Source organism: Carassius gibelio, chromosome B1 (assembly GCF_023724105.1).
Source record: "Carassius gibelio isolate Cgi1373 ecotype wild population from Czech Republic chromosome B1, carGib1.2-hapl.c, whole genome shotgun sequence".
Taxonomy (NCBI): Eukaryota; Metazoa; Chordata; class Actinopteri; order Cypriniformes; family Cyprinidae; genus Carassius; species Carassius gibelio.
Window position 1 is genome coordinate 2,519,866 of NC_068396.1, and position 72,089 is coordinate 2,591,954.

The window sequence follows — 72,089 nt, forward strand, 5'->3', positions numbered from 1 at the left end:
GATGAGTTAAGGGGTGGGTTAAACGAGCCTGTCTAAATGATGATGGAAAAACACCAGTCTATAAGTATGTGTTAATGATGTGAATGCAGGGACAACTCCAGGAGAAATGGCTTGAAGGAGATTAGACGGAATAGGATCAAGCAGACAAGTATTAGGATGATTAGAATGGATGAGTTTGTAGATTCTGTCTCAGAGAGTGAAGAGAAGGATGTGAACAAGTAGATGTTCCTGAGAGATTGTGGTGTGATGCTTTCAGATGCTTTCATCCAAAGTGACTTATGAATGAAGGCAATGGGTGTGAATCATGATTTGCAACATGTAAAAATCTGTAAACATAAATATCATAAAGGTTTAGCTGGTAATTTGCTTTGATTTTTAGCAGTCAGTCCATTGCTTTCTGAATGTTTCTCAAAAACACATCATTTGCATGTGCTCATGCAGAGTTAATGAGTTATTGTTAAATAGAATCTCTGTGAACAGATTCAGTCGCACACACTATTGCCATCCTCTGTTTGTTCTCTGTATTTATTAGATCTTCTCATGTGGGTTTATGTGTTATTTTCCCCAGATCTTTCAGATGGTGCACTTCTTGTTTAGTCAAAGTGACACAATTAAAGCTGACACAAATGAACCCGAGTCTTTTGCATTAAATATAACCATGCAAAAATGTCAGATCTGCACTTTAAATAAAAAAAAATATACAAGATGCAATACTCACCATTCAACAAAGATCTGGCAACCCAAGTGTCTGAGCTTCTGGTGTCCAGATCAGTGTAACATCCATCCAGACTGAAGCGTGTGGCGCTGACCCGTGAAAGCCCAGCATGAGGATTACACAACATATCTGCGCTCTCACAACCCTCAAGGTCTCGGCTAAAGGGATTCTGTCTTCCTCCCTCGGTGTTCCTCACTAACAGTACAGTTCAAACAGTGGGAACGCGCCTCTCTAATCCATTTACTGGCCTTTGCTGGGATCAAACCGAGGATCATGCTTTGAGAAGTCAGCCTGGGCCTCTCCAAAGGGGATTTATGGTTCGACATTTGGGATTTTGATCCAAAAAAAAAAAAAAAAAGGAATGCATCCACTTGCTGGCTACTGAGAATGAATTCATAATTAATTTGCATCTAATTTAAGGCCTTCAGTGCATCAGTGTGAAGCTGTTTATGAACCGAAAATACAGTGAATCCAACCTTTCAAGCATGCATTCTAGAAGACTTTTCATTTTGAATATGAACAGCCAAACATATTAATGGATAATATTCCTTGACTTGGAAAAAAAAAAAAATATGTTTATGCTACAGTGTAAATTGCATTTAGAGCTAGGAAAGTAAAAGCATTACATTTCAAGAATACATTCAAGAAAACTTTCCATTTTGTATGTGAACCACCAAAAGGGGTGTTTTATGATGGATATTCATCAAGTTTTAATGCTTATACATGTGCAATGCCTAACTGACATACTTTTTAATTTAATTGAATAAATCAGTGTAATGCTGTTTAAGGAGAAAAGCCAGTGAAATATATCTGCAGCTCAAGAATGCATTTAAGAAAACTTTCCATTTGGATTGTAAACAGCCAAACAGGCATATTTACGACAGATAATTTGTTCTTAATTTAATTGAATACATCAGTGTAGTGAATGAAATCCATCCAAATTTCAAGAATGCATTGAAGAAAACATCACAATTTGATTGTGGACAGCCAAACAGTCATTATGATGGATATTCACCAGGATCCAACAACAACAACAAAACACTTGCATTATTAATTTAATTTAACAAATCATTGTAATGCAGTTTATGAGGAAAAAAGTCAATGAAATCCATTGAAATTTCAAGAATGCATTGGAGAAAAGTTTCAATTTTAAAGCAAGCATGTTCCAAAGCATGTGCAATACTTACAAATCTTGTTTAATTAATTCTAACATCCAGTAGGGAATTACAACCAGTCCTTCATCTAGAAACAACCTTTAGCTTTATTATCAGGAGAATCCAGCGGTTTATTAATCTATTGCTTTTTTATTACAAATGACCTTTCATAGTAATATCTTAATTTCTTAATTAAGTTGGCCTATAAACCTGCAAAAGTAAGCAATATTATTAAAGAGCAGCCTTTTTCTGGCACACAATATTCTCTCTTTTCTTTTTTAGGCTTAAGCAGACGCTGTCAAGCTTCGCCCCAGGAGCTGATGAGCTCTCGCGTGCAAAATCTGGAGTGACTTAAAGCTCTCGACTAGATTATAATATTGTATAAGAACTCAAACTTTCAGAGTCTCCCTTCTAGTGCAGTTTCTCACAGGAATCGATCAATAAATCAACAAGAGGAAAAACTTTATAAAGAGATTTGACTTCTACGACCTCTAGATGATTTATTCACAATCTGCTCTAGAATAACTAATACACACCATCACAACAAAAGCCTATTTATAACATCTGCTTTATTTGTTCAAATGTAATCATACAAACAATGCATGATGTGTAGAAACAAGATGATGACCCATAATGCACCACTAAAAGTGTCACCTTCAGATGGTTTCACGACTCAATGGAACAATTACGTGCTAATCGCTGTGTGTTTAGGTAATTGATTGTTTTAAAGCCCGAAGGCTCTTGAGTTACTGACGCTGTGCGATTTAATAGAGAATCCGCAGCGGCCCGAAACGCTACACAAACACAATCGAACGCCACGCGACGCTTCAGGAATAAGTTAGTCAGTAAGTCAACTGAAGAAAGCATGGCTGCATTTTTGGAGGGAAAAACATTTCAAATGTATCGTCACAAATTCCTAGAGAGTTCTCTCAGGAGTAACAAGTAAAGATCTCAGCTTGACTGCATTAGGAGAAACATTCAAGATATTAGAGATACAATGAATGAATTTTATTAAGTACTTCATTCCAGCTACACAATTATAAAAAAAAAAAAAGATGTTTAAACACTTTTAGAAAGATTGATGCTGGGTTTCAGTAAATGCAGGTCATGAATTTGTAAGTGTATCATTTACAACATGACACGAAAACTAAATTAATTGTGACTAATTTGAATTTTGTTGTGAATTTCTTGTATGTTCTGTAAGTTAAAACAAACAAACAAACAAACAAATAAATGAATGTTGCCTTAGCAATGAAATAAAATAAAATAAGTTTAAGCTGAAGTACTAAAATCACTAATACTAAAACTGAAATAAATCAAAGTGAAAAAAAAAAAAATAATTACATTGCAATAGCACATTACAAATACAATTAAATTAAAATCAGAAAATGTTAAAAATAGAAGCTTATTCAAAATATTAATAAATTTTGTTATGTTAAAAATATTTAAAATTTTAACTTATAAAAACCTAAAAATAACAAACTTTATAAACTATATATATCAATCAATATCAATATCAAATGCTTTCATTAAAATCCTCATGATGTCTTACTTTCTGACTCATTTGAGTCTATTTTTATTTCTCCAAAGGAATATTAATTCGAAACATCTGTTAACGCTGAAATAACACATAACTAAGAAACCAATTAAATTTTGGGAGCTATGAAAGAGCAACCTTTAAGCAATAAAATGTTCCTCCTGTTCAGTTTCATTTGTACCTGCAATTAGCAGCTGTTCTGCTCCTTCTGGGAAATTAACGAGTATTGTGTATCTCAGCTTATAACCCACTTCTGCTATGAACATAAATGAAATTTAATTCATACAATCAGTTCAAATTTACTAGGAAGATTAATATATTTAAAATTTTTTGATAGAAGTCTCACCAGGGCTGCAGTTATTCGATCAAAAATACAGTAAAATCAGCAATTGAGAAATATTACGGCAATTAAAAATAATAGTGAATATAAGTTGAAATGTAATATAAGTTGAAGCAAAATTACTCCGGTCTTCACATTTAAAATTAAAATTAAAATTAAAAAAATAAAACCGGAAAAAAACGATTTTCAAAGTTGATGATAAATAATAAATTAGATATATATCCACATATAAATTGCAGAAATATTTAATCATTTTCCTGAAGTTTTGATCAAATGAATACAGCATTGGTTAGCGTTAGAGACTAAAACATAAGAAATCGTAATTATTCTAAACCTGATGGAAATAAATGGACGCTGACAGAATGTTTTACAAGCACTGTCTTATACTAGTACACATTTATTTACAGCGGTAAATTACAGTTTTAACAGGTGTTCCAGTGGTAAGTTCAGATGTTCTCCATCAGCTAAAGACCTGCGACAAACACGGAAGAAAAGAGCTTCAATCACCCAGAACAACAAAGCAAAAGACTTTTCTGTTATGCATAGAGTATTTGAACACGAACTCATCCGAATGAGAGAAGCAGCTGGAAACAGTTCATGATTTATGTAACATTTTTCAGTTTTTTTTTTCATTTCTGGATTAAATGCAATGAACACAGTACTTCACATATGCAGAGTTCTGGAGAACGAAAGAAAAAAAAAGATCCAGATGGTTTGCATGTCACTAAAAAGGCAAAAGTACAAATGCTTGGTTCTTTTTCGCGACTTCATAAGCAGGTGTGAGTGGTTGCATTGACATCATACAGGCTTTACAAACACTAAACAGAACAGATTTGGTAGATAATGCCCTGCTGCTTCATTAATGAGACTCATTTCATTCCTATGTTCTGGGAACACGTGTTATACAGGAACACTACATCATACGTCATACTCATGTATGTACAAACACCTGTGAATCATAGTAAAATATATCAAATATAATAAGAACTAAAGTGGCTCGAGGGGCAAAACGTTGCCTTTATCAGCAACATCGGCCAGAATCTCACGTTACACAAATATACAGACGCAAATGACTGACATGTGCACACAATTAATGTGTTCTTGTGCCAATAAATTATATAAATTATATTCGATTTTTCGTTAATTGAAATAAAGCAATATCAGATTCATAAAAAAAAAAAAAAAGTATAATGTGGCCTTTACTAAAAAATAAAACTTAAAATAAATAACACATAAAAAAAATGTATATATATTTTTATATATATTACTATTTTTGTCTTGTTTTGTATGAATATCTACAAATTCTGGAATTAAGATGCATTTACTCGACAAGTAAAATTAGTCTTGTTTTCTGAAAAAGATAAAAATAAAAATTTTATCAGTTTTTGCTTAAAATAAGTAAAAATATCTGCTGATGGAGTAAGAAAAAAAAATTTGGTTTAATTTTTAAATTAAGATGATTTTTCTTACACTATTAGCAGATATTTTTGCTTGTTTAAAGTAAAAGCTAACACAAATTTGAGTAATATATATATATATATATATATATATATATATATATATATATATATAAAAAAAAAAAAAAAAAAAAAAAAAAAAACTAGTAAATTTCAAGTAAATGCATCCTGATTCAAGAAATTATTGATATTTAAACTAGAAACCAAAACATAAATACTAAAGAAGAAAATATTTTTTGTAGTGTATATACGATGCAAAATATAAATAAGCATAAAATAAAAGCACATAATAAATGACAAAAAAAAGGAAAAAAAAATAAAAATAAAAACAATTGAATCATATTAAATGTCATTAAATTGGATTTAAATTAAAACATTATATTACAATGACAAAAACTAACTGAATTAACAATATAGCTTTAAAAACAATAAGTGAAATAAAATACGTTTAAGCAAAACTAATAAAAATGACAAAATCAAAATTACATTAATAAATTAGAAACAATGTAAATAAAATTAAAAGGAAAACTTACATTTATGTATACACATATTTATCAATAATTTAACTTTTCAAGTACTAGTCATGATGGACTAACTGTTGGAAGATAATCCTCCTTGAGCAAATTAATTAAACTGTTGTCATGTTCACAGAAGTTTCCTGAATAACGAACTAAAGCGAACTCTAGCAAAAAAGCATCTGGCAAACATTTGCATCTTTGTTTTTTGTATTTGTGTACTCACTCTCACATACAATCACACATGCACACATTAATCAACATGAATTAATAAGAGCATCATCTGGCATCATGGCAGTTGAGCAAATCCGAACTACAAAGTCACTTTACAACAACGTTTTTTCCGGTTTCTTTTGCGAAGTGACCCCTGCGTTTAAAACTGATGGTGATGAAATGGAAAACAAGCTTCAGAATTCGACATACATAAGACACACCACCTAGTTCTCGTCGGACATGCCCGGAAAAATAGAAGAAATCAAATCCATCTGGATTTTCCCCATGGAAAAGTTCTACCAAAGCATCGAAAAAGGCCAAAACCGACGAAGTCTCTAACACGTTTAGATGAGAAGCCCAGAATCTGACATCATTTAGACTATAGACACAACACAACGTCCCGCTGGGCAGAATACAATCAGACTCATGCCTGGAAAGTAGAAGAAAGGTCTGGAAATTAATTTCTGGGATCCTCCATAGCCCAACCAGAAAAAATCAGGATGCAAACGCCAACGGAAAAGTAGCGATCAAAGTAGTTTTTTATCACAAAAACGCAGTCTCTGTTTGCGTTTGAACATATTTACACAGCCTTTTTTCTTCACTTGTCGTATCTCCGTCATGATTTTTTCTGCTTTCTACATTTGGTCTGAGTTTGTTCGGGGCTGGGATCGTCTCCGGGCTCCATTACGCTTTGCTGTCGTCCTGTTTTGTGTGGATGCTGTTGTCCGTGTGGACCTTGATCTCGATCAAGTCCGGCTTCAGCACCTCCTTGCCGTTCTCCTCCTTCAGCGGGAGCTTCCTGCAGTCAGAATCAGTGTCATTTAATCATCATTCGACATGCTTTGTGACACAAACGAGGCCGAACGGCTGACAACAAAAGGAAAAGTCATGCATCTCATTAGCATGCAAATGTTCTTCGACGACAAACTGAAAATGTAAGTGGCGTCTATATATCAGCAGATTATGTTGACGCAAAAAAAAAAAAAAACAGAGGCTCAAACTAACATTTAGCTACAACTGTCAATAGCTGGTGACTTCTAGATGACCCTTCGCAGGGAGTTTGATTGACAGGTGATTTGACCAATCATAACGCAGAATCTGGCTTTGTTTTGTCCGACAAATAAACCAGATAGGAGAGTAGATTAACGTCTGTTGACAATGTGATATTGACATCTGTGCATGGTAGAAATGAAGTATTTTGATGTTCATTCATGTTTATTTTGTGCTATAACTATTAGTAAGAGATTATCGGTTTGCATGCCGCTTGAACTGATCTGTCACGACACATTAAAGAGCCACAAAATGGTATTTATTGTTTGAATTTCTTAAAAAATATATTACATTTGAAAGCTGAGTCCTTGTTTTATAACAGAAGTTCTGCTCTGTTTTGTCTGTCAGTGCATTTTAAGTTTGTAAAATGCATTCAAATGTTGTCTTGTCCAAATAAACAAATAAGAGAGTAGAAAAAAAATTGTGTATTGATGTCTTTAAACAGTTGAAAAAAAAAGTTCTGATGTTCATTCATGTTTATTTCATGCTTCAAAATCTCATGAAAATAAATTGTTAAAATCAGTTTCAGAACTTTTTTATTGGCTGATAAAAAAAAAAAAAAAAAAAACCTTGACAGCCAATCAGAATCCACTAAATGTAAACAGCTTGAGTATTTAAATGAAATGCGAACGTATAATTAATAAAACATTATTGTTCGCTGGTGTGGACAGTAATATATAGTGTGATAGTTATTGTTATAGTTATCCATTAATGGGCCTTTAATATAGAGAGTAAAAACATTAGTGAATAAAAACATAAGACTAAATCCTACTAAAAGTAGCACTAAAGTAAACATATCTTTGAAAAGTTTCGCATTCAGATTCCACGAAAATAACTGATGCGTTTTTTTACACAGAGATGATAAATGTATCGTTTTCAAAAACGTGCACTTTCATCAAATTTTTATCAAATCTTTTTGGAATCGCCATTGTCGTGTGAATGAACATCCAATAAAACACACAACAAAATCACACATTTTTAGTTTAAAAACAGCCCCTTAGGGGTTTTAAGGCCTAATAAAAAAAAAAAAAAAAACATAAAATAAAACTTTTAAACTTATAAAAGTAATATTAGACAAGACAAACTTAAAAATCCTTGAAATTTGAAGGTTGTGCAGACTTACATTTTTTGAAGGAGATATTATGAGTTTGGACTTCAAATATGGCTTGAGTAATAGTTAACCGTTGATAAGGTAGTTCATAGTGGTTGCTAGGACAGAACAGACTGAGTACTGAGATTATTGGCTGTATTCTGTAAGATCTAAGAGCGATTCCAGTCAAAGACTCTACTGAACATAAAAAGTTTGGGGTTGTACTTGGTAATTAGTGTTTATGAATTAAGGCACTTCTCCTCATCAAGGCTGCGTTTATTTCAAAGAAATACAGTAAAAATTTTTACATTATTACAACTTCAAATATCTGTTTTCTGTGTGAATCTGTGTTAAAGTGTAATTTATTTCTGTGATGCTCCGCTGTATTTTCAGCATCATTCCTCCAGTCTTCAGTGTCACATGATCTTCAGAAATCAGAATAATATGATGATTTACTGCTCAAGAAACATTTCTGATTATTATCAATGTTCAACACACGTCGTGCTGCACAATATTTTTGTGGCAACTGATTTTTCAGGATTCACAGATAAATAGAAAGTTTTTTTTAAACCATATAAACATCTTTATTGTTACTTTTGTAACAGTTTAATGCGTCATTGATGAATAAAAGTACTAATGTCTTTTTAAAAAATCTTACTTCCTACCAAAATGTTTGAAAGGTTAACTGATTAAGCGTCAGCTGTAATGCTGTAATAGTCTCTGACGCACTTCACATTTGAGCTCTAACTCTTACTCTGGCTCTGTCAGAGGAGTCGTCTCATTGGGTTCGTGCACTTGACTGCTGTCCTCCTGGTTAGTTATTCTGTCTTCTTCAGTTCTCATCTCCACGATGGGCTCCTTCGAGCCATCAACCCTACTCACACAAACACACATGCAGGTGTCCATCACACTAAACACAAGTGCACACTGGGAAGGTTCAGAATGGCACACTGATAAACAGCTCAACTATATTTCAACATACTTACTGTTTACCATTGCATAATGGTCTACATACTAATCTTACTTAGTATATAGGAAAAGTTCAGCTAAAAATGAAAACGTGCTCACCCTTCAGACCATCCAAGATGTAAATGAGTTTGTTTCTTCATCAGGTTTGGAGAAATGCAGCATTGCTGTCTCATCAATGGATGCTCTGCAGTGAATGGGTGCCGTCAGAATGAGAATCCGAACAGCTGATAAAAACATCACAATAATCCACAAGTAATGGCTGGAGGAAGCGTTATTATTGATTGTAAACTCATGAAAAAAACATATTTTGTTTCATCTTTTGTCTTCTCCAGATGTTCACTGATGGACTGGAGTGCTGTGGATTATTGTGATGTTTTTATCAGCTGTTTGGACTCTCATTCTGACGGCACCCATTCACTGCAGAGCACCCATTGATCAGACACTGATGCAATGCTACATTTCTACAAACCTGATGAAGAAACAAACTCATCCACATCTTGAATCGATGGTATAAGGGTGAGCACATTTTCAGCCAATGCAACTATTAATAAAACATTGTATTGCATTCTGAACACAATCGTCTACATGTATAGATCTATTAAAGATGCTAAGGCATGTTATAATGTCCTTACTTCTTCCTGCACTGTTAGACCGATCTAAATCTCAATCTCCAGAGGTTTTATTTTGACTTCTGTCTCGGTGCTAGTCATACTAGAGCGAGTAATTGTGTATGTGAGCAATAATATCTGAAAGAATCTTCCATTATGACAGTAAACCCACCGGCGCTGGACTTAATGCGCCGCTAATGCAAACAGATCAATAGACCCAGTCTTTTATTAGCAAATGAATCTCATGAGGTCTGTCTAATGCTAAAGCGATTCTGATCATTTACTGAAGACACTCAGCAGAACGTTATTAAACGAGCCCATTACTGCATATCTATATGTGCATATTATTAATAGCGTTTAATGGTAATGGGAACGTATTATGAAATAATTTACTGTAAGTTGAGGGTGGAATTCAACCCTCATTATTAGATAATGACTGTCAGTTTTTATCAATCATCAGATTCAAAGGAGACAGATTATTACTTCATTAGCAGGCTTTCAAATGTAAATGTGAAAATGATTATAAAATCATTGAAATTATGCTAAACACAGTCTCACGAAGACAACGTTGTTCCAACCAAACGACTGTTGAAATGTTTCATGTCGGTAAATCGTTACTTGGTCTCTTCTGCTCAACAAGGCTGCATGAATTTGATTAAAAATACAGTAAAAATTGTGAAATATTATTGCAATGTAAAATAACTGATTTCAATGTGAATGCAATTTTGAAATGTAATTTATTCCCGTGATCAAAGCTGAATTTCTCCAGTCCTGCTATCCTTCAGAAATCATCCTAATATGCTGATTTGCGAATCAAGTTCGATGTTGAAAACAGTTGTGCTGCACGATATTATTGTGGATTCACAGACGAATAATAAATAAATTCAAAAGGACAGCATTTGTTTGAAACATAAATCTATCATGCATCATGCATTCACGATGAATAAAAATGCAATTTCAGGACATGAAATCCTTCAAAACACATTTGATGTTGATTGAGAAAACAATGTTAGCGCAAAATTTTTACTGTAAGACAAAAACAACCTAACATCTCCTAAGACCCAGTAACTGTTCTTCTGGTCTGACCAGCTGCCACATCCTCACAAGTAATCATCCATCACCCCAAACGACCGATCCAGTGCAACGACGAGCTCACGAGAACGACGGACGGACCGAGAAGCGACGGCACCCATGCAAACGAACGCTGATGAACTCACAGATACGCAGCTTTGCCCTCTTCCAGCTCCTTGCTCTTGCCGCTGGTGGAGGTTTTCTTGCTGCAGAGCTTGCGGGTGATGCACATGAGCAGGCCACACTGACGCAGGAAGAAGCAGCTGATGTCCACCAGCACCAGCAGCAGAAGAAGAGCCGCCACGCTAAGCCCCACCACCGCGCCGAGGCCCAGGCCGCTGAACAGGGAGTCTGCTGAGACCGGGAGCAAAACACACACACGCTCAGAAGACATGACTGAAAACACACCGATGGATGGAGATCTTCAGAGGTTTCTTCATGATCATGTTCTGTTTGTGTCTGAGAGAGACGACAGGGGTGTTAACATCTCAGTGTAGTTCAGGGCCACTTACATGTCATTTATTTTTTTATAACATGCATCAACGTCTAAATGTTACACTCTTTCTATTTTTCTATCTATGAATAAGAATAAATGCAAAGCACAACACACTGCTGTCAGATTTGTTTTGCTATATATTCCCAGTATGCATTTATTTATTTGCCAGGGTCAAACATTACATTACTAAATTCATTCAACATTTATTAATTTATTGTCATATTTATATATATATATATATATATATATATATATATATATATATATATATATATATATATATAAAAAACACAGTAAAAGTTGTTATGTTATATGTTATATATTAAAACACTAACATTTTCTGATGGCTGTCCATGTTGCCAGTAGTGTTATTTTTTTATTATTTAAATATTATTATAGCCTTTATTAATGTTTTAAATTTGAATTTGAATTATTTTGTTCTGTGCTTTTTGTCTTCCATATTTATATTTAGCATTATTTTTATTTTAGTTCTAATTTGGTTAATCTTAGTAAAAACATAGTTTAGTTTTCACCCTAATACTATTATTACATTATTTCAATAAACAATTAATTTTTTATAGTTTTATTTAACAATGAAACTGTTCAGTAAACATAACATACATCAAACATCCTACATTTCTCTCTCTGTAAAATAATAATAAAAAATGTCATATTATTTTTGCAATTTTATATGCTTTTGACTTTTTTAATTTTTTAAATATGTTAATATTTAGCTTTATTTTATTCAAGTTTTAGTAACGTTGATACTTTAAAACCACCTGCTTTCATTTTTTTATAGTTATATATAGTTATATTTTTTATAGTTTTTTTTAATAGTTTTATATATATATATATATATAGTCTATTGGATCTGTTTTCATATATTTTTGCAGTAGTCAAATGTTACCTCATTGGCTAACAGTCATATGTTTGAAAAGTGCATCACTCCTTTATGATAAAACAAAGACAAAAAAAGTTAATCTACAAGAAACATGACAGTTTACAATGCATTGAAATGCTTAAAGATGCAATCCAGTAGTTCTTCATTCTTCCTCTGAAAGCATGTACTAATTGTATCTAGACAGAAAACAATGCTTTTAGATGATTTCTCAGTAATCACAGGCTCAGAGATACGACTGTTTCTGATGTGTTTAGTCCACAGCTCTTCCCATATTGATCTGAAGTTAGTCAAAGCTTTAGGACAAGTTTCAAGTTGTTTTGATGCGTTATGGATGAAGGCATCAAAGATTCACACAAAGAACCAGCGGAGACTGACATTTACCGTCATATTAGGAATACATGGACTGCCCCGCAGCGTAAACACCATCTGAGAGCATCTAAACGTCTGTTAATGTCCTGCACACACCTGAAGCACTGATCAGAAGAAAACTCTTCAAACCTCGAGTCAACATCAGTGCCCTGAACATCTTCAGAGAGTTTCATTGATTCTTATCAGAGAGAGAAACGCAGAGAGCATCAGTCACACAAACACTCGCTTTTGCCGCTTCAAGTTAAAGCAATAGTTCAGTCAGAAATGAAATTAGCTGGCCATCCAAGATTAGGAGGAGTTTGTTTCTTCATCAGGTTTGTAGAGATGTAGCATTGCATCAGTGTCTCATCAATGGATGCTCTGCAGTGAATGGGTGCCGTCAGAATGAGAGTCTGATAAAACATCACAATAATCCACAGCGCTCCAGTCCATCAGTGAACATCTGATAATGTTTAAAATATGAGTCCATAATCCATAATAACACTTCCTCCAGTGAAAAAGTGTTCTGAATCAGGAGAGAAATCTGCACAGATCAAGCACTATTTAAATCATCTTAATGCTGGATGTGTTTCATCTTTTGTCTTCTCCAGATGTTAACTGATGGACTGCTGTGGATTATTGTGATGTTTTTATCAGCTGTTTGGACTCTCATTCTGACGGCACCCATTCACATCCATTGGTGAGCAAGTGATGCAATGCTAAATTTCTCCAAATCTGATGAAGAAACAAACTCTACGTCTCGGATGGTCTGAAGTTGAGCACATTTCCAGCACATTGTGATTTTTGAGTGAACTATTCCTTCACTGACTTCATATTAAAGGGAAGTCAATGGCTGCCGTCAACTGTTCGGTTCCCAACATTATTCAAAACATGTCCACAGAAGAAAGAAACTCAGTTTTGAGGGAGAGTAAACAATGACAGAATTTCCATTTTTGGGTGAACTGTCCCTTTAAACACTGACTAATCGATCAACAACTAACGATCGGTTATTAAAACACTAGTGATTCAACTTAAGACGTTCAAAACTAATTAAAACTATAAGTAAACCACCAAAAAGAGGAGTTTTAATGTAATAAAACTCACTATGGGGAACAAAAACAGACGCACACCTATAACATCAATGCAAAGTTATTTTCTTGTCTTTTTAATAATACCAAACTGTAAAAACTACCCTCTGAAACTTAAACCAACAAAACATTCATATTCTGATCTGAATGTGTAACAGAGTTATTTCTATTTCAGGTTTCAGATTGTTAGTGAGATCCTGAACACCTTCTGTGAGAAATACACGTAAGTTGCACTAACATTATCTGCCAATAGAGCACCAAATGACTCACAAAACTGGCCCTGAGCGCCGCTGAAGTCACTGTCCTGTATGAAGCATCGCTATCATACATTATTACACAGAGCCGAATGTCTTTATCATCATATTCATGCCCACGCAGCGTTTTACAGCCGCTGTCTGCTGACCAGAAACCAGCGATCTGTTCCCTAACCAGTGAACCGCCTGCTGTCTGCTGCTGACTACTAAGGGCTCGTCTTACGAGGCACTTTTCCTCAGATTTCAACCTCAAATCTGAAAATCTGGAATCGGAGGGTGCAAAGAAATCTAAACATTAAGAAAATCATGTTTAAAGTTGTACAAATTTTGTTCTTAGCAATGCATGTTACTATTTATGTTAGGCAGTTTACAAAATATCTTCATGGATCTTTACTTAATATCCGTAATGATTTTTTGGCATAAAATAAAAAAATATAATTCTGACCAATGCAATGTATTGTTGTCTATTCATACAAATATACCTCATAGACTCAAGACTGGTTTTGTGCTGCAGAGACACAAATAGCTTGTGAAGCTCCACTAGACTTACTGTGTATCAGAAGGTCGCTCCCTATGTAGGGTTTATAACAGAGTCTATGCCATATATAAAAGAGAATGGATTCTGCACTAATCTGACACCGTTCAGCTGTAGGTGCACGGAGGATGTACCTGTGATGTCGGGTTTCTGCGGCATGAGGAACTGGAAGAAGGTGGGCTCCGACAGACCCTTGACGTTGCGTGCCGTGATCTCCACGTTGTAGCGTGTGTTCCACTGCAGCGGCTGAAGCAGAGCGAAATCATTCACACCGGGAACCAGCTTCGTCATCCACTGCTCCTCTTTATCCTGCACACACACACACACACACACACACACGTTTGTTTTTGTGTAAAGTGTGTTCATCCCATAGGTGTAATGGTTTTTATTCTGTAGAAACTGTATATTCTATGTCCCTTCACCAACCCTACACCTAACCCTAACCCTCACAGGAAACTTTGTGCATTTTTACTTTCTCAAAAAAACTCATTCTGTATGATTTATAAGTGTTTTGAAAAATGGGGACATGGGTTATGTCCTCATAAGTGACCCTCTCCTTGTAATACCTGTGTCATACCCATGTCATTATACATACACACACACACACACACACACACACACGTTTATTTATTTGAATTGTGGGGACTTTCCATAGACTTCTATTACTTTTATACCAACCAAACTATATTTTCTAACCCTAACTCTAAACCTACACCTTACAGAAAACCTGTTTGCATTCTTAAACTTTCAGTATTAAATATTCAAATATTATACATATATATTTGTATATTTATTGAATAAAAGTTTATAAAAGTATATTTTTAAGTATTCAATTTTTTTTATATTTTATATTATTTATTTACATTGATTTCACAATTTAATTTAGTTTTTAGTTTAGTTTTACAAAGACTCCATTTAAATATTTAAATATATTTATACATATATTTAAATACATATTAATAATTAAATATAAATACACCCTTTACTTAATATGTATGCATTAATTAATTGGACACTACCTTTTAAAGGTTTAGGGTTATTATTTATTTTTAATTTCATGTCAGTTAATACTTAGTTTAACAATTATTATATATTTTATTGGTTCACAATAATAACACTGCTTGAGATGACTTGGAAATAGTGCCTTAATGGTGTTTTATTTTCATTTTCAGATGTTTGGATCATCATCAGAGTCTGATGGACCGCATCAAAAACGATATAAAATGAGACAGAAAATAAACAAAAATATCTAAAGGAGGAATAACGAATGGTTTAGACTCATCCGGACCTGATACGTCTGAAAGTATCTTGTCTGCAGCAATCATGTATTTCAGTAAAACACTTTAAAGAGATTTCACTTCCCATGATGCTTTGCAGGCTTCACTGAGAGCTTCTCACGTGATCGACATAAACACGTTTTCATTGGCTGACGGAGATAACAGTGTCCTTTAATTTCTCTTTTGAGTGTCTTTTAAAGTCAACCTGAAACGAAACCAATTTTACCCCCACAATGTGGCTTATATGTAGACCGAGGACATATCTTATTAATCGAGAACTGAGAAAAGTGGACTTTTCAGATGAAAAGGAAAGTTAAGCAAGTGTACGGGAAACTAAACAAAAGCAACAAAACAACAAGTAATAATATTACAGTTCAACAAATATCACCATGACATGTTGCTGATATTTATTTATTCATGTATGTTCCATAGTTTAATGTCGATAATAGTTTAATGTATACATTAATTCACTAAGTATACATGTGTTACGGCCTAAGCCTTCTGAGTGTTGTATCTGTGTTTGTTTGTGATCTAATTAGTCTTTTCTCTTCTGAGTGTTAGGCTCCGCCCCTGATATTTCAAATATCCAAGATATTTCACACAAAATTAAATGAAAAAATTTATGAAAAAAAAAACAAAAAAAAAAACAATGCAAATAAACAAATAAATAAATAACATACTATGAATTATTATAATTATTTAGTGTTTTTACATTGTGCTATTAATCACATTTCCCCCAAAAAGTGCCATTACTGTAATAAAAAGATGATAATGTTAATAATAATAATAATAGTAATTTATATTCAGTTAAATTAATATTACCATTACATTTAATGGTTTCATATGCTAATATTATTCATTATATTCCTTTACACAACAGTTCAATCTTTTGGTTTCAATAAGTTATTTTTCTCTTTCTTTCTTTCTTTCTTTCTTTCTTTATTTCTTAATAAATCTCAATAATTAAAAATTAATACAGAAATTAATACATTAAAGTGATCAAACTGATCCACAATATTTTCACATTGAATACAAGTGATATATTTAGTCATTTATTTTTACTGTGCAATATAATTTTCGATGAAAAAAGTTTTTTACATTGTGCAATTAATCACATTTTTCCCCAAAACAAAACTGGAGGAATGATGCTGAAAATACAGCGGAGCATCACAGAAATACATTATATTTTAACAGATATTTACATAGAAAACAGATTTTTAAATTGCAATAATATTTAAAATTTTTTACTGTATTTTTATTCAAATAAATGCAGCTTCGGTGGCAAAATGAGTTTAATTTAATGTTAATTAGTGTGGCTTCTGAATCTGTGTTGTCTGAGATTGCTCTGAGAGCAGGATGCAGCGCAGGTCAGTGTAGGTGGAAGTGTTAGTATTGAGCGCTTGGCTCTTTTTGTTCCTTATATCCGTGACGGAGAGGAATCGCCTCATGCTGCTCCTCTGTGGAGAACGAAAGGACTTCAAAGCTTTCAAAGCTGTATTCTTTAAGCAAATGAGGCCACGGCGAGAGCAGGATTCTTCAGACGACCCATCAGAAACACGATAACTTCAGCTCAGACTAACACAGTGTGTGCAAACATGCAACAAACCTACAGTTTCTCTCAAGCGTCTGTGATATTAAAGCACAAGTGTTGTTGTTTAGCTTGCAGCTGTAAACATGTTTGTTTATGATTTCACCTGACTGAGAAGACTAAAAGCCTCTCGTGGAAACAGAGAACACAGCATGGACTTGCACTTACAATGAATTCATGCATGCAAACACTGCCTATAGCAAATGTGATGGTCACAAGTCTGAAATGATTACAATTTTAATGCTTTTGAAAAAACCTCTTCTAATCATACTTATCTAGATTTATCTTGCGTTATACATTGAAACTTATTCATTTAACAGATAAATGAAATACAGATACTATCACACTATATATATATATATATATATATATATATATATATATATATATATATATATAATAGCAATAACAAACATTTTGTTATTTTGCTGCTAGTGCTGTTAATGATAACTAAAAATAGAATGATTCCATTTTCACTCATTCATTCAAATGAAGGTAAAATTAATTGAAAAAAAAATTATTAAATGGAAAAACTAACATTTCAAAAATTTTTATGAAAAATAAATTATTAAAATTAAAGGGTTACTCCACCCCCAAAAAATCATTATTTTAGTTTTCTTGGTGTACAAACAGTATGATCGTTGTTTCATAATGTTACGGTTCAATCACTGACGGCAGATGGAGTATTCTGACGATGTCTTTCATACTCTCCTGGACCTTGACACTGTTATTTATTTATTTGGCAGTGTATGGGACGGTCGCAGGCCTCCCTGTTTTCATCCAAAATATCTTAAATTGTGTTTCCGAAGTCGAACGAAGCTTTTACGGGTTTGGAACGACATGAGTAAGTAATAAAATGAAAACATTTTGATTTTTGGTGGAGTAACCCTTTAAGTTACTTAAACCAAAACAAAAAATAATTAATGTTAATAGTAAATATTTAAAATGGTTATTTTAGTATAACTGAGATATTATTATAGTTTTTATTAATATTTTGAATCAGGTTTTATTTTTATATTTTCAATTTTATTTTTAGTCAAAGTCTAATTAATTTTTTATTTTTTTGTCAGGTTATTTATGTCTATACAGTTTTTGTTTTTCATTTGAATATCAATTTTTATTTATTTATTTATTTTTGTCCAAGTTAAAATGAAAAATGTTGCTTTGGCAATTTGCATTAAAACAAAAATAGTTATTATTTTATTTTATTTCAGTTCATGTTTATTTAATTTTGTTTTAATTTCATGTAATTTCAGTTGATGTTAATTTAACATTGGCAACTCGCATTCAATTTTTTAAAAATAATTTTATATTGTGTTTATTTTATTTCAATTAATAATGTTTTATTTTTTATTTTATTTCAGTTAATGTTTATTGAGCTTTGGCAAATTGTACAAAAATATAAATTATTTTATTTTGTTTATTTTATTTTTTGTTTTATTTCAGACAATGTTTATTTTTTTATTTATTTCAAGTCAGTTTATGTTTATTGAACTTTGGCAAGTTGCATATTTTTTTTATAATTTCATTTTATGTTTATTTTATTTTATTTTATTTTTATTCCAAGTCAGTTGATGTTTCCTGAGGTATGGTACGCACAGTTTTATACTTGACGATGTACTCCACGATGGGCATCCCGCCGTCGTCTTGTTTGATCAGTCCGAGTCTGTAGGTCTTCCCAACACCTCTCTGACCGTGAACCGTGGGAGGACTCGGCTCGCCTGAAGAAACCAGACATCAGACACCACTCAAGATCTCACAGACACACCACACTATCATCTGAAATCTGGAGAACGTGACTGTACAGCAGAGAAAGATCTCGTTGTGCTTGCTGTCAAACACTCGAACCCAACCCAAGAGTTAAAACACTGATACACTACCAGTCACAAGATTTTGAACAGTAAGATATTTAATGTTTTGGAGTAGTCTCTTCTGCTCACCAAGCCTGGATTTATTTGATTAAAAAATACAGTAAAATTTGTTAATATTATTATAATTTAAAACAGCTGTTTTCTATGTGAATCTGTGTTAAAGTGTAATTTATTTCTGTGATGCTCCGCTGTATTTTCAGCATCATTCCTCCAGTCTTCAGTGTCACATGATCTTCAGAAATCATTCTGATATGATGATTTACTGCTAAAAATAAACAAATAAATAAATAAATAAATAAAATAAAAATATTATTATGCTGAAAACAACTGAGTAGATTTTTTCCCCAGGTTTCTTTATTGTACAGAAAGTTCAGAAGGACAGCATTTATTTAAAGGATAGTATAGTATAGTATAGTATTTATTTATTTTAAGCCATGTCAGCATCCAAGGCTATTTATATGACAAAAAATAAATAAAATAAAAATACAACAAATACAATAAAAATTTGCAAACAAACAAACACAACTTATATCACACGATACTTTTTTGCATTAACATGTGATAAAAATTCTAAAACTAAGAAAATGTTGCATTAATTTAAAATAGAAATCTGTTATTATATTATAAATGTCAATTTAAAGCTTAATGCTTTCTGACTGGTATAGATCTTCCTATATACATCAAAGATTCCTGAAAAAACTTGGCTTACTTGGCTGTTTTCAACATAATAATAATGTTTTTGTTTGTTGAGCATCAAATCAGCTTATTAGAATGATTTCTGAAGATCATGATGCTGGAAATTCCATTTTGACATTTTAAAATATATTCAAATAGAAAAGTAATTTTACATAATAATACGTGTTTTTGCTTGTATGAAATGAGTGGAGGCGTGCTGCGCAGAAGGCACTGGCTGGTGGTGTATGTGACGGACGGGGAAAGACTCACGGATGGGTAACGTCTGGAAGGTTTCCGTGTGGCTGTAGTCCCCCTGACCCTTTCCGTTGACCGCTGCCACACGCACCTCGTACGTCGTGTTGGGCTCCAGGTGAGTCAGAACCACTGAGAGAGAAAGAGAATAAACTCTTCTACATCTCAACTGCTGCTAAAAGCTAAGACTAGTCACATACTGTCACAGCGGAGGACGAAATCATCACAACACTAGTATTTCCAGCAGCTTGAAGTCAGTTATTTCTGTCTTTTACTGTAGTGTGTCAGTAGGAAATGTGAGTTTAGATTTCCAAACATTCATATTTCCATTAATTGTAAAGATTCAGTGAGATTTTTGTTTGCTCCACACACACAGAGATCTGTGTTAATTAATACTTTAACATTATTATATACTTACATAATATTTACAGTAAATACTAAATGTAAAATGTGAGGTTATTTTCAATTTTAGAGATTTATCTTGCATTTTTTTATTATATATTCATTTATTATTGAATATTGTTATTGTTAAGTAAAACTTTAAAAAATCATTTAAATTAATCTAAAATAAAATAAAATAAAAGATGAATATTTGATGAAAATATTAAAGTAAAGTTTTTAAAAAAAAATATTATTAAAAATAAATTCAAGTTATTATAAATATTTACAAAAAATAACAAAATATTATATATAAAATATTGTTTTCATTTACAGAAATTAAACTGAAGCATAATTAAATATTTTAGATGAAAAAGATGTTCATGTGCAATAAGAATAAATTAAGATTTTTTTTTAGTTCATTGGAATTAATCTAAAATATGAATATTATATGAAAAGGTTAAAAAAATACTTAAAAGGAAGTTTTAAATACTGCCTTATCAACTAAAAAATGAAATTAAATCATTTTAAAACTGGATTAAAAATAAATTCAAGCTGTTATTAATATTTACAAAAAAGCAATCGTTAATGTAAAAACATTGTTTTAATTTACTGAACTTAAACTGAAGTATAATTAAACATAAATATAAGATGAAAAAGATGTGCATATGCAACAAGCAGAAATGAAATAAATTTAGACCACAGTAAAATTACACATCAAAAAGAAAGCTAAATAGAAATATCTAGGAAATAAAAAAATCACCATTCATTCAGTCATTCAATATATCTAACACTAAATATGTATTTCAGATTAAAGCACCACTTCAGCAAATCTAAAACATTGGCCAGTGATTGCAGTCATTCACTTCCACGAGAAAGCACTAATAAAAGAGAAGCAGCTCAATGAACACTTAATCAAAGAACAATGAGGTCTTAATTAAAAATCCACAGAGAGTGTGTGGATGTAATTGAAGTAATTACACCCTAAATTTGAGTTTGAGACCGTAACCAGGATGCTTTTAGACCGACGTCTCATTGAATTTCCCTCGTTGCTCGGATCTTGAACTCATTGTTTTCCATTTTCTGTGAAACATGAAGCTCTTCAGGACTGAGGCACGGAGTTGAGGAATATAACTACGAGCACTTAAAAGTTTTTTATTTGTTTTAAGTGTTTTACATCACACTTAGCACAATAAACGTTATTTGAAGGCGTAATGCTAAGAAAATTCTTGGCAGAAAGTAAAGTAGTTTAATGAACAAACAGCTTGAAGTCATTATCGCTGCTGCGAATGCAAATGTGTTTAGATGCTCCAAACCTAATGGAACGACTGTCGACATCCTGATCCTGCAAAAACACTCGCTTTGAGAAGTGATAATGACTTTTAGGAAAAAAATCAGACTGTAAACATGCACTTCTTTCGGTTAAATGCTGTTTTTACTTGCATAGCTTTGCACTTTTGCTCTGAGGATAAAAAAAACATCTATCACGAGATCTGTTTGATATAAATATAGTTTCTTCTATCCTTAATTCTATTCTGAAACATTGAAATACTTCAATTTCTAAATGAAAGCAAGAATTGTATTTACAGTAAGTACCGAAATAAATTTAAACTTAAGAACTAAAATTACTAAAACTGACATAAAAATAAATTAAAGCTAAAAAAAATATATATTTTTAAATACTATAATAAAATAAAAAAAACTTACAAATTTACTAAAATTGTAAATGTAAAAATCCATGCTACTTTATGTGTATTGTTAATTAAAACTAAAACTAATTTAAAAAGTGTGTCGAATGAAATCTGAAATTAAGCTGAAATAAAATTAAATGTAAATATTAGATAAATAACTTAAAAACTAACTGATATAAGTGCACTAAAATTACTAACACTTAAATAAAATAAAAAAATAATAAAAACCCTGAAATATTGAATAATAAAAAGTATATAATACATAAAGACAAAAGCATGAAATAAAAATGACTTTAACCTAAGCTTAAATTAAAATGATAAATGTATAAAATATAAAATTAAAAGCTGAAATAAACTAAATATTTATTAAATAATACATGAAAAAAAAAAAGATAAATATTGCATTGGCAACTAACCAAAATAAAGTATGTTTCAGCAAAAAAAAAAAAAAAAAAAAATCTAAATATGAAAAATATCACATAATTTCAGCAGTAATGTCTATTGAAAAGTCTGTGTTTTATGTTAGCTAGAGCTATTTTTAACAAAAATGGAAACTATTAAAAAAAATCATAAATTTTTTAACAAATAAAATTAAGGATAAAATTATAAGAAAAATGTCCAAAAAATAGTTAAAAAAAATGTACAATTTTTAAAATTAAGTTTAAACATATTGAAGTTAAATAGAAAAATTATCGTTTTTTTTATTTTATTTTATTTTTTACAAAAGAACATTGCAAAAAATAATTTATATGGAAAACCTAGAATTAAATTCTTCTTAAAATACTTTAATAGTATATAAACAGTTATATTTGTGTCTCTGGAGCACAAATGCAGTCTTAAGTCTCGAGTATATTTGTAGCAATAAGCCAAAAAATAAAATTGGTCAAAATGATACATTTTTCTTTAATGCCAAAAATCATTAGGATATTAAGTAAAGATCATATTCCATAAAGATATTTTGTACATTTTCTACCATATTTTCTAGGAATTTTTTATTAGTAATATGCATTCCTAAGAACTTAATTTGGATAACTTTAAAGATGATTTCCTTAGTATTTAGTTTTTTTTTTTGCTCCCTCAGATTCCAGATTTTCAAATAGTTGTATCTCATTATTATCCTTTTAATTATATTATCCTACTAACAAACCATACATCAATGGAAAGCTTATTTACTCTGCTTTCAGATGATGAGCAAATCACAATTTTAGAGAATTGACCGTTATGACTGGCCTCGTGCTTCAGGGTCACCTATAACAGTAAGAGTAACTCTAAATCTAATACTAATGTGATGGTGTCTCACTCTGAACTGCGTGTGATCTGACGCTCCTCCAGTCCTGTGCGCTCGTGTCTCTGTAGCTGATGATGTAGTAGCTGATGGGAACGCCGCCGTGAGAGTCAGGCTTCATGAAGGAGACGGTGGCCAGACGTTGGGAGACGGCGGAGAGCCGAACGGAGTACGGGTGCGACGGGACGTCTGTGAAGAAACACAAACATGACGATGCTTTTCAATTAACATGAATGAATATCTGCTCGAGAAACAACACAAGTGAAGGTCACATGTCAACTCAAATTTATCCTGAACATTGTCAGCTCCGAGGTTTATCTGTATTATAGATGGAACATGTGCAGTGCAATAAAAAGTCCGAAAGGCATTTAATCCTGTGATAAAGCACAGATGTGAAATAAACAGGTGACAGAGCATCAGGTAAACTGCAGACTGGAGAAACTCAAAATGCATCATCATTTGTGAGTGACGAGAGCGAAGAGCCATCGCTCAACAGGAAGCAGGCCGCAGCTCAACTTCCTGTTGTAGAAGAATCACTCTGATCATGAAAGACATTCGTCATTGTAAGTGCAAAGCCTCAGACTCAACCATTTCTGTCATCTTTAAAGTCTGCATTTAATCTACACTGAGTATTCTGTCTTCAAAATGAAACTTTTAAAATATTCTAGTGCTGTCAAACAATTGATCATGATTAATCACTTCCAAAATAAAAGTTTTTGTTTATATAATATGTGTGTGCACTGTGTATATTTAAATTAAATTAAATAAAACATTTAATTAAATGTATGCATTTAGCAGACACTTTTATCTAAAGCGACTTACAGTGCATTCAGGCTATAATTTTTTACCTATCATGTGTGTATTATTTATATATAAATACACACACATGCATGCATATATTTAAGAACATTTGTATGTTTATATATTAAATATATTTATATATGATATAATTTAAATTAATATAACTATATAAATGTAAATATTTTCCAAATATATGCTGTATGTGCATCTTCATATGTACAAAATAAATGTACACAGTGCACACACACATATATTATGCAAACAAAAATTATTTTGGATGCGATTAATCACTTGACAGCACTATACACTACTGCTCAAATGTATCTTGTGCTCACAGAGGCAGCATTTATTTGATCAAAAGCACAGTAAAAAATTTGAAATATTATTTCTATTTAAAACACCTGTTTTCTATGTTAATATCTATTAAAGTGTGATTTATTCCTGAGGTGCGCTGCTGAATTTTCAGCATTAATCCTCCAGTCTTCATTGTCACATGATCTTCAGAAATCATTCGAATATGATGATTTCTGAAACATTTCTGATTATTATTAATGTTGAAAAAAAGTTGTTTTATCATTTTAAAAATACTTCAAAATTTTTACTGTATTTTAATGTATTTATTGATTTATTTATTTTTAATAAATGCAGCCTTGATGACCAGAAGAGATTTGCTTCAGTAACATAAAAAAAAAAAAAAAAATGTTTTGGAAATGCAGTTTATATAAAAGCAGAGATTTGTAATGTTTCTTTACCCACTGAAATATGCAAACTATTCATCACTGGATTAAATATGCACACATTTGCATATTAGCATATTTAAAACCGAACACAGACCTGAAAGAAAACATCCCAACTGGTTTGCGGTTGGTAACTGGCAGCATTTTGTTTATTTAATAAAACACTCTGTGCATGTGAATGAAGATGTTTTTGCCCTTTTTAAGATGAGAAGGCCCACAAAATGTCAAAGATAAATGAATTTCAAAAACTACTGAGCAATTAACAGAAATATCAAATGTCACTTTTAGAAAATGGCATTTAAAGTATATAAAAGAGGTATAAAATAGATATCTATAAACATTTCTATTTCTTTTAAATATATATATATATATATATATATATATATGTGTTTAATATTTGCACCCCTATACCTTCTGGATTGAATACAGGATTTATGTGTGTGTGCATGCATGCATGTTTGGTAGTGTGTGTCCATGCAAGGTTTTTGTGTGTGTGCATGCACGTTTTTGCGTGTGTGTGTGAATGCACGTTTTTGTTTGTGTGTGTGCATGCACGTTTTTGTGTGTGTGTGCATGCATGTTTTTGTGTGTGTGTGCATGCATGTTTTTGTTTGTGTGTGTGTACATGCACGTTTTTGTGTGTGTGTGCATGCACGTTTTTGTGTGTGTGTGCATGCATGTTTTTGAGTGTGTGTGATTGTGTATGTGTGTATTCTCTCGGGCTGGATGAAGTCCTCTCTGAAGTGAACTGCAGCTCTTCGTGGCATATTAAGCAGGTCTACAGTACAGTACTCTGGTATATTAGCGAGCTCTCTAGTAAATCACACAGCACTACACAAGATTAGCTTCAGTTAAATTAGCAGCAGCCAGATGGGAAGGACATAACTGTTATGGAAAATTTCTATAATACATCAGTGCACTGCACATGACAACAGGTTTAAATCAAACGCAAAGCAGTTTCTCAGGTCGACGTGTCGCCTCGTCTCAAACCAAACACACTATGATGATTTCAATAACTGAGAAAATGAGATCTAGAAACATCCTTAAAGGCAACATGAAATGCCTACAAACAGTAACCTGGGTAACAAATGTAATGTTTTGAAAATGCTGTAAACTAGCAATCTTTTCACAGTTAGAGTTACATACATAGAGTTCTGTTGGTGGATATCTAGTTTACTTCCTTACAAAACTGAAGATGTCTTTCAAAAACCAGGATTAAAAATGAAAAAGGTGTATTTTGATCAAGTGAAGTGTGGTGTTACTGGTAAACACTGACCTGCCTGAGCTAATATAAACTCCTGGTATCGAGCGCCGATGTTGTTTCTGGCTGTGCAGTTGTAGCGCCCAAAATCCCTGTCGGACACCGGAGTGACCTGTAGATCAACACAAACCAGAGGGGAGGAGAATGAGAAAATGATGGCTAGGGATTGTTTTGGGTAGTGAAGTTATGTGTTAACCTGCACCTTTTGCTTAGCCCATAATGTAATATTATGTTGATGTAAAATTATGTTTTTCTATTTTAATGTACATTAAAATCTAATTTATTTCTGTGATGCTCCGCTGTATTTTCAGCATCATTACTCCAGTGTTCAGTGTCACATGATCTTCAGAAATCATGAATAATATGATGATTTATTATCAGTGAAACTTACTTTTTGAAGGATTCTTTGATGAATGAAAAGTTAAAAAGATGAGCATTTATTTAAAATAGAAATATTTTCTAAGAATATACACTACAGTTCAAAAGTCTGCGGTCAGTACATTTTTATTCTTTCCTTTGTTTTTATTTTTATTTTATTGTTTTTAAAGAAATTAAACGTTTAGTTAAAGAAATTCATCAAAGAATCCTGAAAATAGTATCACATTTTCCCACCCAAAAAATAATTTGGCAGCACAACTGTTGCCAACATTGATGATTATAATAATAAATCAGTATATTAGAATGATTTCTGAACATCATGTGACACTTTGTACTGGAGTAATGATGATTGCGCATCACGGAAATAAATTATATTTTAAAGGATATTAAAATAGAAACCATTATTTTTATATTGCAATAACTTTTTTTCTGTATTTTTGATCAAATAAATGCAGCCTTTAAGAGCAGAAGATACTTTATAAAAAAATAATAATAAAAAAAAAAACTTACAAGTCTTACTGATACGGCAGTCTAAATAAATAAATAAATACATAACAAAAACACAAAACTATAACTTTAACTAAAATATAATAAAAACATAAAATCTAAAAATAAATCCAAAAAAATTAGTATAATAGTATCTCGGTGATTCTAAAATAAAACTAGTTCTACACAAGCTCCAAACTAGAACCAAAGACTTGAAATTCTAATTTTAAATTAAATTTTACTAAATTTTATGCATTCATAAAATTTAATGCATCATATTAGGTCAATTAATACACAATAATGCAACATAAACCACTTTTTACGGTTAGTAGTTAAGGTCAACTACTGACATGACTGCACATATTGAATTCTTTTCAAACTGCTTTGCTCAATGTAAATAAAGCACTGAAACCTCTAGAAGCGATCGTCCGTCTGCGGTGTGAATGTGGATGTTGCTGGTTCCTTGACTGGAGATGGTGAAGCGGTCTCGTCTCCACAGCATGCTCGCCGGGGGGTTGGACTTCACATCACAGCTGATGTTCACCGGGTTTCCCTCCCACGAGTAGAAGATGGTTTGATTGGTCTGGAACTTCGGTGCATCTGGTGAGCGAAAGACAGAGACCGGGCAAATTAAAACTGGAGGCTGGCAATGTTATCCTAAAGAATTAAATTTCCACAAAGAATTAAAAACAGGATTTTGGACCATTTCACCCTATACATTATCCATCTGATCAACCACTTACACTGTAAAGATTGAACATAAAACTAAGATTACTGAAGTAGAAGGAAGTTTCCCAGGCTTTTTCAATTAAGCGCTACTCAATATTTTCAAGCTTGTTATAAAATTAAAAATAAAGGCCCATTCAAATGTTTTCCAACAGGTCTTCAACACAAGCATAATAAATATGGTTATCATGATTTTGAATAAAATGTAATGTACAGTAAATGTAAAATAAATAATTTTTTAAAAATCTATTTTTTTAATTACCTGAAACAGTTTTCATTTTCTTTTAGTTTAACTTGGTGTATTAAAATAAAAATGAATAAAAACTATATTGACTAAAATAAATAAATAAATAAATAAATAAAGGCAAAAACATTAAAAAATACTCACACTTTACCTAAAATTAAAACAAAAACTAATTCAAAATATGAAGTAAAAACTATAATAGTGCTGTTGTATTCCTCAAAAGTCTGCTAAATGAATACATGTACATTTAACGATAGAATTATAATAAAATAATACAAAAATAACACCGGCCTGTACTACATGCGGACTGGTGATTTTTTGTTTTTGTTTTCATGTATGTTGTTGCAACTAAAACTAAAAAATAATAATAATAATAATGCAAAATAATAATAATGACAAAACCTCAACTTACTAAATTACTAAAATATAAAATAAAATATGTAAAAAAATATATAAAATCTATAATAAAATAACACCAGCCATGACGCGACTCAATAGCTTGAATTTATTTCCATGCAAGGGGGATGTCGATGTGAATCATGCACACTGAACAGCCTTTAGAGAAGAGTAGTATTGATTGCAACAAGGAAAGACGTTACAGTCTCACTCCATTATCAGACGCGTCTACAGTAAACAGAGTCATAAAGACCACATGCATTTTTCACAGAAGCTTCAGTTTTAAGCACCGAGGGCGTCTGCATTCATATGGCATTATTCCTGCTTTACTCCGACTAGAAGGCTTCCATTAGAGAGACTGATGTAGGTTCGTCCTTCACATCTGAGGAGCAGCGCAGATACGAGGCTGTGCTAAATAAATGAGTTCATTAGCGTCCGGTAACGCTCGGCTGCCTCCTGCCAAGCTTATTCACAACCTCTTTCTTCACACGCTGGCCGTGAACCTCTAAACGCACGACATGAAGACACTCCCTCCGCGAGCCGATGTCAAGGTCAGCGTGCATTCGGGGAAACGAAGAGCTTTATTAGCATCTCATCGCATTTAACATGAGTGACATAAATGTGCAATGTCTTCCTAATGAAGGAAATGCAGACAAAAAAATTTGAAGCAATAAAAAGAGATGCAGAAAACAAGTGACCTCAACAACGTGTTGGTATTTCAGGAGACAGACCTGGAAATTAATAACAACCTGAGGAATAAATTACTTGGGAAGAATTCGTTCCATAATTGGCTCGTTTAGGTTTTTTTTAAGGGCAATCAAGAAAAACTTTGGGGTAAAATAATTATGAGAGCAAGATGCACTTTGAAAAGGCCACAGAGACAAAGAGTAATTACCAAATAATTAGTTACTGTAATCGGATTACTTTTTTTGGATTACTTAAATATTTTCCGTCGTTTAATTCGAGTTACTTCTGATTTAATTGATGTAATACTGCAAAGACTATACGATAATTTAATTTAACGTTATGTTTTTAATGCAGCCTTGACCCTTTATATACTTTCGTAAGTTTAAGAATAATTTATGTGATTTTATATTATTTATTCGAAAAAAATAAAGAGTAGTTCATGTCTAGATATACATGCATTGCTAGATATAAAACTTCTACTTTTTATAAAGAGTAATTTGTAATCTAATTTCACTGCTAAGAAAGTAATTAATAGCTCGTAATGAAATATTTTATTAGAGTAACTTAAACTGAAAACTGAAAACAATGCTACGGTGTATTCGTAGTTGGTGCGAATGTGTGCATTTTGTGCATCTTACACTCGATATCCAGGAACATGCTCTTCTGATGGCCCCCGATCCTGCTGAGGGCTTCACAGTCGAATCGTCCCCAGTCTGAGAGTCGAACGCCGCTGATGGTCAGCATGGACTTTCCGTGACGCCCGCGCACTTCCACGCGGCCGTCCTGACTCTACGAAAACACAAACACATCAGTGAAACAAACACTGCCCGTTATTTTTTTTATTTTTATTTTTTGGTCTATATAATTTGCATTGATTTTTATTCTGGTTATAGTTTACGTTATTTTATTTAAGCATGTTCCAGGTGTTAGCTAGGGCATTTCTATATGGTTATTATAGAGTGCTACATAGTTGCCAGGATGTTACTATGTGGTAGCTAGTGTTCTGCTAGATCAAATGTTACTAATGTGTTCTGAATAGTTGCTAGGGTGTTGTTTTGCAGTTGCTAAGAAGTTATAAGAGGGTTTTCGAGTGCTGCCATTACGTTTTTAAGATGTTAAAAGTGATTTCTCGAGTGTTGCCATGCGGTTGTCCTAGATGTTTGCTAGAGCATATCTATATGGCTATTTGCTATAAGGCGTAAAAATACACAATTTACACGAACACACAACCAGCGTTGAATAGAATCTCACACAAAAATCCTTGCATAAAAAAAAAAACATCATCATAAATAAACAAACATATAAATACATTAAAAACAAACACAGTTTTAGTTATTTTAGTACATCGGGATACATTTATGAAAACGAGAAATGTTGCCTTGGCAATTAGATGAAAAAAGTTAGCTTTTATTTCAAATAGCAAATTGTTTTTTATGGTTTTATCTTTAGTTAACTACACTAACCAAGAAAGAATCATATTAGCAATCCAAGGAAAACAGCAAACTGAGTTTGCGTTAATCAAGTAATGCATCGGTACACAAGAGCAAACGAGCTACAAGGAATATAAATGCAGCACTTTCCGACTGTAATGTGGTCACACTATCTGTGCTTGCGGTGAGATAGGGAACTTTGAATATAAAAGGATTAGATGGAGTCCATCCCCCAACGCCCACTTTAACGATCAGTGTTCTTCGCCTTCCCTGAAAAATCGATATGTGTCCACCTTCTGCTTGATGCCTTGCGGTCTAGAGTGCAGCACTAGCTTCATCGCCTGACAGTCCTGCAACAGCTGTGTGTTTTATTTGACAGGGGCCGTTATTGTAGGCTAGCAGATGACCCGCAGGCTTTCCTCCCTTCACACTAATGCATGAGGTTTATTTTTACACGGACAGCGAGAGCTGACGCACCTGTGCCTGGTGTTTCACGCCTGGAGAACATGACGCAAACACATGCACACGTGTAAACACACAAAAACAGGTTTACTGAATAAAATATGACTGGAGTTTGACTGTGTTACGAATGTGTTTCATTGTGTTGCTATGTGGTCCTTTGTAGATGTTGGTTATGGAAAATCTATATGGTAACTAAAATGTTATAAGTGATTGCAAGGGTGTTGGTATGCGGTTGCTAGGGTGTTGTAAGTGTTTTTATAGTGTGTTGTTCTGCAGGTGTTCTGCCAGGGGGTGGTTACTAAGGTAAATAGTTACTAGGCTGTTGTTAGGTGGTTGTCAGGGTGTTTGAAGTGTCTGCAAGGGGTTATCTATATGGTTACTAAGTTGTTCTGGATACTAGCTAAGGTTTTGTTAGGTGGTTGCTAGGGTGTTCTAGGTGTCTGCAAGAGGATTTATATATGTATGTGTGTGTGTGTGTGTGTGTGTGTTGCTAGGGTGTTATGAGTGTTTTTATAGTGTGTTGCTAATGGTTGCTAGGGTTATATATATGGAATTTTTACTTATTATATTTTATATGGTTATTACAGTTTTTCTCAGTCGCTTTGGTACATTTCTTGAATCAAACTCACAATTTGCAAAACATAAAGTGCATTTCTCAAAACAACCCGTACAAATAGCAAAACACCATGGATTACCTGCAAAAGCCAGTCTCCTGCTCAAAATCCTTAGTTCATCTCTCAAAAGTAAATATCTGTGTCAATGAACATATCAGTGCCATCAGAATGACAAGTCCTTGTGTCATAGTGTACGGATAAGACAGTCAAATTGCTTAGTCATGTTGTCAATATAACAGTTTACTCTGGAGGGATGATCTGATGTAAACCTCTGTATTGAACAATATGCCATATGCTTATGTATGCCATATCCATTTCAAACGTACACATTTACACATTACTGTATGTGGGATATTGACTGAAAGAGACTGGATAGAATTCCCAGTTACACTTTTACAAAGTCTGACCAAAAAAAAAAAACCTTTACAATGTCATTGTGATATAGAAAAGGAAAAACAAATATGGACACAAATATGAAAATAAGTCCATTTTCAGAATGTGTAACTCTTGTGTTGTCCTCTGTCTATACAGTATAAGCTTTTCAACTGAAGATTCATGAGATGAACCTTTGAGCTATTTCAGAGAAAGGGTTTATCATTGGTTTATCATATACATTCTCTTCATAAGTCAAGATTCACTTGGACAATTCATGCCAAATGTACAAAAAGTCTAATAATAATGTGTAAAAATAAATATAAAAAGTGTGCTAGGCAGTTTTTGACAACTAGATTAACCATTTTGCATTTAATGACTTATATGATGAACTAAAGACTAGATGTTTTGAAGGGTAAGACTGTTGCACAGAAAACTATGCAATACATTTTGAGCAACATGACATGAGCAACTGATAATGTAGGAAACTGCCGATAAACATGCATAATCAATTGCATGAATGTACAAAAGCAATCGCAACTTGTTCAAAAGAATGAGAAACTGGTTTTATGATGTGTATAAATGGCTAGATGATGTGGAGGTTGTACAAGTAGTTTTGAGAATTTCATTTCTGTTTTGAAAAATGCACCAAAGTGACTGAGAAAAACTGTAAGGTGCCGTTAGGAGGTTGCTAGGGTATTGTGGGTGGTTGTTAGGTATTTTTCATAGTGTGTTGCTAAACGGTTTGCCAGGTTAAGGTGTTCTGCATATTTACTATGTTTTGTGTCTAGAGTGTTATGAGTGTGTTTTTCATTATGTGTTGCTATGCTGTATCTAGGTTGTTTTCTAGGGCATATATATTCAATTACTAAGGGTTTCTGAGTAGTTGCAAGGATTTTGTTAAGTGGTTACTAGGGTGCTCTAGATGTCTGTAAGAGGATATCTATATTGTTGATGGGGTGTAACAAGTGGTTTTTATAGTGTGTTGCTAAGCAGTTGCTAGGTTCTTTAAGGAGTTTCCCAGAAAATATATAATATATGCGGTTCTACAGTAGGTGTCTGCAAGGGTATCTTGTTATGGTTATTAAAGTGTTCTGAGTAATTGCTAGGGTCTTGCTATGTGGTTTTTACTGTTCTCCATGTTTGCTAGAGTAATGCTGTATGGTTGCTAAGGTGTGAGTTTTGATACACTGCTCTGCAGTTGCTATAGTAGGTATGAGGTATAAGCACTACTGCTAGTAATGACTGAATTACTAAACAATATAGCATGTATTTTTTTTTTTTTTACTAAAAACACATACACACAAACACGCAACCAACCGGGCGTGTGAACTCAAACACATGAATATAAACTACAGAATCTCTCACAAACATCCCTGCATAAAAATGACAATGCAACGTGAAAAACCACCTTTCTGACTGAATGTATGTAATAAAAAACTAATAAAATCAGCTGCCAGAATCATATTTCTCATTCTGTGGTGTTATGACCTCCAAATACAAATTATATCAGAGAGCTGGCCTGTAAGCAGATACTAGAAACTGATCAGTGAGTAAAAACCGCATACACACACACGGTCTTTCTGTGTGTATGTGCGCGTCTGACACCATCTCGCCTTGGGCAGACGCTTGCTGAGTGTTTGATATGCAACTGAGATCTCTGTGAGATGACACAAGCACAGCATACTGAGAGAGAAAATGGACAGACAGACAGACAGACAGAGGGACAGAGGGAAAGACAGACAGACGGACAGACAGACGGAAAAACAGACAGAGAGACAGACGGACAGACAGACGGAAAAACAGACAGAGAGACAGACGGACAGAGGGAAAGACAGACAGACAGACAGACAGACAGAGGGAAAGACGGAAAGACAGACAGACAGAAAGACAGACAGAGGGAAAGATGGAAAGACGGAAAGACAGACAGACAGACAGACAGACAGACAGACGGACAGATAGACGGATGGACAGACAGGCAAAGGGACAGACAGACAGACAGACAGAGGGAAAGACGGAAAGACAGACAGACAGACAGACAGACAGAAAAACAGATATATGGACAGACAGACGGACAGACGGACAGTCCGACGGACAGACAGAAAGATGGACAGGGAGACAGACAGAACGACAGACGGATGAACAGACAGATGGATGGACGGACAGACAGACAGACAGAAGAACAGACAGACAGACAGATGGACGGACAGACAGACGGATGGACAGAAGGACAGACAGATGAACAGACAGACAGACAGATGAACAGACAGACAGACAGATGGACCAACAGACGGACAGACAGACAGACAGATGGATGGACGGATGGACAGACAGACAGAAGAGCAGACAGATGGACAGACAGACAGATGGACCAACAGACGGACAGACAGACAGAGTGACAGACGGACAGACAGTTGAACAGACACACAGACAGACAGACAGACAGACAGACGAACAGACAGACAGACGGACAGATGAACAGACAGACAGACAGACGGAATGACGAACAGACAGATGGACAGACAGACAGACAGATGGATGGACGGATGGACAGACAGACAGAAGAGCAGACAGACGGACAGACAGACAGATGGACCAACAGACGGACAGACAGACAGAGTGACAGACGGACAGACAGTTGAACAGACACACAGACAGACAGACAGACAGACAGACGAACAGACAGACAGACGGACAGATGAACAGACAGACAGACAGACGGAATGACGAACAGACAGATGGACAGACAGACAGATGGCCGAACAGACAGACAGACAGACAGACAGACAGACGAACAGACAGACAGACGGACAGATGGACGAACAGACAGATGGACAGACAGACAGATGGCCGAACAGACAGACAGATGGATAGATAGACAGACAGACGGATAGATAGACAGACAGATGGATAGATAGATAGACTGTAGATAGATAGAGTGAGTGAGACAGACAGACAGACAGGCAGACAAATGGATAGATGGATAGACAGACGGACAGACAGACAGACAGACAGACAGACAGACAGGCAGACAGATAGATAGACAGACAGACAGACTCCTGTTGTACTCCTGCTGTACAGTGTGTGTTCATCATCAGCTGCTGCAGGATGCTGTTCTGCTGGAGGGAAACGAGTGGAAACAGGAGGTGTGGCCGACACAGACGACTGAACACCAGTGATTATCTACACTACACTGAACAGGACTTTGAGTAGCTGTCATGTACCCAAGTCCTGTAATGATGAAATCATTAGAAATGCTGCCTATGCTAATGATTATGGAACAGGAAGAGCTACACGATCACTGTACTGCATCAATACTGCAGGTGATATTTTTAAGGGATAGTTCACCCAAAAGTGAACAGTTGCTGATAGTTTACTCTCCCTCAGGCCATCCAAGATTTAGGTGACTCTTTTCTTCAGTAGAACAATAAGAAAGATTTTTAACCGTTTGTCTGAGGCTCTGGATTACAATAATGTTGTCAATAATATCCATTTAAAAGGCTAGTTCAGCTAAAAACAATAACTCATTATTTCATTATTTACTCACTCTAATGTTGTTTCAAACTTGAGTGAATGATGAGAGATCTTCAGTTTGGGTTGAGTTGCATCACATCTGTGTGTATTCACCTTATCTTTATCTGTGAACGTCTGTCCATCACTGGCTCTCCTCCATGAGATCTCGGGCAGTGGTTCTCCCTCCGCTGTACATGAGATCATAGCCGCGCTTCCCTCCACAGCCGTCACGTTCCTCAGCTGAGTGATGTGCGGCTGGACTGAACAGACAGACAGACAGAAGAGCGAACAGCTTTGAGTCACTGGAGACATTTCTGTGAGTTTATTTTAGAGTAATTGCTTTCCATTATATATATATATATATGCGATAAACGGCATGAAAAAAATACAATTAAATTTGACGCAAAATGCAATATTCACAGAGTTATTAGGTCATGTTTTCTCCCTTTTTCCCAAACCGTGACAAACGCCCGTCCCCCTTTTTTGCAAAATGCAATATATCCTCTCAACCATGCATGCGGATTTCCTCATCTACTTTGTACTTTGCAATCAACATACAACGGCTGCACGATAAACTGCATGTGAATGTTATCCGCATCTCGTCACTTAAGCCGGTTCTGTGATCACGTGCTTTCAGATGGAAATTATTTAGATACATTTAACACACAGAGCCGTAGATCAGTGACAAGCTGCGCTATATTGTATTCATAAGATGAATCACATTTATTATGTACGCGATATTGCGTAGCTTGTCAGTGTTAATGTTTTCATTAATGCCATTTATGTTTTTGTTAATACAGCACATAGCACTAGTCAAATAAATTAATGTAACATAGCAAAGATGAATTTTGGAAGTTGATTGTCATTTAGGAATTACTGTGGTTTAATGTGATATTGTTCCTGTTCTTGTTCATGATGAAATTTATTTTATTGCTGTAATTAATTTAATGCATTAGCAAGATGACCCGCTGAATAAATTTCGGAAGCAATGACTGATGAATGTATTTTTAGACCAGTGCCTGTATATAAGTATTGATTATGCTATTATATAATTAGTATTGACCAAGTTCAGAGTCTGTCATATGTGGAACAACTTACTATGTAGTGTACTTTTAACAGTTTAAATATGAAAAATAACTTTCAAATTTATGCAATGCATTTATTTCTGCATTTTGAGAAAAAAAAAAAAGACATTGATTTAATGCATTTTGGGAAAATAATTATTTGTTTCTAAAGTTGTATAATAAATCTTTGAAAATCAAAACCTGGATTTAAAATCTTCATGTATAGCAAGGTGAGCAATAAATTATACAAATTAAGTCACAAATAAGTTTAGCTGTCTGTCTAGTGATAAAAAAATAAAAATAAATTGAAAAAAGACTGCAGTAATGCAATTGTAATGTCAATTTTTGCAAATAACGAGATTTGCAAAAAAACTGAACATAATTTCTAAAGATATTTGGAGGTACTTAATGATTAGTAATAATATATTTTTGCATAATAATAATAATTTTCTTTAAGAAATAATATGTTTTTATATAATATTTAAATAATAGTTTAAATATTATATAACGTATTATAGGCAACCCCCCCCCCCCCTCCCCATTTTATTAATAAAACCTTCTTTATACAAAATTTTTTTTTTTTGATATAAAAACCTTTATTTTCATTATGCACAATTTTTTCGTCCAATATATAATGAAAAACAACTTTCTTTAAGCATTTCATTTTTCTTTCATAATAATAAAAAAACAATTGTTCTCCTCGATTTTTACTAATAATAATAAAAAAAAAAAACCTTGTTTACTTTATGCAAACCTCCCATCCCCCCCAAATATCTTCTTCCGCATGAACTTCCTTTAGTTGGTGAGTTTTAGAGGCACATGTTCACATCGGGAAGGTCTTGTTTAATGCTGAACTCATCAGTAAACCCTGTAAGAAGTTTGTGTGTGTCCCACAGATAAGCTGCTCTATGAATCTTTCTTGGTTTTGCCTTAAATGCCAGCAGAGTTGAGGGCAAACAAGTTTCATGCATAAGAGCCGTTTCTGCTCTCGCACGGAGCGCCGCTGAATAAATCCATGCTGGAGTGAATGAAAGCCAGCAGAAACAGCTCTTCACAGCATGGGCCTTTGAACAGCATCTGCAGAGATCAAGGAGTTATCTGTAGCAGGAGATGCATCAGAAACGCCCAGAGGCTGCGGAGAACGAAACATGCGTCTGCTACACACACACACACACACACACTCCAGCAAAGACACACACACACACACACACACACACACACTGCTGGAGACGCACAAGCCGGGAAACACTCCAGGAAACATCAACGATGTATCGCTGTTCACACAGTGAAGATGGCACGTAAGAAACTCTGCAAAAGAGGATGCCAGAGTGTTGCTAATATGTTCTGGACGGGAAAACCACACACACAACACCCTAGCAACTGCTAAATACACCCTAGCAACCAATTAGAACCACTGTGACATCATTCAAGAACATTATTTTGGTTAAAAATGGACAATGGTTGATGACACTTTAACGGTTGACAAGTTAAGCATTACAGTCAGTTTATAAACACTAATATTTGTATTAATTTGTGATTATATAATGTCATGAAAATAATTGTATTGAACATGATTAAATAATATTCAGTATAAATAAACAGTATTTTATTTTTATTTTTATAATGCTGTATATTAATCAGTGATGTTTATTTTGTGTGATTTGTGTGTATATACTACACTGGAAATTGAATGATTTTTTCTTGAATTAGATTTAAAATTGATGTATTGTGCAAATGCAGTGGTTGTGTATTTTACAGGAATTAAGTTGATATGAAAATATTAAAAAGAGCATAGAAAACGTTTTGGTATTTAATCATTTCAGTTGAAAAACAATAAAAGCAATTTTAACTAGCTTTAATCATGAATCAAAATAGACATTCAAAATTCAATGCAGTATATTCACAAGAAATAAAATATTATTAGAAATAAAAATATAAAAAACAAAACTATTATTGTTAATCGAAGTAAACAATAAACATTCACTAATTGAAATAAAATAAAATATAAATTAATTAACAGAAACATTGCAAGTAATTGGCAACTAGTTGAAATAAGTTGAAGTTGAAGTGTTACAATTACAAACTTAAAATGGTAAAATAATAATAAAAAATAAAAGTAAAAGTCAATACTAAATCAAAAATTAATTCAACCTAAATTGTTATATTTAAAAATAATAAATAAACACATATTATTATTTTTTATTATTATTAATTATATTATAACAATTTCTTCTTAATAATAATAATGCAATACAATTAATAATTATATATTTATAATTAAATATATACCAGCATATATAAACTGATAAACTGTCTATTTTTTTAACCTATATTAAAGTTTTAGTTTATATATTTTTATTTCCATCTGAGGATTCCTCAATTTAGCTGTGTTTTAATCAGGTTTTTGAGGGGTAAAGCACTAATATCTAGAAGTGCCTGACATCTTTATCCTCTTCAGCTGTTTGTGTTTTGTTATGTGGTTTTTGTTTCTCATCTCTCCTGTTAGTGAAAGATCACGTGCTATACGTATCTCCGTACATTTTAAATCGACAGACAGGAGGTCCAATCAGAATAATCTGTTTGTAAATATGCACAGCAGCTTCACGAAAACAGAAATTGAATGTGGGTGCCATAAAGAACCTGCTGGAGTTTTTCATGATAATTGAACAGTCTTTCATTTTTCTGAAATGAAATTCGAGATAGCAGCACATTAACGTCCGAAGATGCATCGCTTCATTTTCTTCAAGAGAATCTGTGTGGAAAGCAACTAAATGGAAAAAGAAAAGAAGAATGGTCTGTACTGCCGTCACGAGGAAAGACTCTTTCTGAGATGCCACAACAAAACACCTTATAAAAATCAATCAACGTACAAATGCTTCCTCACCGAACACTTTGAGGAAGAGCTGGCTCTCGGAGCTCCCGGCCTTGTTGCTCGCGCGGCATGTGTACAGCCCACCGTCGCCCTGCCGGATGTTTTTGATGGTCAGGGTGCTTTTGCCCCCATCCAGTGTGTTAAGCACGTACTGCTCCGATGGCTCGATCACGTGACCCTTCCTGTGGACACAAACCATCAGATGAGATGAATGACTGCAGCTGGGAACACATCTGTCATTGAGTTAAGAATAAGAATCTCTTCCCAGTTCAATTAGTGTGTGTAAATTAATTTGGAAGAAGAAAGCTTATCTATCCATGAGGTAATTAATCAGCAAATTCTACATGATGACTCTTAATGGAAAAACAAGCATCTTATATTAAGATAAAGAGTAATTTTATGGTAACAACATACAGTAACTTAAAAACACATGTTGTATTTTAGCTTATTTGAAATAAAATGAATAAATATATATTACAAATATAAATATGCCCAATATAGTGTTTGTTGTGACCATGTGATTAAGACTAGAGATCTCTTCTACTCACCAAGGCTGAATTTATTTAATTAAAATACAGTATATTATAAAAAGAAAATCAATATTATTACAATTTAAAACAGCTGCTTTATATGTTAGAATGTATTTTATTCCTGTGATCGAAGCTGTAATTTCAGCAATATTACTCCAGTCTTCAGTGTCAAATTATCCTTCAGAAATAATTATAATATGCAGATTTGCTGCTCAAGAAACATTTCTGATGATAATCAATGTTTAAAAAAAAAAGTTGTGCTGCCCAATATTTTTCTGGAAACTGGGGAATCAATGAAATGAATACCTGTAAAGTGTGGAGTGCCACAAGGATCTGTCTTAGGCCCTCTGCAATTTTCATTATACATGTTGCCCCTTGGTAATATAAAACTATGGGATTAGTTACCATTGCTATGCTGATGATACTCAACTATATATTTTGTTTTCTGATGCAGAAAAAAAAATATATTTATGACCCCAAGATTGGACTATTGTAATGTACTGGTAGTTGGTTGTCATTCATCTTTAATAAACAAGCTACAGTTAGTCCAAAATGCAGCGGCTAGAGTCCTTACCAGGTCAAGAAAATATGATCATATTACGCCAGTTTTACAATCTCTACACTGGGGACCTATCAGTTACAGACTATTACTAGTTACTTATAAGGCACTAAATGGTCTAGCTCTGCCCACCTAACTAGTCTTCTATCACGCTATGCAATCCATCATTTAATGCATCCTTGCTGAATAAAATAATTAATTAAAATAACCCTGCTTGCTAATTAAACTAAGAGTTTCTGAGTTTAATCTACAAAAAGTGCAGAGACAAAAGAAGACTAACTATAGAAATGAAGATTCACATTGCTAACGATTCAATCACAACAACAAGATCACAATTAAGAGAAGTGAGCGCAGGTCTCTGTTCAGAGACACAATTAGCCACTGCACCATCAGGAAAAACAGAGGAACACGGACCCAATTAGAATTTAACAAGCTAACGAAGCAGTCGTAAAGTTCAGAGACTCGATGAAAACACATTGAGCAAAGAGTTCAGAGGAATGATATGCAGTGTTGAAAATGACAATTCTGTCATGATTTACTCATTTTTCAGTGAAAATGAAGAGAGCATCTGCTCAACACCTCCTTTTGTGTTGCACAGATGCAAATGTCATAAATCGACATGGAGGCAAGTAAATGATGACAAAATGTAATAAAATATGTCTTTTCGAAAACAAAACAGAGCGACAATCCATGCATTTATAAGAAAATGACTTTTTTTATTTATTGTGCATTAAATACAAAACAACTTGATTATAGCACAATTTATAGAAGCTTACTAATCAAATTAACAAATTAAACTAACTGTTAAATTAAACAGCATTTAAATATATAATTAATTTGCATCTACACAGTATCTTCAGCAAACTTATTCGACATGACTCATATAACACACTTTTACATCTCTGTTATTAATAACTGTAATTTTGAAGTTTGAGTGAACTAAAGAGAACTTTGTTCTGTAAAAATACGTCAGATTTAATGCACTTTAATTTCATCAATTTAGAAAACTATCGTGCCAATCATAAATCGGTGAAGACTAATTGTGCTGCAATTTGTGCTTGTAATAATCAGACTGATGGTTTCAGAAGTTATAACTAATTCCTACTAAAGAAAGACCTCTGGACCTTCTCGTTCACCCTGATTCAATCCCATCAGTGAAAAACACAAAAGTCTTTATTATGGCTGTCAATTTAACACAATAATTTGGCTCAGACCTGTCTGTCATCTTACGCTGATGCAGGATGAGTGAAGAAGCCTATTAGAATGCAGTTATATCAGCCTAAAATTCAAGATGTGAGGGCAAAAAATTCATTTTTTTTATTTATATCATATGATGTCATATAGCTAATCACAACAACAAAAAAGCTGCTTTTCGTCAATATCTGCACCACTGATTTTATACAAAATACATTTGTATTGTCAATATTGGCTGTCTTGCTCTATTTTGCTAATAAACAATTGATAAAACAGTTGTGCCTTTCTGAACGACATGAATGAATACATGCTTTTGAATCAACTGAGTGACACAGTGATTCATTGATTCAGTCACTGAACGAATCGGTTGAATGAATGATTCAATGACTCACTCATTAAGACAGGGATTTGTTGCCACCTACTGGTGGTTTTAGTTTAATATTTAGTCTATTTAATTTATTTTTTTAATATTGAGAGCTTTCCTTTCTTATAAATTAATATTTCAATATAACTTTTTTAAACGCCAATTAAAAATAATTTCTGAGAATTATTTATGTGATGCTGAATCTAAATATTTTCTTCATAAGCTATGTTTTGTAATGTTTATTCAGTGTTATGTTTATTCAAAATATGGTTGTGTTTATGTTTTAATGCACTTATTGACTAAACATTACTAAATAGAACCATGACTTATGACAAAATAAAATATTAAAACATGAGCAAAAACCAAAACCCAAAAACAGGCATGACAATGTAATTATATGTTTATATAAAGCTACGCTTTCTTTTTTTTTCTTCTCATTTTTCACATTCATTTAATTTTGGGGGTTATTTCTCAAAATTGTTTTATAACAATTTAATCGCTTGACAGCCCTAGACTTCATATCTCCAGACTGCAATGAGACTATATGGAAAATAACTTTTCACATTTTCACAAACATCCACTCTCAGACTTCCACAAAGATCTCCACAACAAAATGTTGAAATCTGCAATGCAACTTCTTCTTCCCTCCACGCAGGTCAGCCTGCAAATATTTCACACGGACAAATTTAATGTCTCCCTCAAACAATAGAAAGATCTCAGAGTTTGAACATTTCCGGCCCTCACCTCGGTTATCATGGAAGGCTTTGAACGTCTGATCAAAGCACATATCAGCTCTTCACGGCCCGACGCCACAGAGCCGTAACCATTTGCATACAGATAGAATAGATGAATCGAGGACACTGTGCCCTACATCCTAGCTGTGATGTCCAGCGCCCTACATAGTGCACTACACATCGCTGCATCTTCAGGGTTTGGACCAAGCAGCAACAGAGCGTCTCTGGACAAACATTAATATTACCCACCATTTCCAGGTCACCTGAGGGTCGGGGGAGCCAGACGTGATGCAGGTGAACGTCACTGACTCCTGGTAGTCGGCGGTGGCGTTGAAAGACTGCTGCGGCACTGACAGAACCGGAGGAACTGAAACGATACCACACACGCACATTTAACACTTGTTTCCAGGTCTCTCTCTAAACAGGTGAAGTCAGATGCATGTTTGAATTCAAACTCCGTCATACCATCTAATTTATTCCAATGCATATGTGACTATATACGTCTGAAAACGTGCACATGAGACAACAAAAGAAGTATGCAAGTGGCTCTTTACATTTTTTTTTTTGCACTTAATAAAAAGTGTTTAAATAAACAATATTTTTAGTATTTAATAAAATATAAATATATATCGTCATATCTAAAATAATATTTAAATACATAAATGTGTAAACGTGTACTAAAGTTAAAAGTGATAAAGTCAAAAGTGCTATAAACTAATTTTTAAATTATTACTGCAAAACATATATAAAAAAATACAAATTAAAAAATAAATTAATAAATATATATAATGTACACAGACACACATTTTTTTCACACATTATACATTATCTATCTTTCTATCTATAAGAAAAATAATAAATAATATATTAAATAATGTGGATTAATACTTAATATTTCTGAGAGATTTAGTAAAACACAAATTAAATCTGTAAAAAACCCCAAGCTAAATATATAAATGTATACAAATATTACATATAATACAATTTAAGTACCAGTATTTCCTGGCAGGGAGACACAGAAACACAGAAATCAACGTAACATATTTAATAAAAAAGCACAATCTTTCAATGCATTGCACTTTTGCGTTATTGAGCAATGAGAGTATGTTTCTGGTTTTCAGTTTTTTTTGGGGGGTAAACACTGAATTATTAATACATCAATCAATCAGCTGTTGCTATTGTTGTTTTAAGCTCCAGTTCCTATTTAATTTTTTTTTTTTTTTTTTGACCAAATTATGTTTTTTTATGTTCCTCTACTTTGTCTCAGGACTGTAATGAAAATGATTTAACCGTCAAACAGTATTTCAGCAAACCACGTCCCAGAATAACGTCCTTTTTTCAAAACAACTTTGTGTGGTGACGAGCTCAATCCATCTGATATGAAGCTTTAAGAGAATCAAACAGCCCCTAAAATGTCTCTCCAGCACAATCATTAAACATTCGCCTCCTGTTAGGATTCAAAGAGGCTGAAATGACTCGTTTTTTTTGGTGATGTGTATCAGCGAAGGACGACGCAAATGAGACGCCCTCTATCTCGCTGACATTTCCTTTAAAAGGATCGAGCAGATGCAGACAGAAGTTGGCGATTCGGTCCCTGTCTGTGTTCAAACCGCTCCTCTGATGATGAAAGTCTGGGTTAAGGGCACTGAAAGAGCATGCTAGCACACGTCTGCATGCTAATAATCGACGTAAATGCATCAATGCACAGAGATGTACAGGACAGATAGAAGAAACACAGAAGGGCAAACAAAGACCAGGCGCTTCTCAAGTCATCGCTCAGTAATGTGAAGGACTTGAATGACCATTAAAGTCTCTATTAATGAGCTGATGAGTTTAAATCAGGTTCATTTTGTTCCTAATGTGATTCTTATACATATTACATGCATGCACATTTTTAAGGGAAATTTAACCGTCTTTTTGGTAACTTCATGACTTAACTGACCATGCACATATTTAATTTGCGCTTTAATATGCAAATAATTTATTTACTTTTTGAAAGCAATTAATTTGAAGTTAAACTCACAATATGACTATTTGGTGAACATACATTGATCATTTGAAATTTAGATGCACTAACTAAATGTCCAAATCTTTGACTTTTTTTTAATGGGAAATGCACATGAGATATAAGTGGTTGTTGTGTTTTGCTGGTTAAGATGTTTGTGCTGGTAAAGTCCCAGTTGACCAATATAAACCAGCTTGAAGAGACGAGTTCAGACTAAAATGCTAGTCTTATCACATTCAAACTAAAATGAAAAACATGCAGTTTATCAACTCAGCATCTTTGCACTCAATTTTCTGCTGACTAGATTTGTGACTAAATGTTTCAATTAACATAAGCTTCAAGCTTCTGTGACTCACAAGCAAACGGCGACCTTATCTTCACTAACGCTTCACGAAACGCCGACCGTCTTTTCAACGCATTCATTTACCGTGTTCTGCAGAATGAGCCGTCGTCAGGATTTGATAGCGCCGAGCTCTGCCTGAACGGACACAATAGTATTTGCACAACTCATACTTCTTTAAACTGATGTAATAACATGCATAGACTAATAAAAGTGCATTGCATTCAATTTAGCATCACCACTTATAGCTTTCAGGAAGATCCAATAAGCTTGCTCAATGAGGCACGTCCTATTATCCCCAAGACATGGCAAGTGCCGTCTGCCTCGGAACAGAACAACCTGCTGCTTAAATCACTTAGTGAGGACTGACTAGCAAGCGATGATGCCTGGGTCTTGTGTCCAAGACTGGAGATGGCATCCAGAATTTTCCCCTAGATTTATTCCCAGCCTTGGCTGAGCTGCGGATCATAACGGTGTGTTGGAACGCCATCCGCTGCTGTAATGAAACGCCTCGTTCTGCTTTGACCTTCCTTCTTGAGTTAACACGGTCATGTTGCATATGTGCGCCATCTGTTTGAGGCTCGTTTGGATCACTGTTCTTCTAGTAAGGACACAGATTCTAGAGGCCTTCTGAGAGAATTATGATTGGCAATTGAGTTATTCAAGTGATGTGCTTTGTTTGACAACAGGATTTACAGATGCAGCTCCTCAGATGGGTTTTTGAATTCATTTAAATTCATTTAAACTAAATTCATTTACAGCATCAGCAACTGAAAAAAAATAAATAAATAATTGCCTAAGTGGTAAATAAAAATGTTAAAAAACAACATTTAAGAATAGTTAAACAAAAGGTTAAATAAAAATGTCAAAAAATTGGAAAGAAATGTGATTTAAAAAGAGTAAAAAAATATTTACATTTTTAAAATGTAGCAAATAAAAACAGTAAAAAAACTTTTTTTTAAATGGTTACATTTTAAAATAGTAAAAAATAAATAAATTTTAATTTGAAAAGTTACATTTAAATGTAAAAACAATTACAATTAAAATTAGTAAAAATGTAAAATGATCTAAATGTTCAACTGAAAATTGTAAAAAAAAAAAAAAAAAATAATAATAAAATAAATATATATATATATATATATATATATATATATATATATATATATATATATATATATATATATATATAATGCTAGATAAATGGATGGATGGCTTGTTGGATGGAAGGATGGATGGATGGATGGATGATGGATGATGGATGGATGGATGATGGATGATGGATGGATGGTTGGAGAGAAGGATGGATGGATGGATGGATGGACGGATGGATGGACGGATGGATGGATGGATGGATGGATGGATGGATGGTTGGATGGCTGGTTGGATGGATGGTGGATGGTTGTTGGATGATGGATGGATGGATGGATGGATGATTGGATGGATGGATGGATGGCTGGTTGGATGGATGGTGGATGGTTGTTGGATGATGGATGGATGGATGGATGGATGGATTATTGGATGGATGGATGGATGGATGGTGGATGGTTGTTGGATGATGGATGGATGGATGGATGGATGGATGATTGGATGGATGGATGGATGATTGGATGGATGGCTGGTTGGATGGATGGTGGATGGTTGTTGGATGATGGATGGATGGATGGATGATTGGATGGATGGATGGATGGATGGATGGATGGATGGATGGATGGATGGTTGGATGGATGGATGGCTGGTTGGATGGATGGTGGATGGATGGATGGTTGGATGATGGATGGATGATTGGATGGGTGGATGGATGGATGGATGGAAGGATGGATGGATGGATGATTGGATGGGTGGATGGTTGGATGGATGATTGGATGGATGGATGGTTGGATGGATGATTGGATGGATGGATGGATGGATGAATGGTTGGATGGATGATTGGATGGATGGATGGATGGCTGGTTGGATGGATGGTGGATGGATGGATGGATGGATGGATGGTGGATGGATGGTTGGATGGATGGTTGGTTGGATGGATGGATGGAAGGATGGATGGATGGTTGGATGGAAGGGTGGATGGATGGATGGTTGGATGGATCCCATGGATACCATGAGAAAACTCATCTTATTCTTTCAGTGTTTTGATATTTAATCTCATTGTTATTACGTGAGTTGGTAAAGGGCTGGCTGGTCAGTGGGTGACAGTGGAGTGCTGTACACTTTCAGAGATCAGTGAGGAAGTGTGTGAAGAACAGCTCTCACCGTTGACCAGCACCACGATGTCCCTGAAGTCGATTTCTCCTCGGGCCTCCACACGCGCCTCACAGCGGTACACTCCCTCGTCAGCTTTACTCACTCGCAGGATCTGCAGGTTGTTGCTGGGAAGCACCTGAAGTCTGCCTTCAGGAAGACACACAAACACAGACATCACAGCAGTGTGAGACTGTGCTGTGCTATTCTACAGTTGCTAGGGAGTTCCGAATTGCTATTCCGTTACTAGGATATTCCGAGTGTTCTGCAGTTGCTACAGAAGGTGTTCCGAGCGTTCGGAGTGGTTTGAGTGCTGTTGCTAGGCTGTTCTATATTCTGAGACAGACTGAGAGGCAGATAAATACCTACATGACACAAACTGCACAGTTTAATCAAGCAAGTAATGTTACAAATGCAGTGCCCAAAAAATGCAATGTAACACTGTAATAGTGACACTGATATTTGCTTTATCAAATGTCAGCAGTAACAAATGGATTTGTGTCCTTGCCAAGGAACATTTCAGACGGCGCAGTCCTGGACTCTTTGGATTGATCACTAAACTAAACCACCAGGAAGAGCTTTCTAAGTCATTGTGTTACATTTAAAGCATTTGACAGAAATATAGTCTTGTGTGCTGTGAGAAAGAAGAAAGATGAGGGTTTAATCAACAGACTCCTTTTCCATCTGTGCGCAATAATAGGAAAATATCACCATCAATCCTCAAAACTACTTCCGCTTTCATTTCAAGGACATTCGCTAAATGAAACACCTTTCAGATTACCGCCTTTCTTTGGCTTTTGCCGTCCCTCGCTGATAAACACACACCTTTTCTCCTCTCGTTCAGGAAAGATATTTATAACCGACTCCTTAATTAGAATAGAAATAATCAAAATCTCCATCTTTTAATCTCCCAGGCTGGAAAGTGCAGATAGCTTGTCAAATTTCTGCCTTTGAATTCTAATTAATGGTTTGACAGAAGTTTTTATTCCCTCAGCAGAGAACTTTAATGAATTCAGACACTTAATGTGGTTTAATTCAAAACGCATGAAAAAAAAAAAAAAAAAAAAAAAAAAAAAAATATATATATATATATATATATATATGTTTGAATCCGCTTGTGTTTTGGTGTTTTTTAGAAGATGATAACAGAAGAATATGTAAAAGTCTGGTGTTTGGGGTCAAAAGTCCCCTGCTGCTGAGGTTAAAAGCACAATAATTAACATGTGATAATACACTGATAATACATGGTTAGATGCTAATATGATAATACATGCTTGGAGATAATCATCATATTTATAATCAAACTATCATATTTAAAAATCGGATAATAATCATATAATGTATTTATCATGTCATGTAATAAAATTTAATAATTTAATATATATATATATATATATATATATATATATATATATATATATATATATATATATATATATATATAATTATATTTTAAATCATGAAATATATTAAATTACGTTACACACTATTTTACAATATTTTACAATATTTTCTCTCTTTTGTTATACATATTTTTTGCTTCTGAATTTTTTTAATAAATGGAAGCAAGTTATAAAATCCAATTCTGAGGGGGAAAAAATACTATTTTCTTACAAAAGCAAGTTTGTATCTCACAATTATGATTTTATAACTTATTGTGCATTACAAAATCAGAGTTGTGAGATAAAAAGTCAGAATTATCTTATTTATTTATTTATTTATTTTTTATTCAGTGGCGGGCACACGCTTCCATAAAAATGTACATATTTTAAATGACAGTTTATTTATTGAACAACAATAAAATATTCTATTTATCAAAATAAGTACACTGTAAAAAATAAGTGTAATTTTAACTGTAAAATTTTGTAAAAACGCTACGGAAAAAAACTGATAATAGGTTAACAGTAAGTTCCCGTACTATATACAGGGAAAAACTGTAAAAGATCTAACAAAGCAGTTAATGTAAATTTACAGTAAAATTCTGTTAATTATACAGCTTTTAGAAGTAAAAAAAGAACAAATCAATGTATAATTTACAGTCTAAAACTGTAAACTGATATTCCCAGAGTTCCCTGCGTGACACTCCACGTTTGAAAGTATTTTGTTTAAATAATCATGTTTTTAAATAGTTCTTGTTATCAGTTATGTACATTTGAGCTTTATGTTACATCTTCTGTTGCTTAATGAAAGTTTTTTGCATTATTTAAGTATCACGTGTGTTACCATGATGGTGTTTTGTGTTTCCATAAATGTGCACCTTCTATATGTTAATATATACTTCTGCTTGTGGTGAAGCTACTTGTGATGAGCTTTGATACTTCATGTGGCTTTCTCTTATACAGTACCATCTTTATTATTATGGTGGTTGTCAGTATTTTCAAGGTACAAAACAGATTTAATTTTGTGTGTTGTTGAATTTACTGGTTTATATTCACATTTTCTTGTTTGTAAATTACAGCTTTATATTGTAAAATTAACAGTTTTTGACGTAAATGTGTTTACAGTTTTCTGTATTTTTACAAAATTATTCTGGTAACCACAGCTGCCAAAAAGTTTTTGTAAAAACAACAAGAAATTTTTTACAGTGTAGAAAATAGCAAATTTTGCCTAAGCATTATTGTAATTTAATAATGCAAAAATCACAAGAGATAAGCTGATATACAATATCAAGACTGCAATTACAAAATATCAATAATTAAAAACAAAACGGCATAAAAATATCACAAATAATTAAATTAAATTAAAATTCCACTTCAACTGGAAAAAGTAAGGTTTGTGTCCTATTATTAATACTTTTTAGAATATATATATATATATATATATATATATATATATATATATGTGTGTGTGTGTGTGTGTGTGTGTGTGTGTGTGTGTGTGTGTGTTTTTTTTTTTTTTTTACATGTATCACAGTAACCATACAGCAATGGAAAGATTATTTATTCAGCTTTCAGATGATGCATAAATCAAAATTTTGACAAACTGACCCTTATGACTGGTGTTGTGGTCCAGGAACATATACGAGTGTGTATATGAATAGTGAGTGTTCTTACTGTTGGGTTCAGACGTGATTTCTCGGTTCTTGTAGAACCAGGACACAGCTGGCACCGGGGAACTGATGACATCACAGACGACCTCTGCATCCTCGCTCTTACGAAACTCCTGCGGCGTCTTCACCTCGAGGAACGTCAGCTTCTCTGAGAGCAAACACACACAGCGTCATCAAGAGATCATCAGAGATCTCAGTCAGGGCTATTAGAGTTCTTGTATGTGTGTGTGTGTGTGTGTGTGTGTGTGTGTGTGTACAAGTAGACAAACTTAAATTTTTGAGTGAACTAACCTTTTAACTAAAACAACAACAACAAACACTTTACACTTTAACTACATCAGTTAAAATGATGGTAATTACTTCTGCTGCATTTAATCATCTTTGTTAATGTTAATCATCTGATTTTAAAATCAAGTTGTATCCGTTCATATTATTGAACTAAATAACATGAACTAACAAAGAACTAAAATACAAAAATAATAAAAACTGTTAAAATATAACAGTATCTAAATACTAAAATAAGACATCTCCATATGAACTGAAATAGTTTTGATTAAATTTGAACTTTGCTATGCTATTTTAACACTCTATACTCTTATTGATGTATTTATGTTTACACTTTATTTCAGTATTCTACTGTAGACATTCTGCTGACTATAAGTAACTTTGTAACTAACTTAACCCACTCTCATTAGAAAATTAATAGACTGTATGGTTACAGTTCGGGTCAGTAGATAAAGTATTTACTTACAGTACTTACATACTATCAGTATAGTCAAAAATGGCTAGTCAAAATGATTATTTTTCTCCCTTGACTTGTCATGGCACTTGTATTCTGTTGTTGTTCTCTTGTTGATCTGATTCCTTCTATTGTTCTCATTTGTAAGTCGCTTTGGATAAAAGCGTCTGCTAAATGATTAAATGTAAATGTAAATGTAATATAATATTATAAATATATATTAATAATAAAAATAATCAGCACAAAAAAATAAAAATAAAAAAACTATTTTTAGGTCAATTTTCCATGTGAATGCATTTGAAAAGATTGATTGAATTGATAAACTTTTATGAATTAGTTTGATTACATTTGTAAATGATACATCGCAGAATAGAGAACAAATACAATATGCGAATAAAACCAAATAGAATTTCTACTGCTACAAATAAAAAATAACAATGAAGGGATTTTTTTTTAAAGTTAAAGTTCCAGAGAGCTACTTTTTGCAATAATTCCACAATGTGCAAAATGCATATGACTTTCAGCGAGCTGATAACTACTGCTGTGCACTCTTGAATGAAATCTTAAGTGAAAATATGACTATTCTGATGTTATGTAACCTCACAGGTCTTGACTGATTTTGCTCTATTTCAGATGAAAAGGTGCTTTGAAGAAGAGCTGCGTACAAGGACGGTGTGAGACTTTGTTTCTGCCGGATCTGAATTATCAGTGTCAATGTGACGAGCCGCTAATTTGCATCAATATTAATGAAATCTACATAAAAGTCTCTTGTTGTAAGGATAAGAAGCTCAACTCATGGACCACAGTACTCATGGAAGACTTGAGCATCATGACACATTCATCGTTTCAGAGACTCTTATCATTATTACACCAAGTGAAAAACACTCAGAGGTCCTCAAGGAAAGTGTCCAGACTCACGGTAAATCTCCAGCACCACCGTGGCCTCCTGGCTTTGTCCCTTGGCGTCCACAGCCTGGCATCTGTAGATCCCAGCGTCCTCGATGATGGCGTTGTAGATGGTCAGCCTGGACCGCACGCCCTCCGTATGCACCACGACTCTCTGATTCGAGATGATGCGCTCGCCTTGAGGACTGAACCAGTTTATACTCACCGGATCACCAATGGCTGAAACAAATCAACATACAGGCATTTAAAACCTACATGCATACTCAATTCTTGCATGAAAAATCTCATGCATCTGAGCGAACGTCTCATTTGCGATCTGGTTTACGCTGTAATTTGCTGCAGCTCTTTAGCTCTTAGCACCAGATGCAGACTCCAGGTGCTCCGCTCTGTAAAGCTGCTCGGCTGAAGGTCATAAAGCAGCCGTGTGGGAGTCTGTTTTTCTGCCCCTCTGCAATCAGAAAGGGCTTGAACTCTCTAACCTCTCCATGAGAGCGCTGGAGCCCAGGGACGGGTTACAGAGTAAAAAAGATGAGGAAAGAGAGTCGAGGAAACATTGCATGGACAAAACAGCGGAGCTTCAATCTGCTGGATTAACCGAGGTGATGTTTTTCCATTGGCTTCCATGATGCAACACCATAAGTCACCATTCGTGATTTTTGCATGTTCTTTTTAAAATAATTTTGATTGGGTTTTAAGTGACCGAAAAGAGTGCAAAACGTACTTTACATAAGAAATGTTTCTTGAGCATCAAATCGGCATATTTTCATGATTTCTGAAGATCATGTGACACTGAAGACTGGAGGAATGATGTTGAAAATACAGATGTGCATGACCTAAAAAAAATTAAATTTCAACAGATATTCACATAGAAAACAGTTGTTTTAAATTATAATACTATTTTACAATTTTACCGTATTTTTGATCAAATAAATGCAGACGTGATGAGCAGACGAGACGTAGGGTACAGTATTTACTTTTAAGGCACAATGCAAAAGTTAGTCCATGTTCATCTGAAACATTCAGATCCTGTTGTGATGATTATTGAGATATACATGTATGTTTGAAAACCACAAACATGTGATTAAGTCTGTTCATACGTCAGCAGGTGTCGTTCTTACCTGTGCATGTGAAGAATTTCGACTCTCCGACACTCAGTTCCACTTTATTCAGTGATATTGACACCTGAAGCACCGCTGTGACAGAACGAGAGAAACAGAGATATTCATCATAATCGAGCGCTTTAAACATTACAGATCGTTGTCCAAATTCATCAGTATCTTTAAAGTCTGAATGTAGGATGCAACGTAACATTAAATGCAGCTTCAGATATTTCGGGTGAGAAGACGAGGTCAGTAATCTCACACTGGTCTCCTCTTGAGAACCAGATGTCAACCGCGTCTCCAGCTGAGCTCAGATTTACACTCAACATGAGCTGCTCCACATTCATTTCACAGCTCCGCATGACAGAAAGAGTCTCATGTGCTATTTTTACTCTACACAAACATCTGAGACAGACATTTTGTGTATTAAATGCAATTTGCTATCATTTCGGAAATACAAAAAACACAAATAAAAATGCATAACACAACTGCATGATTTGCTGAATTAAACCCAGTGCTAGTTTTGTTTGCTAAAAAGTTTTCACTTAACAGAAGATAAAACACTACAAACACAGCACTCCTGTCTGAATCTGAACCGATGATTTGTTCAACTCTCAGCCCATTTACACATGCATGAACGATTCTAAGATATTATATATTTTATACCTAACTTTATTCTGATTGCATCCAGACAGACAAAAAGAGCTTATTTAGGTGAAGTGTAAACTGAATTAAATTGAGTGTTTGTCATTAAAACATAAACTTCTGTATTTGAATTGTTATAACATATATATATACAGTACAGACCAAAAGTTTGGAAACATTACTATTTTTAATGTTTTTGAAAGAAGTTTCTTCTGCTCATCAAGCCTGCATTTATTTGATCAAAAATACAGAAAAAAACAGTAATATTGTGAAATATTATTACAATTTAAAATAATTGTTTTTAAATTTATTATACTTTAAATTATCATTTATTTCTGTGATGCAAAGCTGAATTTTCCGGATCATTATCACATGATCCTTTAGAAATCATTTTAATAATATGATTTATTATCAAAGTTGGAAACAGTTCTGCGGCTTAATATTTTTTCAGAACATGTGATACTTTTTAGGATACTTTGATGAATAAAAAAAGAAGCTATGTTTCTAAAATATAATTATTTTGTAATAACAATATACACTACTGGTCAGTAATTTGGAGTCAGTAATTTTTTTTCTTTCTTTTAAAAAAAAATTAATAAAATCAATACTTTTATTCAGCAAGGATGTGTTCAATTGATAAAAAGTGATAGTAAAGAAAATATATTATTAGAATTTTTATTTTTTATTTTGAATTAATTTAGTTCTTTTTAACCTTTTATTGATCAAATATATTCGACAGCAGAACGGTTTCCAACACTCATAATAAATCAGAATATTAGAATGATTTCTAAATGATCATGTGATCGACTGGATATTACTAATGATGCTGATAAATTATTTTTAAAAGTATATTCAAATAGAAAACTATTATTTTAAGTTGTAATAATATTTCACAATATTACAGTTTTTTTCTGTATTTTTGATCAAATAAATGCAGGCTTGATGAGCAGAAGAAACTTCTTTCAAAACATTAAAAAGTACATATATTAAAAAGAATTAAAAAGAACATATACATATATATATATATATATATATATATATATATATATATATATATATATATATATATATATATATATATATTGTTCAGCCACATGCATTTTAAGATTTCTGTAATTTTACGAATAAACTGACTGTCTCAATAACCCAATAACCAGGTTTATATATCATCCGATTTGTTTCTGTCTCATATATTTGATCTCATTGAATGTTACTTTCATCACAACATTTATACAATATTTAACCATGCTTTTTCTAATGAATGCAATCTTTCTCAGAACGAACAGATTCATGCAGATTTCTTTTTTTTTTTCAGCATGCATGTATAAAACCAGTTTTAATCTTTCAAATGTTGTGTTCAGTTTATTATTAAGCTTTTACAGAAGAGTCCAGCATGCATCAGCATGACAGAAAGCCTCCTACAGATGGCAGCAGCCTGTCCTCTTACTGTTGGCCTGTTGTAGTTTTCTGCGTTCATCTCCTCGGACTCGTCTGTCGAGGATGTCTAATTTGGGAAGCTAAGGGCTGATTAATGACCACAGCACAGCCCTGAACTCTGCAATTAGAGACTACGGCTGGCTCAGGCCTGACTCTGATGGTGGGAAGCAAATGTCACTCGAGCTGTTCGAGGCAAACGTGGCCTAGCTTTAGAGCCACCGAGCTCGTTTTGCATTTTAAAGCTGGAAATTAAAATCCTGTCATCATTTATTCACCCGCAGGTCGTTCCAAACCAAACCACGGAGCACAAAAGAAGACGTGGGCGGTGACACACTAAAAGTATTTGGAGTGCCACTGAAGACTTGAAGTGAATTAATGATCCAGATGCTGTTGGGAGACAATAAAAACCGACACGGACGGAGCTTGTTTGTGGACCTAATCGGATTAGAGCGCTCGTTCATTCACGGCCGTTTGGCAGGTGTGGAAATTAATCTGAAATCGTGCCCACGCAAAATAATAAAACACAGACCTGTGCAAGTGATTAAACTCTTGAAGGCTTACAGCGGCATAATGCACATAAACAACGTTTCTAACAAGCTCAAGACAGCTTAGCAGAACAAACTCACAAATAAATGAGTGTTTCCCGTTTTAGAGCTCTGTAATTGCTGTTACACAACAAAAGAGGCTGCATTTATTTGAGTAAAGAAATCCTAAAATATTTTTACTATTTAAAATAGCTGTTTTCTATGTGAATATATGTTTATTTGTAATTTATTTCTGTGATCAAATCTGTATTTCCAGCATCATTCCTCCAGTCTTCAGTGTCACATGATCTTCAGAAATCAGAATAATATGCTGCTAATTTGCTGCTCGAGAAACATTGTACATTACGCATGTAAACTTGGTTGAGAAGGATGGATATTTTCATTTAAGAAATATTGCAAAAATAAAACAACTTTACCCTGTTTTTGCAATAACCTGCTCCTATAAATCAGATGTTGTATGACACTGGGTCTTGTGTAAAAGCCCATCTATTTGCCCAAGCTTTTGGTTTGAGCTTGTTGTTGAATCTATTGCTTTGTCTTGAGTTTTAAATGTTTTATGTTAATGTCCTTGGTTTTTGTTTTCTTGTGTTTCTGAATGTTGGAAAGCACTTTTGGCGACCTAAGTTGTTTTTAAATGTGGTATGCAAATAAACAAACAAACAAACAAACATCAAGGATTTATTATTTTGATCAAAAGTGACAGGGAAGACATTTTTAATCTTACAAAATAAGATTTCAGTTTTAAATAAATCCTGTTCTTTTGAGCTTTCTATTCATTCTGTGAATCCTGAAGAAACTAAAATGCACCAAAAATATCAATATATTTAATATACATTGAGAAAAAAAAATACTAATTGATTTTACTAAATGTATTTAAGCAGTTGCAATCAATTTATTTTAGTTACATTAATTTTTTTTTTAAATGTAGCTAAAATAAATAGTTTGCAACCACTTACCTTAATTTTTTATTTATTTTATTTTATTTTATAATAATCATAAATGTTTCTCTAGCAATTATTCTGATTTCTGAAGATCATGTGACACTGGAGACTGGAGGAATGATGCTGAAAATACAGCGGAGCATCACAGAAATAAATTACACTTTAATAGATATTCACACAGAAAACAGCTACTTAAAATTGCAATAATATTTCACATTTTTACAGTATTTTTGATCAAATAAATACAGTCTAGTTGAGCAGGAGAGACTACTTTTCAAAAGTGTTTAACCTTCACTGACTGATTATGATGCAGAACAGCCTCACCTTGTATTAACTGTAATTAAACACACAGAACGGACGTGCCGGGGGCGAACAGCACTAATTGACTGTGATTTGACAGAGGAATCCAGGCGGTGTGAGAGTCTCTGTGGACGTACGGCGGGTTGAGTGCCACAGTGGCACTAAATGCATGCCACAATGCATGCTGGGATGCGTTTGTGTGACACAGACACACGCTGAGAAGCCCTCAGGCGTAAATACTGCTGCTGCTTCCCACCTGAGACTGCAGAGAAGGAGGTTTGTGTCAGCCATCCTCTTCGTGATTCGTTTAAACGCGTTTCTAAAGTCCCACACGCACCTGTGAGAATCCAGCTGTAGCTTTACCCTGTTTACTGCGGTACTCTTGCCTGAAGACATGCTGCTCCTGTCTGAACGTTCACAGAATCTGAGGACTGAGTCAGTACAGTACAGTTATACACAGCACTATATGCTTCACGGCTGGGAATCACAAGGAATTGAGAGCTTCTGGTTCTGATTCACAATTCTGCTTCATTACAAATATTGGTGTAATAATGATGACTTTTGAAGTAGAACATGCATCGAGCAATAATGACTTGCATTTCAAAGAACCAGTCCATTGATTATATTGTTAAAATTTACTAATTTGTTAAAATAACTGTCTTTGAAGAGACAATTGTTGCTAAATCAGTCATTTTTATTTTATTTGTTGCATTTTTTTGCCATTTTATTAATATATATATATATATATATATATATATATATATATATATATAGCTTTAATCAATTATATATAAATATGTTATTCATTTTAAATATCTTTACATTACAGACAGATAACTGAATTTCACACACACACACACACACACACACACACACACACACACACACACACACACACACACACACATATATATAATTTTTATTATTATTATATATTATTGTATATTATTTGTTTTATAAACAGACAGTTATTGTAATATAAAAATATACATTATATAAAAAATATTAACATTAGTTTGTAAAATTGTGTTTTGGCCAAATGTATTTATTTTTTAAATATTTATACATTGCTCTAATTAAATTTTATATAATTTTTTATTATTTTTTTTTTTTTTACAGACGGATGTTTTTTTTTTTTTTTTTAGTTTGTTGCCAAAGCTCTAAGCTGTATAAAAAAATAAATAACATTTTTAATTTTGTTAATTCAAGTTCAATTAAGCTCTAATACAATTTATGAAATTAAAAAGGCAAGAAACATATTTAGGAACAAATTAAATGTGACAATTTGAAGTATAAAGACTAAAATAAAAATTACACATACCTTAATCATTTTTGATTTATTTAAAAAACGTCAAAGCATCATTCTTACAGTGTAGATTATTAATGTTAACAAGTAAACCTGTAAAGTGTGACTGAAAAACCTCAATCTTTTTGTATGAATGATTAAATAAATAACCCTGATCATATCAAGTGATCTGAAAAGTCAACTGGCTTTAACATCGCTGCTCAAAAACACAGAGGACATGAATGAGTGAATCAATGCAATTAAACTCGTTTCGGATAAATGCATAAATATAAAATGCAAATGAGGCCAGTGACCCTTTACCACTGATCCTGACAGTAAAGGGTTAATATTCCTCACATATAAAACTGAAGCATATAAAGTCATAATGCTTAAATGCACTTTATGGCTCGTAATACTGCTTCTGCTTAGTCGTCGCTTTGAGCAAGTGAGAAATAAAGCATCCTTATCATACCAAGAGCCATTAGAATCAAGTGTGTGCACAGGATCCAATCGATAATTGATGGCTTGTTATATTTCTAGTCATGTCTCGTCTCGTCGGGTTAATTAAACGAGCCGTATGTTCTCAGCGTGACAGTATTCGGCCCTTCAGGTGCTCAGGTGAGTCTCACACAGAGCTAAAAATACAGAACGGAGGAGACACATCAGTGCAGAGACACTAACTTTACAACTTACTAACAGCACTAGAGCACATCTCACTAGCAAACACGATTTCAGATCGAACTCCTTAACGTGTTACTTGCTTGGCATCTACATATAAAGCCTGATGACCTGCAAATGCGAACAAAACACTCCAACAAAGACCCACAGTCTCAGCATGTTTTTGTGCATGCTCCCTTGTATCTCTGTGTAAATAGCACGCTCTGACACTGTCTCTAAAGACTCGTGTGATGCTGTTTGTCTTTCCATCAGTCTGATTCCTCGAGACGTCAAACACGTGAGACCGTGCGTCGGTTTATTATCAGTTCATCTGATCCAGATCCCAGCAAATATTGTGAAGACGCCTTCAGTGAAAGGTCTCCTGTTATCTCTGAGCGCCGTCTGTGTGTCATTTCTGTCCTATTTCACTGACAGCACAGCAGCGTCTCACTAAATCTGCCCTGAAAGCCTTTGAAATGCTTCCTTCGCAGCTGATTCTGAAGACGTGGACGGATTCAGGCGTAGGGACAGCTAGAATGAATATGAATAGTAAATGAAGAGGAGCTCAGAGAATAACACGCTCGGACTGATGCTCGTGAGATGAGACATGAGCCAGAATGCAATTTAAAGTTCGTTGCCACAAGAGGCGCTGCATTGATTATTATAGCATTCACCGATTATTAGTTGAAAATAAAAATCTAAACTTGCATTTGCGAGAAAATGCTCTATTTAAAAGTGTGGTTTTTAAAATGTTTCCTAAAAAAAATGTTTTATATATATATATATATATATATATATATATATATATATATATATATATATATATATATATATATATATATATATATATATATATATATATATATAATTTTTTTTTTTTTTGTAAATTAGTAATTTTATCACATTGTAATTTTTATTACAAGTAACACGTTGAATTTGTGCCTCTCGACTCGGTGACTGATCCAGTTTGTTCCTTCCTCCTGTAATGACGTCTCTGCTTACAGTAATTAGATGCTGCTCTGCCATTTCTAATCAAACTGAGAAATAATTACAGGCCTTTACATCAGTTCCTGTAATCGAAGTCTTTTGTTTCAGGACATTACTGGAGTAAACAAGAGTCCAGAGGAGCGCAGCGAGAGGAATTACTGTTCAGTTATAGATTCACTCCTGTTTCATTATGCTTTCCTTTTATCTCAGACGTCTCTTCTGAAATTCTCTCCGAGGAAGAGAAAATAGATATAAAACAAATGTTACAAAATGTTACATAATGTTAAAAATAGATTTTCCATTATGAACTGGAATCAGATAAAATAGAAATTAAATAAAAAAAAAATATTAACAAAAAAAAGAATTTAGATTATTATTAAAGATATTTTCTTTGATGAGTTTTATTTAGATATGATATAAAAATGACAAAAAACTTAAAATAAGATAAAAAATTTAAACTACAGAGACTAAAAAAAACCTATTAATAAATAGATAAATTATAGGCATGCTTAAAAAAAAAACAATGAAATTACAAAAAAAAACTTTTAAATGGATATATAATTAAAGACACACACACATACACACACACACACACACACACACACATATATATATATATATATAAAACACACACAACAAAAAATTTAAATCATTAAAACAAATAGACATGTTTAAAAATAATAAAACATTAACAGATAATTTTAGAAAATTTAAAACTATATAGACATACATTAAAAACGACTAATAAAAAAAATCACAAAAACTAAAAAAAAATTGATAATTAAAAACTATATAGACAGATATTTATTTTCAGCTAGAAAAAATTAATTTATTTAAATTATTATTAAAGATGCTTTTTAGATGAGTTTTATTTAGATGTAATATAAAAATGTTACAAAAACTTAAATTAAGATAAATAATTAAAAAATACATAAATATAAAAAGGGGCAAAACAATAAATAAATATACATCATAGGCATGCTCAAAAATAATTAAAACAAAACAATGAAATTACAAAAACCTTTAAATTCAGAAAAATAATTTTTTACTTGGATACATAATTAAACTAATTAAAATATATTAAAAACACAACAAAATTACAAGAACTAAAATTAGATAATTAAAAATTATAGACATGCTTAAAAAAATATTAGCACCATAAAATCACACACACAAAAAATTAATAATAAAAACTATATAGACATACTAAAACAATATTAAAAAGGAAAACAAAATCACAAAAAAGAAAACTATATACACAATTTGTTTCAATTACAAAAAGAAAAGAAAAGAAAGAAAAAAAACGTTTAACATTAATTTATATATAGTATAATAAAAATGAATATATATGATAGCATTGCTGCATTCTGTGATCTTTTATATCTGAGCAGTTTGAGACTCTAACACAGAGAGTTTGTGTTTGATTTCTCAAGCCTTCATAGACCCAATCTAAGCTTGCTTTCACATTTATTAGATGCACAAGTCTCCACACACACTCACAGTTCAGAGCTCAAGAGCTTTCTCTGAATCTTTTTGTTAGTATTGATCTGAATGAAATGGATGTGAACGCTGCCCTTCTGCTTCAGTGTAAACATCCACTGATGCTGGACATTACACGGGTGGGATTGAGCAGAGAGTCAAATCCAAGTGACCAAACTGTGTCTAAACACGTCTTCACTCATTATCTTCAACATCTCAATGATCTCATTGACGAGTCTTGAATTGTTCTCCTTCTCCAATGCATGCTACTCAATGCGTGACCCAACGAAGCATCAATGAAGTCGACTGAAGATCTCATCAGAACTGGTCTTTAAAGCAGGTTTTGCTCGGCTAGTGCTTGGATGTTCAGATCTTTCAATAAGAAATGTTTGAGTTCACAGTGAGATCTTTTGACGGCACAATTTAGTATCCGAGCAAATCCAAACCAAATGTTAGACTGCGTGGAGATCTGAAACTCTGAAAGAGACACTTATGAGATTACTGGGGTCTTTTACTTACAGGAGAAACATCTCAAAACCAGGAAGAGTCTCCTGTTTTTCTCACTGCTGTCTAGGAGAAACAATTAAAAATATTTAATAAAAGTTTGTATAAATATTACATTTTATATATTTTCTGTTTTCACATTCATTCTTTAGTTATATTATTTGTTTTTGTAAATAAATAAGCAATAATAGTCTAACTAGATTTTTGTTTTTTAAGTTAGGGTTGGGGTATAACTTTAGCTTGAGTTTATTTTACTGTTAAATCTTAAACTTAAGCAAAAAATAAAAATAAAAATAAAAATAAATGTTGGCTTGCAAATTAGCTGAAATAAAATTGTAAAGTTTTAAAAGTTTATATTTGATTAATTTTCAGTTAAAAAAGTGATTTGGTTTTGATTTTTGGTTATTTATTTATTTTTAACTGTTCAGCACAATGGAAATGTAACTGTAACTTTATTTTGTCATCCTTAACAAGAAGGTTGTAACAGTGAATTGATACTTTTTGTGTTAAATAAACTCAGTTAACATTTTAAGTCAGCTTTATTCAAGTTAAAATCACTTCAATGAAACCTCAGTTTTTTACAATGAAGTAGGTTTTTTACAATTTAGTTTTAATAACCCTGCTAGCTGTCCGAGTTTAGTTTAAGTGATTACGTTTATATGATCTCCACCTTTGAGAAATTACGATAAAGTCAGATCAGCAACAGAGATTATTAATAAAGTTTGTTTTTTAATAAAATGCATTTAGGTTGTTCACTGCCAGCTAAAATAAACAGACAATTACTATTTAGAGAACATTCCTACTATCCCCAGTGTGTTAACAGTACTGATGACATTTACTGCACAATAAATCAGTCATTTCTAAGACTGATGCGGAGTGTGTTTGTGTCCAGCTCTGGTTATAATCACCAGCAGATCTGACCGATTTGTGACAGAGGTGTGTATTTAACACAGGGAAGACGCCTAAATTGGGTTTAGATTGCTTGAGAAGCCTTAAGCATTTGGGGGGGGGGGGGGGGGATGGTGTTGCCATGGAAACAAGAAAGTTGAAGGCAAAGGCGCTGCTAATGAGTCTTTGAGAAAACGATGGGCATACATTCACAAACGCTCCGGCTCTTACATAACAGACAGAGGATTTCAACAACACGTCTAGGTCACATTTCACCCCTAAAAATTATGTTCAGCGTAAAATGTTGAATTATATTTTGACTGACAACACTAGAAAGCAGAGTGAAGTATTTCATTTATGGCCGAAGTTTTTTACAGAAGCCTGTTCTGCTGATTAAAGCGCTCGCATTTGCCAATATTTAAATCAATAAAAAAATAATTAAAAAAAACATGTAAATGAAAAACAAAATGCAATTATGAATTAACATAAAATATTTAATAATTCATTGCTAAATAAAATAGCAGGAATGTTTATGAACAGCTTTTTATTTTTGTGGAAATAAAATTGAAACAGTAAACCATTTAGAAAATTTAAGGGGAAAAATAAAACAATAATTAATTAAAATTGATAAAATAAAAACTATTTAAATTACAAAAGCACATGACAAAATTAATTTTTTTTAAATAAATAAAAACTAACTTAATTAATTAAATTGTAAATTCGAAAAATGCTAATAAAACTATATTATTATATATTATATATAAATAAAAATTGTGTTATTTCAGTATTTAAAAAAAATATATATATAAAGCATGGTCTCACGTGTAAATATATATACACATGCATACACCACACACACACACACACACACACACACACACACACACACACACGTGTTCTGAATTATACATGAATTGTTACTCAATAATACAACAATTACATAAATTGTTAAAATTGTTATAATCATACAATAAATAATTTTAAAAGCAAAAGCTATTAAAAAATTAGTAAAGTACAACTAAATCTAAAATGAAAACCGAAAATATAAATTATTTATATTTTTTATAATTATAATAATAAAGACTACGATGGTATACAAATAATATCACACAACTAAATAAATAAATACAAAAATAAACCCAATCACCAGAGATTTGTGCTCTAAATGTGGTAATGCAATGATAATTATGATGTGAATCAAACACTATTGTATTAATACCACAGCGTTTCAGAGAGCATCGCTAATAACAACAACCTCAAAACACATTCATGTTCAGTGCAGCCGTTAGCAAAATCAATAATGAAGACGCAATTATGATCCTGACTCACGGATGCATTAGTGCTGTTATTCCAGCAAACAGGAAGTTCCCAGCGGCACCAGCTGACAATCACCATTAAATGAAAGGCCACATTAAACGAATGGAGTGTAACGCACCTCCACAAACTAGTAAACAGCACTGGCCAACTTTGAAACGCTGATGCTTCACTTGGCATCGTGTGCTGCTCGCTTCAGTCTGCTTTGGGCTCTTCACAAAGGGCTCTTATTGAAAGTGTGGGCACCCAGCCAGCGGCCCGACAGAACGCCACGTTTAACAAGGGATGTAAATAATAATAATGCACCATCCTATGACAGATGAGAACACATGTGGAATATCAATGCGTTTCTAAAGGATCTTGGCACTTTTTGCATTGGGATTGGACCTCTAAACAGCACACGGCTCCGGGAATAGAGTGGGATTTAGAGGAAAAGCCTCATGCACACCGTGACACGCTGAACTCATGTTTCTAATGTATTTACTCGCCTTGCAGTCCTAGCCCACAGGGAACGTTCTCAGAATGTTCTACCAGTAACGTTACTAGAACATTAGTTTATCCCTCAATAGTTTACAATTTTTTTTTTTTTTTTTTTTTTTTTTTAACCGAAAATGTTACTTATACAAAATTCATGGCACTTTTTGTGAGATATAATTTTTTTTTTAAATAAAATAAAAATGTTGCCATTGAATATGTGACCCTGGGGCACAAAACCAATCATAAGTGTATTTTTTTTTTAATTGAGATTTACATCATCTGAAAGCTGAATAAATAAAAATAAAACAAACTGTAGAAGAAGACAGTTTACACTTATTCAATTATTCACACTATAGCGCCCCTTGTGGCAACACTGATAATTAATTAATTGCATTGAAGACATATTTTTGTTGGTCAAAAAAACTAAAACAAGTTGCATTTTAGCACTTCCTGTTGCATTGCCCTGAAGTCAATGAGTTTTTGAATGCCTAAAATGTATGCTAATGGTTTGCTATTGTTCATATTATTTGAATGATTTCCTAAAGTGCAAAACTTTCAGTTGTTAATTTTTTTATCGTTTGCAAACGTTAAGGGAATGTTCCATTTTATTATTTTGGAAACATTATGGGAACGTTACATTCTAAAGTTCTCCAAACATTCCGAAACAAGTAGCCTAGCATAAAAAAAAAATAAATAATAATAAATTAGAGAAACATCCAATTAAAATATTTCTGAAAAAATTAAAGACCAGATAACCTGAATTAATGTTCTATTTGCATCACTGGTACAATATTTGCCAGAACATCAGTTAAAGTTCTGTGGATGTTCTATGTCAGCCAGGATGATGAAAGAAGCATGCAAGAACATAAATGTTTGACATTTGTTAGTCACAGAGCTTAATTTCTACCATAATCCAAAAGCCAATGGAAAATCCTATTGGGTTTATGGGTCGGCCTACAAAAACACACAATCACTGCAGCGCTCAACTGCATTCTAATCTAAACCTTCAGTAAGCGAGTCAGATCATTAACCACAACACCACACCATATAACACAGTATGTGCGGACAGAAATCAGCACCTGCTTATCCATTTAGCAGCCGTTTTGCATTGACTAGCATGTCATATAAAGCTAATGAACAGAGCTCCAGTGAAGCGTGATACGAGACACTCATAAATTCAAAAGTATTTGATGATGTTTAAAACACAGCGAGCTAATAAAGATCTCATAAATATATCAGCCCCAAAGCTATTATTCCAGTTAGATTCATTTCCGTTATCAAATAAAGCTGCGTTTTGCTGATGTGAACATTATCATGATGCTAATCAACCCTGCATGTCCGGCTATAAACAAAATGCAATTTTTATTACATTTGCTGTAAGCAATATATATACATATATGTTTTTTTTTTTACAAAATAAGCTTACAAAAAATGGCCAGGCTCTTACTGACACGATCTGAAACGTTATTAAACAAAGTTCATCCAGTCTTTCCGAATGCTAGGATCAGAAACAAGGCAATGCTAAGATTGTGTTTTTTCACTGCTAAAGATACAAAGTAGGTGTTGATCTTCTTCTGAGGAGGCGGGGTTTCGTCACACTATGACATCATAATCAGCACTAGAGAACGTTACTTTCAAAAGTGATGCATTACAATATTGTGTTACTCCCTAAAAACTAACAACGCATTACAATAGTTACTTTTTATGGAATGTAATGTGCTACATTTGTGTTACTTTTGAAATCTGGTCTGGGCTTATTTGTTTTCAATATAAAAAAAGTACTATTTATAGCAAATGTAAAAGTGCTTTCAAATCAAAAGTGATGTTTATGTATAAAAAAGTAATGTTTTAGTTTTCTATATACTTGAAAAAAAAAGTAATCTGATTACATACATTACTCTCAAAACTATATGTGACACATTCAAAAATGCTTGGCTTCAATATAAGATGCTTTTAGACTAACAAGAAAGAATTGAGTTGTGAAACAAACAGGATGCTTTTATATAGTACAATGAGCTTTTATATGTCAACAGATCCAGGGAGATTTCAAGCCCAGCTTCTGTATATGAGACACTTTTACGGACCTTCTGCTGGTTAATTTACTGCGGTAGGTTTGTTAGCGGCACTGTTTCTGCACTTCATTAAACCGCACTGTATGCTCCATCCGCATTTCAGGATTCGCTCCATATTACAGCAAATGAAAACTTGTCACGAGCGGCGAGACGGATATCACAGGAACTGAGAGATGTGAGGCTCGCCGGAAAAACTGTAGGAATGGAAAACGCTGCGTGAGAAGCGATGCGTCTATTAAACAGGTTCCTGCATCCCTGCACATAATAAAATGCTTTATTAAAACCACACGGAGAAGAAGGGGAAGTGATGAATGCATTTGTCTGTTTTCTAAGGTGAGTAATGTAACTTTATTGCTTATATGCCTCTAGTACATTCTTGAATATTGAATATAAAAAGTATGTGAATATAAAAAGTGTCTCTCTGAATAAGAGTCAAATTCAAATATCTTCACTGAACCCTCGTGTTCTTTGCAATCCATTGTACGAAGCAACAACAACAAAAAACCTAGCAACCATCTAAAACACCTTAGCAACCATCCAAAATACCCTAGTAACAACCCAAAACAGCCTTGCAACCATCTAAAACACCATAGCAATCACCTAAAACACCTTAGCAAGCATCTAAAATACCTTAGTAACCACCCAAAACAGCCCAGCTACCAACAAAAACAACCTAGCAACCATATAAAACACCTTAGCAACCATCCAAAATACCCTAGTAGGCATAAAAAAACCTTAGCAACCATCGAAAATACCCTAGTAACCATCCAAAATAGCGTAGAAACCATCCAAAGCACCCTAGAAACCATCAAAAATACCTTAGTAACCACCAAAAACACCCCAGCTACCAACAAAAACACCCTAACAACCATATAAAACACTTTAGCACTATCCAAAATACCCTAGTAACCATATAAAACACCTTAGCAACCATCCAAAATACACTAGTAACCATATAAAACACCTTAGCAACCATCCAAAATACACTAGTAACCATCCAAAATAGCGTAGCAACCATCCAAAGCACCCTAGCAACCATCCAAAATACCTTAGTAACCACCCAAAAGACCACAGCTACAAACAAAAAACACCTTTGCAACCAGCCAAAACACCCTAGCAACAATATAAAACACCTTAGCAACCATCCAAAACACCCTAGCAACCATCTGAGCCCATAAACCACCCAGGATAGCTTTTGAATATATTTCAAATTTCAAATTTCAAAAAAAACTTTTGTAAAGTTATGACTTTTTAATTACTTGTGACAAATAAATGTCATTTATGAACACAATTATTAATTTCTTTTAAAAAAAAAGAAAAATCTACTAACACGAACTATATATAATAATATAATATAAAGATGCCTCAATTGTTTGATGCAATGAATTAATTATTAAATATTTTTTTTTTTTAATATTAATTTCAAATGGAATTAATTAATTGGAAAACCATAGCAACCCCAAAAATACCTTAACGACCCCCAAAACCGTCTAACAACTACTAAACACACCAGACAAAACCACCAAAAACACCACGACTACTTAGAAAATCCTACCAACAATCTAGTACTGTCCTAGCAACTACCCAAAACATCCTGGCAACCACAGAGCAACGCCCTAGCAACCAACCAGAAAACCCTAGCAACTACTCAAATGTACTACTTTCTTATGACTTCAAAAGGCTTTAAATAGTCACACAAACGACTGTACTGATACTTTCACACATGCATCTCCTCTTGACTCTTCCTTCTGAGCTCCTCGTGTGTTTCTTCACCTCTGAATGTGATGCTCTGTCTGTATGAAGTTCACTGTATCAGTAACGAGCCCGTGATGTCAGCGACAGACGTTAATGAAGAACAGAGGATGCAGACGATGGTAACGAGACCTGTGGAGCTGTAACGAGATGAAACACCTGATAACGAGAGCAACTCGACTGTGTAGTTGTGAGGGATTCAGAGTTATTCCTCCGTTAGTCGCACCTCTAACGAGCGAGGCCGATCCAAACAGGTCAAACTAAGAAACAAGCTCTCCGTTTCCGTTTAGACCTTGTTTTCTGCTGACCTTTCGAAGGTGACGATGAATTAACGACTCTCCTCTTATTAACACAAGACTGATCGTCTGCAGCTACCTTCATCATGTTTGAGGTTCATTTAAATGTATACAGTTCTGACATTTCTACTCGATTTTGTAATTAAACTCAAGTGACTTGCAAATTTCACTAGTTTTTTTCCATGCAACAATTAATTAATGTTTTCAGTTTTAGCCATTTGATTTATTTATTTTTGTCTACATTCATTTTGTATCATTTATAACTTTTTTTATTAAAAAAAAAATTGTGTCCTTTAGTAATTTTTTATTGTTTTTTTTTTGCTTTGTTTTTTTGTTTGTGTCTATATAGATTTTATTTATTTTTTTATTTTTTTATTTTTTTTGAGAAGCATTGCCTTGGCAACTAGTTGATTTTTTTAATGTATTTCAGTTCAGTTAACATTCATTCATTCATTTATACATTCATACAGTTTTTGTTTTGTTACTTGTCATAGCCCTGGTGTTTATTTATATATTTATTTATGTACTTTATTGGATTATTTTTTTAATGCACTGCTGTTCATAAATTCAGGAGTTTTTTGTTTTTATTTTATTTGTATTTTTTTAATTTTAATTATTATTTTTATTCTGCAAGAACACATTACATTGATCAAGTGAAAATAACAACATATAATAATGCTACAAAAGATTTATATTTCAAATAAATGCTGTTCTTTTGAACTTTCTGTATCTGTGAATCCAGATTTTTTTCACAAAAAAAAAAAAAAATTCTGAAGATCACGTGACATTGAAGACTGGAGGAATGATGCTGAAAATACAGCAGAGCATCACAGAAATAAATTACATTTGAACATATATTTACATAGAAAACAGATGTTTTAACTTAATAATATAATAATAATAAAAAAGATGATGCTTTATTGTCAGTCAAGTCTTTAACACCAACAAATTTAATCTAAATAACACAGCCAAAATAAATTGCAGTCTTTCTGAGCAGAAGAGATGTCTAAATGTACATTTTACATTGTAAATGCAACATGTGGCTTTTCTCTAGCATTTTTGTGGTTTAAACACTCATTTGGAACTTCAACTTTAAATTAAAGAGGGTTAGGGTTAGGGTTAGGTTTAGAGTTATGGTTAGGGTTAGGGTTAGAGGGTTAGGGTCATGAACAGCTCTTTGCATTTTACAAGTTAAAACATCAGAGCGCGTCACACACTGGTGCAGATCTGTGATTCACATACAGCACGACTCTGATTCTCACATTCACACGTAGACGCTTCCCAAAGATCCAGCGGCTGGACAGAGATGAAGGGGCGAGCGGCGGCGAGGAACCAGACGCCCTCAGAGACACAGACAATACGCTCATATTTCTTCTTCTCTAAACCTGACAGGTTTTTGGCTGTCATGGCACACAGAGCACTTTCAGGACACTGTCTCAGAGGCAGAAAAAGCTGATCTGAAACGCGCTGCTTTTGTCCCGCTCCCGCAGCAGAATTTCCCCTTTCAAAGCCATTATAAAGGCTGTGTTCATGCAAAATGAACACCCTGTCATCGTTTGTGTGACCCACATTCAGCGCTCGGATCTGGCAGCGCTCAAAACTCATCTGCAAACGCACACATTCATGCACGCTTGACGTCAATGATGCCAAACCATTCCTCGTGTCTCAGATCATGACATTTGGGAAAGACACTACAGACAAAAACACTGTGTTCATTCACTGGTTAATTCTGATAAATTGGGTTCAATAAAGTTTTTGTGTGTGTGCATGTGTCTGTGTTTTATAAAAAGAAGTGTTTATTATTTTACTTATTATTTATATATATATATATATATATATATATATATATATATATATATATATATATATATATAAAAATTTATCTCTTAAGTTAGGCAATGTATCTCATAAAATTAATTATTATAATATAATATAACGAAAAACTAAATAAAAAATATTATAACATAAAAATATATAAAATCAGAACTTTTTGTGCTCATATCTTCACAAACCCTAAATAGAATAGAATAGAATAGAATAGAATAAAATAATGAAAAAATGAAATTTAAAATATACTAAACGAAAACTGTTTGGTTTTTATATCATTAGAAGATCAATAAATGTAATATAATATAATATACAAATAGTAAATGTACATATTAAATATTTATAAAAATAAAATAATAAGTAATAGGCTGATAAATAAATTAGAAATATTTAATAAATTATATAAACATATGAAACCAAAACTAGTTGGCTTCTTATCTTTACAAAACAACAACATCAACAACAACAACAATAATAATAATATGAAAAAAATTTTTAAACCTGACCTTATCCAGTGTTCATATTTCAAATCAATGCATATTTACTTATATAATATTTCATTTGCATATTAAAAGATCACTTAAATAAAAATATTTGAAAACTTGTAAAAACAAAATAAAATTAATTAACTAAATTAATTAATTAAAACAATTAATTAACTGGGAAAGTGGAGATAGATTAGTTAAAATGTTAACCTGTGGTTTCTCACACAAACCTTTCTTAACTCTTTGAATATAAAATAAAAAGATGGAGTTATTTTAGCTGTGCATCTCCTTTTGTTCTCAAGTAAGAGAGAAAGAAATGAAGGTAGAGGTGAACGATTCCTTTATAATAAACTCTCAGATGCTCAGATAGTGTACTACTGTATTTGCCAAGAAAGTAACCTTCTCAAACTCATCATTTAAAGCACATCCGAACCTTCATCTGTTTGGCAGCGTGGAGCCCTTATTTCTTATTGATTCGTCCATCTCCCTCGGCAAGAACTAACACTTAATTCACATTTGACTTCGACTCTTAATCTGGTTTGAGTGATAATGTGTCTGCTCTGGTTTCTGAGAAGGTCAAGCAGAACGCGGCTGAACTGTACGAGTACTGAACTGACCATATGGTAAAAATATCATATCACGGTTTTATCACGATTCTTTGTCATGTTGGCTTGACGTTTTGCAAGTTGTCTGAGCTTTACAGCCGAACTAATTACCCTATTATAAAGTAAAAAATAATAAAGTGTTCTTATTTTTTTAATAACAAGGATGAAAGAAAGTCAAAGATACACATTACAACTACACATTATATACAAATAAAACAAACAGTGATTTATTTTCAGGTACAACAGGTGTATTTAGCAGGAGCATTTGAGAAATGTAATGAACAAATATATATATAAAAAAACACTATATAAACTGATTCCTGTTCAATTTCTTCAGTCGAGAGCAGTGAGTGATATTTCTCTGTGTTTTATTAATGTTAAAGGAATAGAGTCTGGATCAGTTTAATGGGGTTAGTAAAGCACTCAGTAGCTCC

At 33.4% G+C, this 72,089-nt stretch overlaps 1 protein-coding gene across 1 annotated transcript; it reads right to left on the reverse strand.

The window, feature by feature from the left end:
* Positions 1-5,544: 5,544 nt before the first annotated feature.
* Positions 5,545-53,521, reverse strand: LOC127948947 (neural cell adhesion molecule 2-like). Its single transcript, XM_052545827.1, has 17 exons — positions 53,422-53,521; positions 53,178-53,252; positions 52,072-52,278; positions 50,419-50,562; positions 47,378-47,515; positions 43,032-43,149; positions 39,414-39,583; positions 35,580-35,725; positions 29,713-29,863; positions 27,434-27,621; positions 26,173-26,269; positions 23,374-23,547; positions 20,023-20,136; positions 18,806-18,927; positions 14,476-14,650; positions 10,866-11,073; positions 5,545-6,730 (listed from the first exon to the last, which is right to left on the reverse strand). The coding sequence occupies exons 1-17, from the start codon at positions 53,519-53,521 to the stop codon at positions 6,616-6,618; spliced, it is 2,442 nt and encodes an 813-aa protein (XP_052401787.1). The 3' UTR covers positions 5,545-6,615.
* Between the last annotated feature and the right edge of the window lie 18,568 nt (positions 53,522-72,089).

Bases quoted from the DNA above. Each gene is read 5' to 3' on its own strand.
- LOC127948947 (XM_052545827.1), bottom strand. From the start codon at position 53,521: ATGCGGAGCTGTGAAATGAATGTGGAGCAGCTCATGTTGAGTGTAAAT. The intron at 53,253-53,421 runs GTGAGATTACTG...GTTCTGTCACAG, and splicing joins GTTCTCAAGAGGAGACCAGT to CGGTGCTTCAGGTGTCAATA. The intron at 43,150-47,377 runs GTGAGAGCTGTT...GTATCGTTTCAG, and splicing joins CATCGTGGTGCTGGTCAACG to TTCCTCCGGTTCTGTCAGTG.